Source organism: Drosophila willistoni, assembly GCF_018902025.1.
Source record: "Drosophila willistoni isolate 14030-0811.24 chromosome XL unlocalized genomic scaffold, UCI_dwil_1.1 Seg142, whole genome shotgun sequence".
NCBI lineage: Eukaryota > Metazoa > Arthropoda > Insecta > Diptera > Drosophilidae > Drosophila > Drosophila willistoni.
Window position 1 is genome coordinate 6,229,489 of NW_025814053.1, and position 72,089 is coordinate 6,301,577.

The 72,089-nt window shown below is 40.1% G+C and overlaps 3 protein-coding genes across 3 annotated transcripts; all 3 read right to left on the bottom strand.

Annotated features, from left to right (window-relative positions):
* Positions 1–13,194: 13,194 nt before the first annotated feature.
* LOC6644609 lies at positions 13,195–50,631 on the bottom strand. Its single transcript, XM_023177033.2, has 8 exons — positions 50,416–50,631; positions 17,037–17,543; positions 16,783–16,968; positions 15,847–16,707; positions 15,635–15,784; positions 15,489–15,572; positions 13,403–15,427; positions 13,195–13,302 (listed from the first exon to the last, which is right to left on the bottom strand). Exons 2-8 carry the CDS (start codon positions 17,521–17,523, stop codon positions 13,298–13,300), a joined length of 3,798 nt encoding a protein of 1,265 aa, XP_023032801.1. The 5' UTR covers positions 17,524–17,543; positions 50,416–50,631; the 3' UTR covers positions 13,195–13,297.
* Positions 33,752–34,501, bottom strand: LOC6644608. Its single transcript, XM_002067473.3, has one exon. It carries the CDS (start codon positions 34,411–34,413, stop codon positions 34,045–34,047), a length of 369 nt encoding a protein of 122 aa, XP_002067509.1. The 5' UTR covers positions 34,414–34,501; the 3' UTR covers positions 33,752–34,044.
* A 13,884-nt stretch (positions 50,632–64,515) lies between the features above and the next one.
* LOC111518884 lies at positions 64,516–65,448 on the bottom strand. The gene is made up of 2 exons (XM_023176997.2): positions 65,351–65,448; positions 64,516–65,290 (listed from the first exon to the last, which is right to left on the bottom strand). The coding sequence occupies exon 2, from the start codon at positions 65,227–65,229 to the stop codon at positions 64,654–64,656; it is 576 nt and encodes a 191-aa protein (XP_023032765.1). The 5' UTR covers positions 65,230–65,290; positions 65,351–65,448; the 3' UTR covers positions 64,516–64,653.
* Positions 65,449–72,089: the final 6,641 nt, after the last annotated feature.

The following is a 72,089-nucleotide window of genomic DNA, read 5'->3' on the forward strand; positions in this document are numbered from 1 at the left end:
ATGTTATAGTAAGTGCAAAATAATAGCCAAAAACAGACCAAACCAGGAGGGGTTGGAGATGGCGATGCGAATGCGAAGGCGGAGGCAAAGACCCGGACCAGATTGGGTAGGCAGGCACGTAACACGACCAAGAAATGTTTCAACAATTACCAGAGAAAATGATATGTTGTGTGTGTGTGTGTGTGTGTGTGTTTGTGTGTGGCTGAGTGTGTGGCAATAATGCACTCGACACTTTTATTTCTTTTTCATTAGCCAAAAATGCTAGAAGGAACCAACAAAAACTTCTCATATGCCAGAGAGCCAAGACTTTGTGACCTTCACATTTGTAATGTCGAAGAAGTTTTTGGTATAAGAAACTCAAACTCTATAGGAATATTGAAAGGAGTTCAAGAATTGAATCTAAAATGAGCAATAAAGTGGTGATTGAATGAAAGATTTCTAAATTCGTGTATTCATTCATCATCGAATTATGATTAATTTTGTAGTTATTAGTTCGAAATGAATTTCACATTTCTATTTGCATAATTTGGAAGTTGTACCAAGTGGTGTGTCTATTTATCCATGTATATCTTTGGTGGATATTTCATGTCTTTACTTAGTTTTCTTGGTCCATGTCCTATTTCTATTTCGTTTATTTTTACTTTCCCATTTTATTATTGTTTATGTGTATGGGCCAGCCCCGGAACATGTACCATGGAATCTATAAATTTCAGGATTTACAGCATTGCTTTGACCATCTCCATCTCCGCCTTCGTCTCCGTCTCCATCTTCAGTATGGAACTCCAACTTCTGTTCTACTTCATGACTGCCCTTTACTTTATTTGTTTGCAATCGTTTTAGCGCTTTGCCGCAAATTGCTTGGGCCGGTTTCTGTTTCTTCCCTTCTCCTTTTGGGCCATGTCATAATTTCTAATACCCGTTAGATAGGCGACCATAACCCTACTTTATTATATAATAATGTCCGTCGTAAGTGCATATACGAGCGTATGTGTGTGTAAGTGCGTCTCTGTGTGTGTGTGTGTGTGTGTGTGTACCAATAGTTTGCAATTAGCGGCCAAGCAATAAAAATGGCAATCAACATAAAAATAATCGAGAAAAATCGAGGCCTGAGATTTCCTTCTCGCACTTTTACATGTTCTTCTCCTTTCCTTTCCTCTTTGATGGCACACACAAACATCTTCAGGATGGTGGGAGGGGGCAGGAGGACAATGCCTGGGGGGTTGACCATACGAATGCAAAGGCAATGTTTAAGTGTAAAATTTAATTGAACCCTCCGCCCCAACCATTTTCATTTCAAAATGCCCAACTGCGCACATTTTCCACCGCAAAATAATAAAAAAAAAAAAAGAAAAAATGAAAAACAGGAAAGAAATCTATTAAAAAATACGAGCAAAAGTAGCCCAAAAAACAAAAAAAATATATATATGTAATATATTTGTATGTAGATATATATTCGTGTGCGCGTTGTAACGTACAAAATATGTAAACAAAATGTGGGGACGAGGGTTGAGGGGTGAAATTATGAACCTTAAGGCGTATGCCGAATGAATATAGGGGGGTGGCTGGGAGGAGGGTTACAACTCAGATGAAAAATGCGACCCTGGGCAATATTTACAATTAAAAAATTAACGTAAAACAGACAAAGAAGAAGCAGTACCACAAGATGCAGATAAAGAAGGCCAACCGAGGGTTGAGTTCCCAACCAAAACAACAACAACAAAACAACGACAAAAAAAAAATAAGGAAAAAATTCTCTAAAAAATTCAGGGAAAACAACTGTGAAAAAGCCCTAAAATCAATATCAAAAAAAAAAAGAACCAGAAAGAAGACCAAAACAGGAGAAAAAACCGAAAAAAAATGGAACATAACATGAGAAGTATGAATGTGGTTCGAGGGGATTTTCCAGGCCAAGCCTAATGGAAATTGTATTTATCTTGTTTGAAGTTTCTTTTTTTTCCCACCACCGCGAACCATCATCAAGCGACACTTAGCCTCACCTTGCCCCCAACCCAAGTGGATGGCCCTAAGCGATTTTTATAAATTAACAACGGCAAGTGCTAGAGAAACACCAAAATTATCAGTGAACGAAAAAAAGGAAATCAACAAAGAAAAGAGGGAAAAATATTCACAACCAAAAAAATGGAAACTAAATGAATATATTCATTCAGTTTTTTCTATATACTCGTACATACTCGTACATATGCAGATGCCTTTCCCTGATGCTGCTTCAATTGGTGGTGGTTAATAAAGGTGTCAAACATTGGGAGGAAATCAAAAAATAAGTTTCACTTCAACAACAGTTTCAACATATTCAAAAAACTAGTAACTAGTGAGTCAGAATTCTTTCATAAGCCCACATGACTGAGTGTAAAATGGAATGGAACTTGAAATGAACTCAATAAACATTTTGAAATTTGCCCAATACTCGTATTAATAAAAACTGAACGTGAGAATGGATGAAAAATTGCCTGAAAGACTTGTCATTAAATGTTTATTTGTTTAAGGCATAGCTTTAGCTCTATCTCTATCATTATCTTTTAGCTCTATCTCTGTTTTTGTTGGATGTGTGTGTGTGTGTAACTGGATTCTCATATTCACATTGAATTCAAAACTCACGTAGCAAGTGCATAGCCAACGTGCATTGTGTGGCCAATTGCCATTTAACGTTCCGATGATGGGAAAACTTTTTCGATAATACTCAAAAATAAGTGCGAAAATTGTTGCACGCACACACATTCACACATATACACAGACACAACAAGTGCAGGCCATATGCATTACATTTTATTGTTGCATACTTTTTCGGGTTAAATGTGTGTTCTGGGCCCACTTGGACCTCTCTCAAAATGCTCGCGTGTGTGTGTATGTATGTGTGTGCGTGCCATAATGGGCGTGGCTATGTGCAAAAAGTTCGTGCTGTCATAACTTGTTGCATCTATTTTGCGGTAAATTAAACGAAACCAAAATGAAGACAACTTAATACTAACTTGTTGTTAAATTATCGCGTATAAACAAAGCAATGAAACGAATTGTCAAATGGTTCATTATGCACATACCTATAGACGAGAGTGTGTACATGTATTACGTAATCATTTCTAAATTACACCATATACGAAATTGTTTACACTTGATGAATTGGTTGCCTACAGTTTTTTGCGTTCAAAATTGACTTTTATCTAATGAAGTGAAGGACAAAAAGAGGACAACAACAACGGAAAAAAAAATTCAATTTGTTGGCAAATCATTTTAAAAAAAACTGCTGAAAGAGGGTGAAGGCAGAAAGTTGAGTTACGAAAAACAAAAAACACAAAAAAAAAAATACGCCCCAAAAAGGTGCAGTCCGTGCGCTTTTTCCGTTGACTTTGGCTTTGACATTTGATGAATTACACGCAGCTACAACAACAACAACAACAACCATTGTCAACTATCTAATTAGACTGGGGACACATTTTTATTGCACACACACATACACACGTTCGCAAGTGTGTGTGAGTGTGAGTGAGAGGGGGAAATTGTACTTCTCCTTTTCAGGTGTGTCCTAACGCGCTTTTCACACCAACTGATGTTTGTTTCTAATTAATTAATTAGCTTGATGACAAAATAAACGCTGACTGCGGCCTGCAAAGAAGAATGAACTGACAACAACTGAAAATAATGTGAAAATGTGTGTGTAAAAAAAATACGAAACAAAAAAAATCAATAGATGTCCCTGTGTCGGCCAATTCAATCAACCACCCACCCACCCATCTCTCTCTATCTCTCCATCTCATTCCATTGCCACAGACAGTTTATCATTTGCGGCTCATAACTTTGTGCAATATGCAGAAACTTCTACATATAGCGTTCCCCCCCCTCCATTCCATTTCAAGCCATGTGGTGGGGGGGCCGGGGGGTGAGTCAGGCATGTGAAAATGCAAAGCTGTCAATGAGTTATGTTTGGCGCTATCATAAAATTTGACAGCGGCCTCCAATATCTAGTGGCAGGGCGCCCAAAGAGGCAAGCATCGTCTTCTTTCCATATGCAAATGTGGGTGAGTGGTTGGGAGTGTTTCAAGTTGAAGGGTGCGCAAAGCGGAAACGGAAGCGCACATTTAAGAAAGTCGAAAGGATTGTACGTATGTGTGTGTGTGTATGTGAGAGTGTCTGTGTTTATTGTCTATCAAGTGAAAGTGTTGGCGGCTGTGGCTGAAGGAGCCACAATGGGATTTTAGGGTGATGAGGAATGGCGTATGAGGGCGTATGGGGGGTATCATATAGAAAATCAATGACGTCATGTGGCGTAAGTTGGCAAAATATTTGAAAATTTACCGACAGTCAGTACATCTATTGCCTAGGGGATCGGTGGTTGGAGAAGGAATTGGGAGCTTGCTGTGTCGGATGCCCAACAAATTCAACATTGTAACACATCGACTCTAGGTACATGTAAATATTCTGCCATGATTTATACTCACGCAATGTTAAATATTCCGAAAAGGGTTGAAAGAAGACACTAAATACCACTTTTTGCTTATTTTAAAATAATAATTTAAATACAAAAAAATCAACTTTAGTTTGTGTTGTTTGTCCTTTCTAAAATTGCTTATTGTTAGAAATTTTATTTCTAAAAATTTCAACCTCTTAATCTTTTCATCTGATTCTCGCTGCTCTCTTTTTTGAGATGCCACAAAACGGCTGTAAAATCTCTTCTCACTTGAAAGGGCTTTTCCGCCATTTCCGCCCGTCTATGAATATAGATATAGATAACATATTTTCCATATATCCGGCGGCATTGTCGCCAATTCAGTTTTATTGCCCAATTTTTTTATAGACGTTTATGAAGCTTTCTTATTCCCCTTCATTTTTTTTATATATACATATATATGTATGTACACACACATAAATATCTTTTGCCTTTTTTGTTGGTTGTCAAAAATAAGTAAGTACACACAGACACACACACACACTCTCTCCAAGGAAAAGGGTAGTTCGATCTCTTTTCGGTGACTTCGGTGCGGGGGAAAGTGCTTAACGCTCTTATTTCATACGAATTTGGGGCATTTTGTCAATTTCCGGTTAGAGAGAAGAGCAGAAAAAAAACTATGCAATAACCAATTGTCATGCATGCAAATGACTTCATTTTCGAAAAATTTCGTCATGGAATGGCTGATTTGTGTTTATTCCTCTTTGGCGGCACTTTGCCTGATTGAATTCGTTCGAGTTTTCTGGCCGGGGTTTGACTCATTTGATTTCTTTATTGTTTTTTTCTATCCGCTTCTATTTTTTTCTCTCTTTGCATAGTTTCAGGCGCTCTAGAAATTTATGTATGCAGATTGCGTGGCGCACGTAAATATACTTAATTGTTGAATTGAAATTTTTCGTGCTTTACATCATCATCATCGGTATGAATGGAAATATTACATATGTATGTAAGTACATATGTATGTACATATATACGTATAAATGTATTAGTAATTCACTTGGTTTTGTGTTATTTTGGTGAGTCCTTGAAGATTCTCCTCTGAAACCCTCAGTGCCTATGAATATCTGTTCTCTGAGTTCTTCTATCTCTTCTTCAGTCGTTTTTGGATAAAATAGAGATCAGTTAAGTGAATTCATACGGTAATTATTGAGTGAATCTTACCAGCGAAACGAATTTTCCTAAATGATTTTAGGTTTCTTGTCTAGTCTAGGTAAATACTGTTCATGTGTTAACTAAGTAAGAATAGTTTAACTAGAGAGCTTCAGCAACATGGTTATCAATAACACAGGCCGACATTTTCGAGGTCATGAAAAAGTGTTCCAAGTTCAATAGGTCTTTTATAGTAATTTGGGGGTGCTGATCACGGCCCTGTACTTAGTTTTTGCCCATCACGTCAGGATTTCGAAAAAAATGCGTTGGAATTATTCAAAATGGCCTCATTTTCAATATGTTTTAGTATAATATGTATAAACAAGTTATTATACTCAAAACGTTATTATTTTAACCTATTAATATATTAGGTATGATTTAAACGCAATTTACACAAAATCAAAGAGGCGTTTCTTTGTTATCATGCATATTATCATAAACTTTGGATATGGTTCCAAAATGAGTAAAATTCAAACCAAAAAGTATGCTATAGGGATTCAAAGAATTTGCAACTTGTGAATTTTAAAGAATTATTGTAATTTTATGCATCTAACAAATTGTCTATAAGTAATGTTGGCAAGCAACAGCTATTTTTCTTAAACAAGAAATTCTTCAATTCGTTAAAAGTGTAGAAAAACAACTTTCAACTTTATATAGTATACTTTTGGGTGCCTATTTTGCAAACCTAGATCCCCTAATTTCACAAAATCTGGGCGTTATGAACAAAAACTGAGTATGCAGTCAGAATCAGCGTACCCGAATTAGTTAAAAACACTTCTCAGGTTAACGTCACCAAAAATCATGTCGGCCTGTGTAATCGATGCTGATTTACCCACGACCCTTTCTTTAATTCGTTTTGTTGTTGAATAATATTTGCATATTGGTTTATTTTGTTTCATAAATTTTGGCATGGGCTAACGAATTTTCGTGTAGCAAGTTTTAGATTGGATGGTTATGGTTTGGTTTATCTGCCCCATTTAATCGGTCTTAGGTCGTCGTCCGTCGTCATTCATCATCCAAATCGACTTCCGTTCGGTGACCAAACAAAAAAGCGATGCAAACTATCGATAAGGTTGTTGGTCGCCGTCCGACTTTAATGGCAATTTTATCGATAATGTTCGTGTAGAATTTTCGATTTTTGTTTGCTTGTCCTGTGAGTAACTAGCAATTGCATGTCGCGACGCGAATTATGAGCGATCGACACGCCATCCTACACACACACACACACACACACACACAGTAAGAAACTGTGCAAATCTAACCCAAACTCAGACCTTACCCCTACCAACAGGCTGTTTATGTGTGTGTGTGTGTGTGTGGGTGTGTGTGTAGTCACCCTTTGATTTAGTAATTTAGCATACAATGGTGTTTGTGTGTTTTTCATGGACCTTTGGCAAATTATGAGCACGCGAATATCGAACGCCGGGGCGTTGCCCGCCCTATCAATTAGAACTAGAAACAAACATCTTGATAAGCCCTTCCCTTTCCTACCCCTACCCCTTCTCCTGCCCCTTCATCACTCCTTTTAAAACCCAATTCGTTGTTCGTCGATAAAATAAATAAAAATAAAGTGCCAACAACGAAATGCGCTTCAAATGGTCATTAAAAATATATGTTGTATGTGTGTTTAGTATATGCATGTCCTATGGAATTGGGGACCGGCCTTTATTTTTGCCCAGCTAATTGCCATCATAAATAAAAATAAGCCCAATTGGCCAAAAACTTCATCAGCCGTGCAGGGAAAATGTATGGCCAGGCACGTTACCATTCATACAGATATTTACCCTATTGTTCAGAGATAAGTCTATGCCAAAAGGAGAATCGAAGGCAACTTTTCTAACGAATAAGGTCTAAACAGATTTAAACACATTTACTTTAGACCATAATGAGAGTATTGAAATCTTTACAGTAAGCCATTCAGAATTGCAGTGAAAATTGGCTAAGAAGCCGCATTGGCTTTTCAGGGTAAGGTCTAAGCTCTATTGAAACTACTTTTAAAACATCTACCAAAGTCTTTAAGTTATTGTGATCGTCTTCGGGCTGAAAGCTGCGCTTGAGTGCTCTACGAGCACGATGGCATGTGAAGGGACCGTTTGACCTATAAAGTTAACTTGGCTGTGGTTTGTTTTTCCATTTGCCTTAAATTGCACTTTGTATTTGGCAATGGCAATGCAAAGTCTCTTGTGTACTTTGTACATTTTGCCATAACTGTACCTAGTTGTGGGCCATCTCCTTTACGCACACACTTTTTGTTTGTGTGGACTTCCTTTATTGCAAGGCCCAATCAATTGGTATCCAGAGAAAGGTTCGCTTCGGTTCGGGTTGGTCCTGGGTCCGGGTCCACGTCTGCATTCATGTCTTCATCTACTATGTCTACATCGCATTAAGTTCAATTTCAGCTACTAGATCAGAATTTATGACATTGACGAAACGATAAAAATGTTAGCCAGTTGCCGGACAGGCTAACACACACACATACACCCATACATGTGCATTATATGTGTTGGAGAGGGGGAGGGGGGGAAATGGACCTCAAGCCAATATAACTGACCAGGCAACATGAAAATGAAATGCGACGCTCAAACGCACGTCAGCGAAAGCCTAAAACTATTAATTTCAACGTAAATGAACGTCAAGTCAAGGGAATGCGGGAATAACTGTATATATGTGTGTGTGTGTGTGTGTGTGTGTGTGTGTGTGTGTGTGTGTGTGTGTGTGTGTGTGTCATAGAAGCTTCCGCCCTTTTTGGCCACTGAGAGAAATCTATATTTACGATTATTGAAGTTTATGACGAAACGTTTTCGTATCATTTTGCGTCGTCACATAAATGTTAAACGATAGGCAAAGAGGGGTGATGTGGTAACGAAAGGGAGTGGGTGGAAGGTAGCAGGACAGAGGCATGGCTCCAATTTGGGGGTTGAGAATTTCATAAATGTTCTCTAGCACATTGTCTCACATCTTGGTTCACATACAGGTGGCTTCAGTTACAATTCCATCTCTCTAGTTCCAGTTCCAGTTTCGGTTTTGGTTTGGGTTTTTCGGTTATTTTATTCAGGGGTTGTTGTTCCGATGGCCACAAAAGTGCAACACGCTCGTAAAACCAATGAGCAAATAGGCAAAACGTAACGAAAGCGAAAATGTCTAAGTAAAAATGTTGTGTAATTACATTGCGTTACGCACAGATAGACGGACGGGCAGACGGACAGATAGACGGTCAGCCGGACAGGCGAACGTACATTTAGTAGAAGCCAAGAAGAAGGAGAAATATCACCCCCCAAAATAATATGCCCGCAAAAGGTTGATGCTTGACCATTGTCAGTTGGAAAAATCATAATTAGGCTTAGGTCCCCGTGTGTATGTGTGTGTGTGTGTGTGTGTGTGTGTGTATGCTTTTTATTGTTTTAATGAACACATGAGTGCAATTTCAGTCTAGATACGAGAACCATAACTGGCCATTCACCTCGGGGTGGCTACATCAATTAGTTGGCTTTGAAGGTAATCCCGATGTTTTCTTGTCGATATCAAACAATTTTTGCTTCTTGTCAATTTAAGTTTCTCATTTTGGGGGATGGCCATTGGCCATCTAAACGGAATCTATCCATATGAAACATCTGCAGAGCTTTACATTAACATTAAAGCAAGGATATTAACGGACAAACTGATATATCCTATGACATATAACGGATAGAATCAACGACCACATCGTGGTCAGAAATTTGAACCTAAACGAAACCTAATTTAAATATGACTCACATGAAATTCTTATCAAACTTAACGTCGAATGTACAAAGAAAACAATCAAATTTAATTGTTAATTGGTAAAGAGAAACATCCCAAACACAAACACACACACACACATACACACATAGCCACCCACACACAGGCAATAATAACCTGCTGCGATAACATTTAAGCGAAATCGCTTTAAAATCAATTAACCGTAAAATCACTCGTAAAATGACACGGACACAGAGCCAATGGCACTGCCTAAAGTGGGTGGTAAGGGAAGAAATGGAGACCTGCCGACCAAACGACCAACCGACCGGCATGCGATGCGACGCGACGCCCAGCCAAACAATCAAATGTGTCGGCCATAACATTAGAGTTTCCCCCATATTTGTTGCAGCAGCAGGTTGCAGAGGCAAACCCTTTCGCCTTGCCTTGCCCCACAGAGACAGAGACAGAGACAGAGGCGTGCACTTGTTGTGAATGCTGGATTGTGCCAGAGGACGTGCTGCCAGGTATTAACCTCCATTTAATGTTAAACAAAGCCGCGATACATGGAAAAGACTGCATAAAGAGATGGGGAGAATGCAAAAAAAGCCGTGATACTTAACGGTGGGAGAGCCACGCCCACGCCCACGCCAAACATTTCGATTAACATACGCAAACAGCCAGAACACAGCAGCCAAAAGGGAGTTGGAGCTGGACCTGGGCCTGGTTCCTGGTTCTGGCCCTGCTGCAAGAGACAACAAAACAGGAGTTGGGAGTCAGGATAAAAAAAAAAAAGACCGAGAAGAGGAAAACTCACACGGCCGACAAATTGAATTTGGCGCATAACGGAGCCAAGTGTGGCAATGTGTGGATGGAGGAAAAAGCATTGGCAGGAAAAAATAATCAAAAGAGAAGGGAAGGGAAAAAAGAAATCTGTGTTCCATCGTCATCATCGTCGTCATTGTCGAAAATCATTTTAAAACAAAACGGACTAATTAAGCGCACGTTGGCCATTTGAAGTCCTCGAATGTGGCGCCCTGGAGCTAGGGGACAGGTGTGAACTGGCTTATTTGTTGGGACGTGTGGGCAATGGTGAGTAGAGGACAAATGAGAGATCGGGTCCGGTCATTTAAAGGTAATTCAGTTTTTCTTCAAAGCGTGTCCAGAGCGAGGTCTCCGTCTGAAGTGGCTGAGAAAAATGAGAGAGCTTAAGATGCTTTGATGTATGTGTGTATGTGTGTGTGTGTATGGTGGCTCGTCCTCGCGAATATCCGTCTTTGAATAATGATGACGTTGATGGCTGGGATTAGAGTCCAGTGTGTGTGTGTGTGTGTGTGTGTGTGTGTGTGTTTGTGTCATTTATTTATTATGCCACAATATTCAATGACCCTTAATGGCATTTCGTAATAAAAATATTGGATTAGTTTGTTAGTGTTTGTGCTCTTTGGCAATGACAACAGACGGCAGACAACCAATAATCATCCCTCTTACCACTCACCGCCCACTCACCATATTACTATATCAAACTGGGGTCGGCACATTACTTATTCCATTAAATGCCTAATGAGCCAATTTCATCCTATGTGGCAGGGGCGTGATCGTTACACACACACACGCCATCGAACACCTGAAGCATCAAAGTGACTATAGATCAACTATATGTCCCTCTGCAAAGAAGATTATGAACATATATCTATATCTTCTATCGATTTACCCAATTTTATATGTTTTCAAGTTTCACATTTGATTTACTCCTGCTAAAGTATGAAATTCTGAATTCGTCTTGTCTCATTGTGAAATATTTTCATTTGAAAAATTTAAACCATTTATTCGTTTTATGTAGAGCTCTTGTTGATCTATATTTCATAATAAAGTTACATCAGTTTGACTGATGGCGGAGTCAAGGCGAAAATGGGACATGCATTTTGTGTATTAAGAGGCTTCATCGAATGAAAAAAAAGGTTCACAGTTCTCTGGATGGCTGGGCATAATAAATATTAATGGCAACTGTCATATAAGTTGTACACCTATGTACATACATATATATCCTACTATGTGCGCTGAAGGCCAAAAATAATATGACCCTGTGGGTGGCTTGATGTTGAGACACATTCGACATGTGACAGATAAATTATGGCAATTGGACGAACCCCCTCTCCCTGTCTGACTGCTGCTTGCCTGGGCAATCATTTTTCATTTTCCTCCACCTCTAACAATTCGTCTTATATTCGGTTTTTTTTTGTTTATATTTATTTTTCTCGGGGTGACATATATGCAAGAACCCATACTAAACCCATACTCTATTCCATAATAGTTTTCTGTTCAAAATTCAGAACTGGACTAGTGACTAGTTTCAGCATTTGTGCAATTGATTACACTTGACCACGCCCACTCTTTCGATATGTATGTTTGTATGTATATAAGTGAATGGCTGCGTGTTGACTTTCATTACGTACAAAAGTTGGCCCCTGTGGGTCATAGGGCAAATAATTTTTCATTATACACTAGATTGATGTGCGACCATCAATAAGTATGATGAGACAACAACAACAACGAAAGACCAGACCAGCTTAGACCAGCAAACCGAACCGAACCGAACCAGACCAGGCTCAGACCTTGGTCAGGTAAGGCATGGCCATAAATTGCATGGCCAAGGGGGTGGTGGGAATGGGGGGCCAGAATATGGTGTGGTTGCTGGGAGGAGTTGAGAATAAAGCTGCACAGATTTATTTACAACAAACGAGCTTAAAGCGAATTTCAAAAGAATAAAAGAAGAAACCAAAGCAAAGAGCCAAACAAACAAACAAAACAAACCAACCAACGAACGAACAGAGTGCGGGATGGTTGCGGGTGGTAACGCGGGAGCATTGGGTAGAACAAAGTAATACGCGTATATAAAAGAATCAAAAATCTAGATTTTGATTTCAGATACTACTAGACTTGAGACAAAAAAAGAGATGGAGATGGAGAGGAAGTGGAAGTGGGGGCGATGGCGGATAAATGTATGGAAAGGGAGGATGGGAAGGTCGTAGAGTAAGTCAAGTGGCGCTTAGTTCTTTCAGTTGTTTCTCTTGTTGTTGTCGTTGTTGTTGTTGGCCAGCTCAAATTTCCAGACGGCGATTTCTGGCTACTGCTTCATCTTGTTCTTTAGCTTTTCGACTTCTTCCTATGAATTCCACTTCAATGAATTGAAAAATTGCCTTGAACAAATTTGATGCGCCCCGACAGAACCACGAGCCGCCAGCCAACGCGATGCCTACGACGGCTGCTTTGCATTTTCCGAGTTGTCTTTTTAACGGAAAATTCTGTTGGAGAAACTGCTTGGTGGTTGGGTGGCTTGGTTTCAGTTTGATTTCGTTTGGCTGGGGGGAGACTTGGGATACACAACACGCCGAGGAAGTGGGGGATGACATTTTCCAAAACATGACATTTGACATTTGATAATGTCATTTGCCGCGTAATTGTTTTTTGATTTGATGCTTTTGCTTATTCTTGTTTTCCTTTCTTTTTTTTTCATTCAGTTTTTATCTCCCACTTTGGAGTTGTCTCTGTTTGGGTGTAAAGAGGGGTAGCAAGGAGGAATCTGTGTCTCTGTGGAATGAAGCTATTTACGTTTTGCTTCTAGTAACTATGCCTACCTGTGTATAGGTGCATCTAATCAAGTAAATATCGTCCAACTAAAATCATAAATCAACCAACATTTATGTTGAAATACCCTGTAATTATAGTGTCATTTGAGTTACTCAGTACTTGGGATGTGTTCTTTGTTCAAACCATAGCAGGATCGATTACATAGACTTCGAAGCAATAAGTCATTAAACAAATTAGAATAATCAATTAGTCCAATCCTAAATAGAGTATCATCAATTCGATTAACTGTATAATTTATTGATACGAATTTTATTAAGCAAATGTTTCACATAGATAGGTATAGAATTAGATACATTGATAAAAGAGGTTCTCAATCAGTGGTGCTTAATCTGCAAGAAAAAAAGAGGGAGAAAAGAAAAGTGACCAGCGAAATGCATACATATATAAACTCTACTTGTACATCTAAACCAAATGATTCTAGTAAAATACCTTCTTTTGGACTGTGCAGATCCACATAGTGCACATCAATGTAAATCAGTTCACGGAAATTATGGGTCATGGCTGACATTGAATTATGATCGATGGCTAGATATCTGCCCTCGTATTTCGTCATCATGTGAGGTACATTAAGCATCTTCGACATTTTAATCGACTTCATTGGACTGTAAGAGGGAACTGTCTTGTCGCAGCCATAGATATTCAAATCGCAAGCGAATTCGCGCTTGGAATCGCCACTCGAGCCCAGCCAAAAGACATAGAGTGTCCGTTGGGGACGAAACAATTTAGCAGACTCTGATTCTGTCTCCGATTCAGAAGGCCCCAACAGTCGATCAACGCTTATCTGAGTGTACATAAGCAGACAGGGTGTATGCTCGGCAAAGTACAAATGATGGGGTGCCAGCTCATAATTAAGGACACGTCTGGGATACGGCACACTTTTGGTTGGCTTACATGGGAGTAAAGCAGTGCAGCAAATACAATGAATCTGATCTGGTGGATAGGACTGCGGATGGAAGACATACACCATGCGATCCTTTAGCCACAATTCTTCAAGACGCCGACAATGATCGCTCAGGAAATGAGCCAGTAGAGTTTTTGAACATATATTGATGCCACAGCCTGCAATTGGGCAGGAGTAAGGCTTGACGCATTCTGTATATGACAACTGATAGCGGCGCACTTTGTTCATCAAAGGATTTATGGCCAGGGCATCTGGACGAGGGTATTGATTTTCGTTATAGAAATCGTAGAAAGCCTCCAGATTGGGTGTTCGCATAACGAATTGGGTTTTCTGTTTTGCCAGATCTGCCCGCTCCTCGGCACTCTTGAGGGCCTCTCCATAGATTTCACACACACGGTTCTCCTGGAGTAGGGCCCATTGAAGCAGTTTGTGGCAATTGACGTCGTCCACAAGGACATTTAAATTGAGATCTAGCATAAAACTCTCAATATTGCTAACAGCAAAACGTGTGCGCAACAAAAAACGCTCTTCGATCGGACGTTTGGTGTCTGTGGCATTCTCGAGAAGGACGCGACAGTAACTGTTAACCATGTAGTATGCCATTATTTCGGTCAACTTCAACGGAGGACATTTACCGTCGACATTTTTCTGCTTCAAGTAGATCAGAATTATGGCATCGATGTCTTTGTAACTGCGTTTCCCCAAGTGCACACCCAACGGATTGTGCTCTTCCAGAAGCAAATGGGTTGGAAAGAATCCCTCATTGACATACCAATGGAAATTGGTTGTATCCTTGAGACATCTTTGGCGATAAAAATGCTTTAGATAGTCAGTTACTAGCGGAGAGGGCTGAAATCCCTTCTTGTAGCTTAACTGGGTCATACGTTCTAAAATCATAATTGACATCCCATCGATCTCGAAGTAACTGCGAAAATCACCCGACGGTGGCAGCAATTTTATCTGTGTCATTACATTGAATCGAAACTGCTCTTTTCTGTGGCCTTTCTCACGTCGTCGTGGAGTCTCCATTCCGTTTACTAAAGTTGCATCACTTGTCTCGTCCGACGACGTAAAGACTCTTTTGCGATATTTTGCCACTTTCTTCCTCAGATTGCTTAAGGTTTTCCATCCGACCTTTTGTTGTTGAGAGTCTTCCTGATGTAGCAAGTAAATTACTGCCGCCGCATTCGGTTTCTCCGAAGCCTTCGTTAAATCTGGAAGTTTGGGCAATTTAGTGGGGTCCACAAATACTTTTGTTATTCTGGACATTGTGTCTTCTTCATAATCTTCATAATCCTCATCTTCCTCGTCTTCCTCTTCTTCCGCTTCTTCTTTAGAGTCAACCTTTCTCGGGGAAGGTTTTTTCTCCTCTTCCTCTTCCTCTAGAATCACGACTGGCTCTGGAATTGGTATCACTTGTTTGGGCACTGGGCATGGAACATAGGGATGTACGCGTCTCCGAGCTGATTTCATTTTTGACACTGGGCCTGAATATTTGCTCAATTCCCACCAGTTCACAAACGAAGTTTTGCTGCTATCTCGTAATTGAAAGCCTAGACAGACTGATCTGTTGAACCCCAATGAATTAGGACTAGATATCGCAATCAGACTTACCACTCTTTTGCTTATTCTGGTCATCGAATTTCACCAGAGACATTTGATGTTCTTTTGATGTTGTCAAAGATTTCAAGCTTGTTTCTAAAGTAATTACAAAGGTTTATCCACAGACTGGGCTGATTATGGGATTATTAGATGCTTACTTGCAATGGATAGTGGGAAATGTGTTTTTGTGTTATCCTCTCCCATTTCCCTTTCGGATTGGCCTGGCATCGACGGCGTAATCAGAGTGCGACCCAAGGGATCTAGGCCGATCTTGTAATAGTTTAGTACCTCGGACGATTCAAGGGGATCTTGAATAACGTAAATTAATATTCTAATCGATTCACTCATAGCGTTTTCAACGTTCACTTACTCAACTTATGCTGCTGTCGCTGCTCTAGCTTTAGCTGCAGTTTGTACTGTTTGCGACGCTTCTTATCGTCCTTGTGTAGGCGCTCAAGCTTCAGTCCTTGATTGTGAATTTCCAAAAATATTGCTTGGCGCTCTTGAATTCGACGTAACTGATATTCTCGGCGGCTGTCATGAAATTCCAGTGGCTCCAGTTCCTCCTTTGGTTTTTTAACTTTTTTTTCCTGCTTTGACGTTTCCTCATCTTGTTCCAACTTTGGCTGCTCCTTTTGGATATTTGGTTTGTCCTCTTTCTGTTTTAGTTGTTTCTCAGGCGTCAACTTTGGTCGCCCCTGCAGCATATAAAGTGGAATCGGTACATGATGTTGCTGCTGCTGCTGCTGCTGCTGCTGCTTCTGCTTTGTTGGTTGCTTTGATTTTTCCTCAGATTCTATCTCATCAGTCAATATTGGTTGACGATATTCCAGCTTGTATGATTTCACTGGCTGGTGCATGGATTGATAATGTTTCGTGGGTTTCACATTCGATTTGAGGGACAACGGTTTGGGGACCACGGGCGAGGGCGTGCATGGGCGTTCCTCTACCGTTTGGAGCCGCATTGGAGGCTTTCGGATTGGCGAATCGATATACAGTTTTGGGCTACCACTGGAATCACTTGAAATACCCTCGTCTTTGTCCGACAGTGCAGCGTGTGGCAACTTAGTTGATCTAACAGTATTGTCTCGAAATTTCTGTATGTACTCCATGCCGAACTCGCAATCCAAATCGAATTCCGCCTCTAAGATTTGCTGCTGCCGTTGCTCACGACGTTGATGTTTAGATAGATGATGTTGATGCAGGGGCAGCTGCCCCAGTTTATGTTGCTCTACACAAAAAAAAAAAAAATTGTTTTTAATTCTAAATAGAAAAGGAATTTTTGTTTTGAAAATACTAATATTACTAGAAGAACGTTTCACATCGGCCGAACTCTCGACAGATGACTGAAGGCGTCTGGGATTGGTTTTGGGCACAGCTCCGGTTGCTGATTTGACAGAATTCTCAATGTGAACTAATGACCGATTATTTTTTGTTTGTTTTATGCAATGTTCCAACTGTAGAACCAATTTGTCAACGACACTGAAAACATCTAGAGAAAAATCGAAAACATTGGAGAACCTTGTCAATATTTAAATGCCACTTTGGGGTGCTACTTACATACGGCGCGTTCTTCGCGACTTTCTGAAATTAGCTCAGGATAAGGAAAAGGCTTATCATAGCCCTGTCCGTCAAGTTTCGGGGGTTTGCATAGTCCACTGTTGGCAAAAATTTGCTGATACCCAGGACACTGCTGGGAACAAGACTTGCGACGGGGTGGCAAAAGGGGTGGAATCTCCTTCAATAACGAAATGCGACAATCAAAATTGTTCACTTTCTTTTGCTCTGTGTTCAATTTGTCCATTTGGTTCTCCTGCTGATGATGTTTCTCAAAAAAACTCTTCAATACCTCCAGATTGGGCCTCGGCTCTAGGGCTGGGGACACAGGGACAAGATCCGTTACTGGATATTTTGGCGGACGCTCTTCTGGGCGATCCCCCATTGGTGGTTCTTCCTCATCATCAAACAGCTCCTTCGGGAGATATTGAAAAATCAATTGTTCGTTGGGATCCTCGTGTGACTTTGGTCGGCGCTTAGAGTTCGGCATTGTGTCAGATATAGCTCCGCCTACAAATCAATACAAATTGGTTATTGGTTATCGAACCGCTTTGCCCCAGTGTGTGTGTGTGTGTGTGTGTGTATTGGAACAGGCGCAGTAGAGACCTATAGACGATAGGTTGTCCCTACTACCCCACCCCAACTCCCTGGTCCATCGTATATCTGTATGTACGTTTTATTCTTCTTTTTTTTTTAATCAACAGCGAACAAATAGCAAAAAGCGAACAAACAACTGCAAATTGTAGCATGAAATTGCCACTGGCCTCCTCCTCCTCCTTCTCTCAAGGAGTATGTGCTCCTGCAGAGGGTGTAACTACTGGGACTGGACTGTAAATTGCTTGCCATTTTTATATAGTTTTTTCGTTTTCATTTTCGTTTTCCGCTGGTCAGCCAGCCGGTGTCAATTTGGTTCTAGCCAAAAATAGAATAAAAAGAAAACAACACAAAAGCAAAGTGAAACAAAAAATGTATGGGAGCATGGAAAACAAATTTTTTTTAGTAACATCAAAGTTTTCTATACTCGTCGCTGTATATCGCATCACAGTTTTTCATTACCCAATAATTGTTTTAAGTGCTGGTCACTTGTAATTCTCAAGTGGTTGAAGAATCAAAGAAATGGAATAAGACAAACGAGTTGAAATGTTTGCTTTATTGGCTGCTAAGCAAATGAAAAGTTTCCTAAGATTGATGCATTATCAATTCTTTATATAGCTAAAGTCATTTGCCATCTTCAAAAGGATTTTCATTCCATCAAGTCAATTGTAAGTCAAACCTTATCAGTAAATTGTTCGGTCTTAGCCTGTCTACGGAAAACCTTTAATTGGACTAGAGCAAATGACAAAACGAATGAACATTTTTCTTGTTAAATAAAAAAAGAGAACTTAAAATGGCAAGTATAATAATTTGGTAATTGTTATTAAAACATGATCTTGAGCAATAATATTTTCTAGAAAACTATTCGCTTATCAACGCACTCAGGACTCGGCACTCAATAGAGGCTCCTCCTGCTTTTATCCTGCCCTGCCCACATCTCTTCTTCTTCTCCTCTTTCTGCCACATCGTTCCACATCAATTCCCCCTAGACACTATGCAAACCCCAATTCCGGACAAAGTTAGTTTACGGCCAAAAGTTCAACAGCGAAAACGACAGAAAAAAAACGCAAAGAGAAGATATATACATATGGATATATATATGTATGTACATACATATATAGATAACTGCTCAAAAGCTAGTCAGAGAGTGTGCAGTGGAAAATAACAACAAAAAGCCACAAAAAATATAAAAAAAGAAAAAAAAATTGTTTTGCAATGCAGTTTTTTTCACGAGTTTTTCATTTGGGCAGCCATTAGAGCAAAAATCAGCAGGGTTCCAGTCCGGGCGGGGGGGAGGAGGAGGCGGCAGGGACCTAGAGGCAAGCTGCACACATGTGGAAATTGTGCGCGTTTTGCAGTTTTTTAATTGACCAACAAATTTATTTGATTCGTTAGCGGAGCAACGCGCCATCATCATCTATTTTTTAAATATATATTTTTTGTACCTTTTCTATTTGGTTTTTTTTTTTCGCTTTTTGCTATTTTAATCTAGCCAACGAGACAGAAAGAGATGGTGCAAAATGACTTTAAAGTCAAAGAGTAAGTGTTAAAATGGCCAAAAATGAATCCCAGGATTCAGGCAGTAAGCAAATCCTCGGCCAGGCCTAACTCACGCACACACACACCCAGAGATAGAGTCACAGTCAAGGGTAATTGAAATTCAAAGCATGGCAAAAAGCAACAGCAGGGATAGAGACACGGATACGGACGGCGACTCCGATTGAAGATGAGAATGAGATGGCTAGCAGGGGGGAGCAATGGTTTGGGGCATGCCTCTTGTTGTGTCTAAGGATTACATATTGGTAAACAACGATTACAACAACGACGACAACAACAGCAACAACAACAACAACAAAGGCAATGGGTACCGACAACTTATTGTACTACAAATTGGTTTGTTTGCCCATCTCCAACCGCCCTTTTGGGGGCCCTCTGTTTGATTTGATTGTTGACTTTATTGGTCAAGCAGCCGCCTGCCCCGCCCCCCAATACCTGCTCATTCCAGCTGCCTTTTGGCCTTTTGTGTTGTTTATCTCCCCTCCTCCTCTCTTGCGCTCCTGCCCGAATCGAGCTAATGCCAGTTTACCGCCGCCGCCGCCTCTTTCAGTGAGTTCAGAGTGAGTTTTTGTGTTATTTTACGATATTTAATCTATGATTAAAATCAATTAAATGCTACACTTGACTTAATTTATTGTCCCCACAAAAGCAGAACCAGAATCGAAATCAGTATCCAAAATCACAATTCACAAAACAAACGAGGCAAATACAAGTAGCCGCCGATCTGAAAACTGAAACCGAAAAATGAATTGCTCGTAAAATCAAATTGGCCTCTCCAATAAAAATCTGCCAAGCAAAAATGTATCTACACTTTTGTCGGCCCCGAATGAAACTCGTTTGTAGTTTTATCTTTATGACTTGATCTATTCTCTGTTTCGGTGGTGGGATAAATCTGATGAGGGGGGTGGGGTGAGATGCAGCGGGGCCAGAATATTGCCAAAACAAATTTCAAGAAATATCCAAGAGCAAAGCAAAGATTAAATAAATAAAAACAATAACAATTAACTGAGGTCCAATTGTAGTTTTCATAGGTTATAATAGTCATTTGGATTTCATTTTATACCCTTCCCAAAAGTAATATAAATTTTAGAGGATTTTTGGCTATAGCCAAATAGTTAAGGCGTGTGAGAAGAACTATTGATTAGCATACAATTTTTGATTCATATTCTCTCTTCTATCGCTCAAATGTCAATTCATTCAGTTATTTCTTGTGGACAAGCCCCAAAAACCAAGCACTCAGACAACACTCAAGTTCATTTTAGCATGTAAGCCGAAAACAGGATTGCGAACAAGGACAAAAAACACAGAGAGGAAGAGTGATGGAACGTAGGAGGACGCATTTAAAATTCCGTTTAATGATGCAATTGGAATTTGATGAGTTGGAAAACTGACTGAAAATCTGACATGGCTGATGAAACGCAATCAATGCATTGCCACTTTTGGTCAAACGTCTGTAGGCTAGAGAGTTTTCTGTGTGTGTGTGTGTGTGTGTGTGTGTGTGTGTGTGTGTGTGTGTGTGTGTGCGTAAGAGGGGTGGACATGAATGTCGTCCTGCTGTTTCAGTATCTGTCAGTTGGCCCCGGCAGGTAAATTGCAACCAATAATAATGAATAATTGAAAATCCAATCAAACACCAAATGAAAACGGAGGCGCACATTGCCAGCATCAAATGCCCATATCCATGGACGAGGCCAGAGTCCTGGTGTTGATTTTGCCAGCTTTATCGAAGGACATTAGCCCATTCCGTTCCCGTTACGTTTCGTTCGTTCGTTCATTCATTCGTTGTGCTCGTCCTCGTTGGCCTGTGCGTTCGGTGCAAATGCAATCAGAAAGTGTGGGCCAACCAACACAAACACAAACAAACACACACACACACATCCAAACACACACACACACACACAAGAAGGACTAACCAAAGCAACCTGCATAGATGACACCCCAGGGACATGGCAAAAGTCAATGAATGGTAATAGGTGTCGACATGGCGTTTGTTTGGGGCGTGGCACCCAGCCTCTGCCTTCATTGGGTTGCCCATGTTGTTGTTGTTGTTTGGCTTTATTGGTGTTGTTTTTGCTGATTGCCACTTTCGGCTATGGATCGAATGTGTGCGAATGTCTGGCCATGACCCATGCCCTTTCCCCACCCTTTTGCCATGGATATGGCCAACCATCAACCAGACCTGGACAACAATCGTTAATTGTCAGTTAAATTGAGTTTGACTACTGAACAAGATGGTATTCATATAGTTTTTGTACAGCCTAAAATTATGCCATTAAATTTCTAGACGAAATTGTAAACACAAAAAAGGAAATAAAGGCGAATTGCTAGAGATTATACGTAACTATTTATTTGATTTGGATTAAGATTTGCCATTTGTCTATTTTCAATTATAGTAAGTTGCTTTTGCCTGCATTGTTAAAATAATTTGATGATTTTTGTAAAGAAAAACAAAGTTGCATATTGAAAGAGCCGCAAGCTAATCTGCTCGTACCCAACTCGTATCAATCTGGCTGTTTCTACCTTTTCCCCCCGGTGCCGCCTCATCAACGTCATTCCCATCCCAATGCCAATCCTCCTCAGTTCATCATCATCAACATTGGCAGCAGCAGCAGCATTTGTCCTGGCAAATTGTCGCCTTAGGCTAAGGCTGGGAACAAGACAAAAGTTTATTCTGCGATATGATATATCTACCTGTGTATACATATCTATATATATATATATGTATATATACATATATATCTATATATACATTTGATACATGTAATTACACGCAAATATGCCGTTCAAATTTGCGTCAAATTGAGTTGTGTGTATGTTGTGTGTGTGTGTGTGTGTGTGTGTGTGTGTGTGTGTGTGCGCCTGGCCTTCTGTCGAATGTTGTTCAATTAACGTGGCGCAGTGTTTTTGTTTTTGTTGTCTGCCGCCGCCGCTCAAAATGACACCGCGAGCGTTTTTCACCGACCAAAACCAGAAAGTGAACTGCAATTCGCGAATACGGATGTGGCTGCGGATGCGGCTGCGGAAGTGGATGCCACCGGGTTGGCATCTATGTACATGTTGCACAAATATAAACATAAATCAATTAACAATTTTCGACAGTGACGATGCAAACTGATGCCGAATTTTTGGACAGTTGCCTGTGGCAAGAATTCTCCCAAAATCGACAATTTGTGGCAACTGAGTGTGCACCATGTCTATCTCTCTCTCTCTCTCTCTCTCCCCCTGTATGTGTGTGTGAGTGTGTGTAGGTTACATGAACAGTGTTGATTAAAATGCAGACAAGTTGCCTACTTTTAGGCGCCAGCTGAAACATATGCTGCAACATTGAAACATTAACAAGAATATATAGAAAAATTTTGAAACTTATTTAGCGCTATTAATTTGATTATTAGTGAATTATTTATATAATTTATAATTTATCGATGGGAAATTCGAGCCACCATCATTTTAAACCGCAATTTAGTAAGGAATTTTAGCTAGTGGCTTTGATCCGAACCAATACACACAAGCTCATCCTTTATGAAAGACATTACCAAAGGAACACACACACACACACATGCCGACGACAATAGACTCCATTCCTCCTTGTTTTTGCCCATTCCTGTCTCTATCCTTATCCTTGCCCCTGGACCTGGCTGTGCCACATATACACACACACACACACACACACACACAGAGAGAGACTAAGTGTATGTGTCCCAGCTCGAACCGAAACCGAAAAACTTGTTTCATAAATTTTCTATTCAAAATGTAATTAAACCCTTTCGTTTGCTATGCCCCGACTCAGCTGCTCATCTAATTACAACAAAAAGGATACCAAAAAACGCCCGAGGGGGGCGAGAGGCGAGATGGCTCGATGTCGAGGGAAGCAATATACTCGATAATTGCAAGCGAAAATGGGAAATGGGAAATGTGGAAAAGTGGGCAAAGTGGCAAATGGGTAACGATGTAATGGGGAAAAAGGCGTAAGCAAAGAGCAACGATAATGCCAGGAGGAACAACTCCAGCAGAACTCACCAGACTTGTCGTCCATTTCAATAAATATCTTCAAAGTCATTAAATTTCACACATGTTGGCGGCACGCTGAATTGTTTTAATTTTAAAATTATTGTCATTAATTGATTTTTGATACAGACTGCATAAATCTTCATGTGGGTGGATGGGATTCCTTTGTGTGTGTGTGTGTGTGTGTGTGTGTGTGCGGTAACAGTTCGGAAAAAAAAGCATTCCACAGAAAGACAATGTGAAGTGACTCCGACAAAGAGCCAAAGAGCCATCCAAAACAGGATGGAGATGAAGGAGATGGGTTAAAAACGGGGTAGGCCATTAGGATGAGAATGGATTTTGGGCACTCTTTATGGCTTCGGCATGATTATTGAGACCATTATTTTTGTTTAATTACGTTACGGGTGTTAAAAAGGCCACATACCCGAAAATTTTACTACCAGAAACTTGAATATAAATTCTAAACATACGGAAATTGAGAACGAATGGTATTAACAACGCACAGATATCATCTTTCTCTTTCTGTTTCCATGTTATAGAAATTTTTAAAGAATACTCTAGCTTTTGAATTTCATAAACTACTATATGAAACTTTTCTTTCCTATGAACCAACTCTAACTAAAAACGTTTTTATTTATCCTTTTCTGATTAATCCCACAAACTTAGGTTCTTATATTTTTGTTTTGCCTCATCTCTTCTTCGACTATTTCCACCTAAAGTAAAGAGAGATCTGCCCAGGTAATGCCAATGAAATAAAGAAACTTGGACAGAGTAGACAACTCACTGAAGTCTTTTCTTTCGCATCTTGTTTCCAATACGATAAACTTTTCATTTGCACTGTTACATTTTTGGCTTAAACGTTTGTAGCCCATGAGTGACGAGTTTAAGACTGACTTGAAAATATGCTATACAGACTAAACTAAGCCAAAGCCATTTGGCCATTTGCCACTATTAGGCACAGTTTGGAGGTGTAAGCGATTCCGGCGGCTTCAACGTGGGCCGGGCTTACCTAAGGTAATGGTAATCCTGAAAAGTAGGCAACACTAATGTGTGTGAGTGTTTGCATGTGTGAGTGTGCTCGGCTTTTTGTGTTTTGTTTTTTTTGTTTTTTTTCGTTTTGGTTGTTTCCATTTTTATTCTGCATAACGGACAAATTTGTGACACGTTTTCGGCACGCTTGCCATGTCGATTTTTCTTAAGCAAAGCGTTTGTCGTTTGTCCCATTCCCCGCCCCACCTGCTCCCCCCCGCTCATCCTCCATACCCGCTAGATCCCCAACTTCTAAGCTTGCCAACTCATATATATTTTACAACTGTAGACGAGCGAATGCTTGGCGATACATATCAAGTGGATGAGGAGGTGGAATGGGTATGGGTGATGGGGCAGGGTAGGGGGTACGGATATTGGACGAGAGAGTGGGAAAGGGGCCAAGGGGGGGTAGGGCGGGTATATACCTGTACCTATGGCATAGCTACATTTGAATGTAGTGAATGTGGATGGGAATGGGGGAGGATGATGTGCATGTGGATCTGGCCGGGTGGTGGTTGAATGATAACCGTTCCTTTTGTTGACTCATACGCAAATTTTTACTCATGTGCTTGATACTAGTAGCTAGAAGGGTGGGGGTTGATGTGGGGGTGGGGCTGTTGTTAATGGTTTGATGGGTTTAAAGTCGTGTCTGGGGTTGCGGAGTTGCGGGGATGGCGGCATGGCGTCAATGTTGCGCACTCATACAAACATATACACAATACATATATGTATTAAATATATTTATATATGTATGTATATGTATGTAGTTATATAAGTATTTTGCATATGGACGTTCAGTATGGATTGCAGGCGCCCGCCCGTCCGACTGACTGACTGACTGAGTGACTGTTTCTTATGGCTTTAATATCTTTAGTGCTGGTACGTGCCCATTGATCCTTGATGAATGAATGCTCTCCCATTCCCTCTATCTCTCTCTCTCTCTCTCCCTCTTCTACGTTTCACTCGATTACACAAAAATATACAAACCAGAAAGTCGGGTATTTCAATTATGCTAAGATTCCTGAGAACAATTTCTTCAAAATAATCCAAAACTCCCAGTGAAGCGATCACAATTAAAATCAATATACAGAACCAATCTCAAAAAGTTCGATCATGATCAGATCGAAACTCATGGCCTTTGGATTTAGACTGAGCTAAATAAATCAAAGAAATTTGCCATTTTGGAAAACTATCACTAAAATTTGGGAAATCTGAATCAGTTTGTATCTATATACATATATATGCAGCTTTTGTGTCCTTAAAGAAATCATTGATGGGATTTGTTTAAGGGTTTAGTTCGATTCTAACTAATTGAAGCACTAGCCTAGCTGTAGTTTGTTTTGTTATTTGAAAAGTGTGTTTAAAATTCGATAAGTTATATTTTTTGGCTCCTTGTGACTTTCTCCTTCCACTTAAACAAAATTCAAATTGTTCTTCCTAGTTTGGCATTTTTTTTTTTTTTTGCTTCATTCTTTTGTTTTGTATTTCATTTTCATTTTGTGTTTTTTTTTTTTTTTTCATTTGCCGCTTTTTGATGGGCTTTTGGCGGCATTATGCATAAATTTCATTTTCTGCTCTTTGCTTATTGTTCATTTTTTTCATATTTTTGTTTTGTGTTGTGTGCGTGTGTGTGTGTGTGTGTGTGTGTGTAGTATCTATGTTATTTATTTACGAGTGTATGAGTGCGTCTGTTATTAATCTTCGTGGGAGTTATTGCTCTCCGGAATTTGTACTTGTAATTTTTGTTCTTCTTTCTTTGGCTCTCTCTTTCTCTTTCTCTCTCTCTCTCTCTCTCTGTCTCTTTCAGCTATGATTTGCGTTCATTTGTGTATGAAATTAAAATCACACCCAAAGGAGATGCCAATAAGAATGCGGCTGCGGATGCGGATATGGATGCGAATGCGTATATGGATGCGGCAAGGGAATGATGGCAATGGGAATATATCAAGACGAAATGGCCGACCCGTGGGCAATGGAATGTGGCGAGAGCGTTTACAATTTCTTTCTGTTCTGTTTCTTTTTTTTTGCAGGAGGGCAACTGTAAATTGAGTTGTTGCCCATTGCCCTTTTTTTTTTTTTTGGTTTTTTTGTTTCTAGATTATTTTTTTTTTTTCATTTTGTTGTACACCAAACTTTGGCCGCCGCCTAATTCATTCATGGAAACCGTTGTGAAGACTCCGCCTGCTGCTGCTGCTGCTGCTGCTGCTTAGCATACAATTGCCACATTAACTTGCCAGGGCCAAAGATAAATCGTTCATGTTGTTGCTGTTGCAGTTGCAGTTGCAGTTGTTGCAGTTATTTCGCACTAAAGCCCGCAGCACACACACACAGACACACACACAACCGAAAATCGAGACAAGTTTGGAGGAAATGTTTTTTTCACCAAGCAAAGTGCATTTGAGGCCTCAAGCAAAAATGCCTAGACCAGAAACTTTTTAATCGCAACGACTAATAAGTTACTCTAAATCTTTCCAAGGCTTAACTCTAATGGCCATATCGAAATACATATATCATAAACTTAGATTCCCTTTTAAACCTTTAAATTTGAACAAAGATTTATTCGAATTGACTTGAATATCAATAAGAAGAGATTAGAAATCGATCAGTGGATCTTTCGATTAGAAGTTAGAGATACATTTCGTATGAGAATTAAGAATTCCTATCTTTGAGATATAAAATGATAAGTACAACCATACGATCCAGTGTTTCTTAGGTAAAAAGTTAGTTTGGTTCTACACTTATATATATTAATTTTCGATTCGAATTATTTAATGTAAGATAATTCAATTATGTTTTAATTCATATCTTTCGATATGAATTAGACATCTGTAGAGTATATCGAATGAAGCATATGGCTAACACATACTTGATGTTGATGTAGATACTTTTGCAATTGCGAGGCAGCAATTTTTAATGTGTTTGCGCTTTAGCCGAAAGTTGGCGTTGGGCCCATTTTTCTTAAGCTTGTTAGAGAGAGACTCAGTCTCAGCCTGGGCTCGAGCAGATTTGAAACACTTTGCCCAAAAGGTTCATAGACAGACCAAGTGCAAGAGCAACAGACACAAGAGATGTTTCAGTTGTTGTTGTTTATGATACGTCAGTGGTATGTGTGTGTGTGTGTGTGTATGCATGTTGTTGCTGTTTGAAGAAGTTGTAAGAAATAGTGGGCTTGCCCCATACCATTTTGCCAGTTGTAGCCAGCCAAGAAAGCCCAGACAAATGAGCCATGTACAGTGGTACCAAAGTGGCCAAAATGAAATGGTCTGTCTCTTTTTTGGAGCCGTTGGGTATTTTTTAGTTGAAAATGAAGTAGTTACACACAACACCAATCGCAAAACGAATGCAAATGCAGGAAGTTAAGCTAGAGAGCCAGAGAGTTCACAGTGTTAGTAGTGATGGATTACGGCCAACGGGAAATGGACAATGGCTACGTCCAGCAAATTCATTTATTAAACTGCACTTAACATCAACACCAACTCCAGCACTCCAACAGCACCAAGAACAAGCAACAACATCATCATTAATATTAACCAGAGGGCCGGGGCTAACTTCGACCGCGTCAAAGTTTGTATACCCTTGCAACTTTTTTGGTAACTCTTTCCTTACCTATAGCCATCAAAATGGAAAAACGTTTTTTCTAAAAAGGCTAAAGCTTGCGAAAGAACGGCCTACAATCTTAGCATAGGAAAGATATTGATCAAAGTCGCTGTTTCCCACCGATCGTTCCTATGGGAGCTATATGATATAGTCACCCGATCTTAATCAAATTCGGCACAGTCATTAACAGATATATTAAACTAACAAATGTTTAATTTGAAAGCAATCGCGTCAAAAGTAACGAAGTTATTGACAAAAGTCACTGTTTTCGAAAGATCGTTCCTATGGGAGCTATATGATATAGTCACCCGATCTTGATCAAATTTGGCGTAGCAGTTAATATGTGTAATTAACTCACCAATATTAAATTTCACGACAATAGCTCAGAAAATAATGAAGTTATTGAGAAAAGTCACTGTTCGTGACTTTGCCGTTTGTATGGGAGCTATATGATATAGTGGTCCGATCCGGCTGAATCCGAGATATACAACGCCTGCAGTATATACAAGCCTACATGCAAAATTTCAGCTCTGTAGCTCTTACGGTCTAGGAGGAGTTTGCGTTGATCCAGACGGACGGACGGACGGACGGACGGACGGACGGACGGACATGGCTATTTGAACTCGTCTCGTCATGCTGATCAAGAATATATATACTTTATATGGTCGGAGATGCTTCCTTCTATGCGTTGCACACTTCTGACCAAAATTAATATACCCTTTTTGCAAGGGTATAAAAACGAAATAACACAAAAAGGTGTTAAAAAAAAAGATATATATCCTAGAGCTTACCTTTTGCATGAGAAACCGATTGAGAAAGCACATGATGAGCAATGGGGCAAAACTATTGAGAATTCAAGGTCAGAGATTGTGTGTGTGTGTGTGTGTGTGTGTGTGTGTGGAGAGCCTGTGTTCTCTGCTTGGTATCGTATCGAATGCCTGCCAAAATGTCAAGAACTCATGTTCAAATGTCAAACTGGACCGACAAACCGTTAATTAGCAAATCAAAGAAATGCCAAGCCACAGAAACGTCTCAAAGAAGAATCTTTTCTTTCTCTCTCTCTCCGTATCTCTGTCTCATTTTGCTTCTCTCGACAAGTCTCACACTCGGACAGCTCACCAAATCCGACAGTTGCGCACATTCGAAAAAGATCAATGAGAATTGTGAAAGAAACTGAAGAAATATACAGCGCAGACAGCGAGCAATTAAAAGGAAACGTTTAAAGCGCCCAAAGCACGTCAGGTTGATTGTCAGTGGTGGTGCCAGAAAGTCCAACCAGGACCGGCGATCCGACCATCCGACCATCCGACCATCCAACCATCCGACCAGCCCCATCCACGACAAGGATCAAGAAGTGCGGGACAGCGGTTAAGGCATTGGGACTTACAGCGCAGCTCAATTCACCCGTTGTCAATCATAAGCTGACTGACCAAAGCTACATACATTCTCACATATATATATATATATATATATATCTGTATAGTATCTGTATCTTTGACCGTTGCAGCGTCCAACGTCTTGCAGAGGTTCTAAGCTAACTTCTAACGCGCAGGCGCAGCTGTCGGATTTGCATTACTGCGTCGACTTGCCTTGAAATTATATGAAATTGATCAATTTCAACGTTGCAACGTTCTTTGCTTAGTCTCCCCCATCCACTCCTCTGGTCCTTCTCAGCCTCTCTCTCTTTCTCTCTCTCTGTCTCTCCATCTTTCCCAATCTCCATCGCCATCTCACGCTCTCTGTCACTCTCCATCTCTATCGTTCGCTGAACATTTAATGTAAAATGTCAATCAAAAATTGCAAAATGAAAACTAACTTGCTGCGCGGAATTTAATTAGAATTGCTGCCTGGGAAAAAAAAACTACATATGTACATATGTAAGTATAGGAAAATCTTTGCTCAATTGAAGCCCGTTGACTAGTATCTTGAATGGAAGTCAGCATTGGCGCCTTTTTTTCCTTGGGGCCCCATGAATGGAAATTGGAATGGTGAAGAAAATGATATTGCAGAAATTCTGTGTTTTTGTTGCTTTTTTCTAATTTCCATTCTATACGCTTGCTAATTGTTAAACTGGCAGATGCAATCGAGAAATAATTGAAAGGAAAGTTGTGGGAAAAAGCCAATTCGTGTACCTTCAATCAAATAATGCAACTCATTTTGGTTAGTGTCAGTGAGTCCAAAGTCAATCTTGATCTAAAAGCACTTAGAACGAAAATAGAGAAGTTAAAAACTAGGCCTAGATATCACAATAATAAGTAGAGATGCCAAGGCTAATATTAAGCTAATTTAATGGTAAGTAAATTGTTTCAATATCATAAAGTAATTCAATTTTTTGGTTAGTTTCTTCCAAGTACTTGGAGGACATTCACTAGGTGCATATCATACAAAGCTTTGCTTACTTGAGCTTAGAAGAAGTTCTATTTCAAATTTCTAGAAAAGAAACTCTTAATGGTTAAGGGCCTAAACCAGGCTGATTAGTTGTTACAAATTGGTAGTGAGATTATTGGAATAGAAACATATTTCAACCTAAAATTCTTGTCATAACATTTCCTGGTTACTTGCAGTTGAAACTTTCGTCTTTGATATACGTAACTAAAGGTTTTTAATAGGTGCTCATAGATACTTTTGTATTCCTCTAGTCTTAATCAAATTGTCTGTTAAGTGTTCAGTTTCCCAATGTTGCTATAAAGACATAACTCAAACTTGAATGACTATAAATTTTCAGTTTTTTTTTTTAGTTTTATTTGTGCCTTCAGGTGCATGAAATTTGTTTTTGTGGGTCTTCGTTGGAAATTGTAAAACAAACAACAACAAAACCAACTACTTATGTATAAATATACATACATACATACATATATGTATGTACATATAAAAGACATGAAAAATGTTTAACAGCGATGAGAAAATGCTTTAGAGCAATCAAATTATTACTGTCCAGTTCGGTTGGTTATTAAAAACTTGGACTTCTTTTTGTATATTTTTATTGTAGGTACTGTGCTGCTTGCCAATTAGAAATTCAACAAAGTCGGTCTACATCAAAGTCGATTAATTTGTCAACCATTTGAAGAAACGTCCATGTTGGGCTTTATTTCGTTTTGGCATTATCAATGGGCGGGCTAATTTACTTATGAATGTTTTGTTTCGGTTTTTGTTTCCTGAAGTACCAAGCACATTATGATTTCTGGTTGTTGGTTGGGTTAATGCTTCATTTCTTTGAATTTCATAATTACACGGCTTTGACCGCTCAAATGACAAGATGAGCCCCCTTCCACCATCCTCCTTCCTTCTAACTCTCTTCGTATGAGTGTGTGTGTGTGTGTGTGTGTGTAGTAACTGTTTTTGGTCTTTGTCAGCGTTTTTCTTGAATGAACTTTGCTTGAAGTGGCTTTGACTGGTAACTGGTTAAGTTGACTTTGACTGGTTTCTTCATTGAGCCGCCTCTTCCATTGGCCCCAACTTTATGCCTGACTTAATTAATTATTGTTGTATAATTTCAGTTAGTTGTTAGCATAATTCACCAGAAGCAGAAGCGACAAAAACCAAAAAAAAAACATATATATGAATGAAATGGCTCATAACACGTATGTACATATATATACATTATAGTAGTAGGTATAGATTTCGTATCATATCCGGTACAGTTGTGCTCTGTGTGTGCCCTGTGCATCTTGACTTTGGAGCCCGCCCCAGAGCAAAAGCAACAACAACAGTAACAACAACAACAACAGATGGAAAAAAGGGCGTTGTGGGCAATGTCAATCAATTGGTTGGCTTGAACTGACTTGGTTTGGTTTTTATTTAGCTTTGGTTGGTTACTTAGTTTTTGGTTGGTCTGGTTGGTCTGGTTGCCAGGCAGGTTACGAAAAAAATGGCAGCTGACTGACAGACAGATCGAAAATGTGCTGCCAGTTCTTTAGCTGCGGCCAGTTTAGGTCCAGCAACAACAATAACCAACTGAAATTGCGCTGAGAACTGGAACTGGACTGGGTCGTGGTCATGCCTGAATTAGAGATGGTATCCCAGATGGGATGGGGACGCAGCATCCCAAGTAAACAGAGCATCCACTTATATTGATATTTATTTTCTTCACCTCTGACTTGGCTATTGACTGGAGTAAGCCTAATCGTGTCACGCTGCCATCGCTTTTGGTAGCAAAAATTGCAAGTTGCAACTACAACAAAAGTGCAACTGCAACTGCAACTGAAACTGGAGCTTGGGCTTGGGACTTGTTGGGCTCGCTGTTGCCTTGACAGGCGGTGGCATGGCACGGCCACGATTGCGATTGCGACTGACTGCCAAATCGATTGAACTGCCTTCATTAAAAAGCAGAGCAATCTCTCTGTCTCTGCCTCTCTAACTCACTCTCTCTCTCTCTCTCTCTGTCTCTCTGTCTCTCCTAATAACTCCTTTCCTGCTGCCGCCGTGAATGATCTGACGATCTGCAGGCTGCTGCTCCATTAATTTCCATGTTGGCCACAATTTGACTTCTGTTCGCCTCTATCTCTTTTTCTCCTTCTCTATCTCTCTCTCTCTCTCTCTCTCTCTCTGTCTCTCTTTCTGCACGCAATTTGCAGAAAAAATAAAAGAGAAATAAATTAAAATTAAATAAAATCAAGACACACATCTGCAACAAATTGGAAGCCAATAATCAAATGTCAGTCAGAAGTTCTGCTGTCAGTTGCCGTCTGACAGTCAGTCAAGGCGGTCCAAAACTCCAAGAAGCTCCAGCTCCAGCTTCAGCTCCAACTCCGTCTCTGTCTTCAGTTCCATTTCCAGCTCAAACTTCAGGTCTTCGACTCCCGGCCTCATTACTCAAACTTTCAGCTTTGTCTTTACCATCGCCTCCAATCTACTCCTCCTCCATCCCCATCTCTTATTTGCCTGTTTCTTTGGCTTGATCTCTGTTATTTTTGCATTTTGTTGTTATTATTGTTGTTGGACTGTCCGATCTGCATGTCTATTTATACTTTTTCGGTTCTGCTTTTCCATTCTGATTTCGATTTTTACCTTTATGCCTTAACACTTAATTAGATTATTCCTTCTTGGTATTGATACCGTGTATCCAATTTGGCCTTTTTTTCTGCCCTTAACTTCTCCTCCAAGTCGACCACCTTCTTCGCTTCCGCCTTCTCATCATTTTCGTTCATCTACTTATAATCAACAATAAAAAATTTCAAACACATTTTGACACAATTTTAATGGACCATCAAAAATACACAAAAAACCTAATCAAATAAAAAGACTTCAATAAAAGCAACAAATTCAACTCAACAGTACAATACAATACAATTTGGTAATTTTTTTGTATATTCCCGTTGATTGTTGTTCTTGTTGACAAATCGATAAACAGCTCAATTAGCATTTCGTTTGAGAACTTTTCAGACAATCAAAAAAGTTGAAAACTCAATATACAAATACATTCAAATTGCCATGACAATTTTTGTGGAAGGGTTGCTGCTTGCCTTGTTCGAACTTCGAATGTTCCAAGCGTTCAATCGTTCATCTTGGGCTCAATAAATCAAACCATAAAAAAAAAAAACACAACCGCAGAATTGACACAACCAACACAACACACAATATTCAGATCAATAATAAATTTGTATGCGCTTCTCGTAATCCCCCACAATTATGCAAAATGAGCTGTCAAACTTGGAAAATTGACAGTTTTGTGAAGTTGTTCTCAGCCAAGTGAGTTTGTGGCAATGAGACGAGAGCCCAGATTGAGTTGTATAAACAGGGCCAAAAAAGATTAAAGGAAAGTGGTCGATAAGGAATAGAAAACAATGAATCATTTCCGATCTCCAAAATGTCTCTTTATCTATTCGTTTACCCTTCCAAACTGGAGGTCAATAGTTTGAGCCAGGAAAGCTAAGACTTAAAAGAGACTTGGAATTCTTAATTGGAAAAGAAACTGATTTCAATTCATCAGTTATATGTTTGTGTGTAGGTAGGTAGATATATTTGTTCATTGAGATCGATTTATAATTAAAAGTCTATTTGTCTGTATATACCAGATAAGGATTCACTTGAGAGTAGTAAAAGCTGATCTGATCGAAAGAAGAGATCAACTGTTTTCGAATTTAGGACATTTAATATAAGTGCGAGGTTGATTATAGTCACAGGAATCAGGATAGCGCCAAATGTTGAAATTAAAAGCCACTGACACAATGCATACGGGGATACAGAGAACAAGACACGGGGATCATTGGCTCTTTTCCATAATTGAAGTTTAGTTTTTGGCATCAGCAACGTTGTTTATACCCGTTTCCAGGAAATCATGCTTGTGCGACAGTTGTTCCGTCGTCTCGCCTTTGACCTCCATCACCATCTCTATGGGAGATGACTCCTCGTCCGGACTCATCTTGTCCATGTCGCCGGGTGGCATCTCACCATTCTGCATACAATTCTTATAGTGCTCCAGGCTCAGTGTCTTAAGGCCCTGAAGTGAGGCAAGGGCCGTATCGCTGATATTGAGACTTGATAGAAAGTCACCGATGGATGCATAGTGCACAGCATTTCGACGATTGCGACTGTTTCGTAGGTCATCCTCACTGGAGCTCAACTCTGGGCCAGACTCTTGATCTCTAAGGGAATCCATGTGGATTGTGTAGTAAATATTAGTTGTGGCTGTCAAACAAATGAATCGAAATGAAACGAAAGCACAACACAATTTGCTTGATTTCAATGTCGATGCCGAGCTGATGGCAGTTCAAAAAGTTTAGAGTTATTTCAATAATTCAATCACGTGTTATCGGAATAATTGAATAAGTCATCGTGTCGAGCGACACAAATTTAATTTCAATACGCAGAACGTTTAACGAACAGAGTCAAAGGCATTTGCCGATTGAAGACGCACAAAACTTGGAGGAGATGGAAACGAAGACGGAGACCAAGACGGAACACGGGTAAACAGACAGACAGACAGACAGACAGACAGACAGACAGACAGCCAGACAGACAGTGGGACTGTGGGACAGACAGGCCAACAGTCTCAGGCCGATCTGGCAAAGCAACGTGAGTGATTGTCGCAAAAGCTCAAAGGCGACAACGACAACTCTTCGAATTGTACTGATTTTTATTTATTTTATGTTTAAAGCGAATCGCTGATGGAATACCAAATGAAATTTGCCACTAATAAATGGGGAGGAACCCACAATGCCTCCCCCCCTCCCTTCCCCAAAGCCCCCACCACCCCCACATAATGTCACTCTTGCCAGTTGCCAATTGCCAATTGGTGTGGGAAAATGTTTTGCCCGGCGAGAGATGTCGATGTCAATGTGAAATGGTAACACGGGCGTGGCGAATTTCCATTTGCATTAGCATGTTCCCCAAATTCCACGATGATATCAATCGAATTTCAATTATACACAATTATAACTTGAAACTCTAAACCTAAAATGTTACTTATAACTCTCACTCTTGTAGAAGTTTCCCTATTTAATAATTACTTGGTCATGAAAAAGGATTCGTTTTTCATCTTTCATAGTAGTTTATGAATGATATTAACAATCGATTATCGATTGTGGTATAGAATCAAATTCGAAATAAAACTTCAAATTGAATATCCTTGTTGAAGTTCTATATCAAATCTTTAGTTTAATATCCTTGTTAACGCACAGTGAGTGACATAAGTCCACGTAAACTGGGTCAATAACTGACCTACAATATGCCCAGTCAATACCGACAAAAAGGTCCCACTCTCGGACTCACACACACACACACACACCACATCATATCCACTTGCAGTAATGCACACTATACTCTTACGCATTTCTCACTCTGTTCGATAGATTTTTGACATAGTTTTTGATCGAAAATCGGCACATTGAACTTGTCTTTGGCCATTCACACGCTCCTTTTTGGCCGTGGGATAAAAATGTGAGAGCCAGAGCCGAAATTTGCACTGATTGGGAATGACACGGGGGTATGGGATGGGGTAGGGTGGAGTGGAGTGTTGCTGCATATCTTTTTTGTTTGTTTGTGGCAATGGTGATGGTGATGCTGCTGCTGTTGCTTCTTCATCATCATCATGATCGTGTTCATCGGGTTGACTTCTTCTTTGGACTTAAACAAATCAATACGAAAACGATGCAAATGGCAAAAGGCATGTCAACAATGCTGGCGAGTAATTGGCAGTGCAGCGGCAACATCAGCGACTGATGATGCTCACTTGGCTGTTGGATGTTGCCTGTTGGCTGTTACCTCGTTGTTGATGATGTTGCTTGATGTTGATGATTGCGTTTCGAGTGTTTGTCGTTGTTTCGCCGTATATGTGATTGCAATCGCTGTTTTAGCAGTGCCGCCAAAGTGCAGCTAAACATCTGGAGCAGCAGCAGCAACAGCAGCATCAGCAGCAACAGTTGCCGCCCAGCTCTTTCACCGTGTCCCATAGCCGATGATCAGTGATCTTTGCCGACTGGCCGATGTGAGGTACTGTGAGGTTCTTTTGGGCTTTGATCTGTCACCGCTCGCACCGGTTAACCAGCCACCCAATCGAATCACAGTCGACACAAGGCAAGCAGCAGATAAAATTATTGAAATTACATTGGCAAGACGCCGTTTTGTGCTGTTTCGAGCCGTGTACTGCCGTGTCTTCGATCGACTGCATCTCGCTCTCTCTCTCTCTCTCTCTCCCTCTCTCTCCCTCTCTCTCTTTCTACACGATCTCCAACACTTTGCTGGCAATAATTATCGCTTTTAGTTTCAACTCAGCCTGTCAATGTAATTTCAAAAATGTCGTCAGTGTCGCGTTTCCACTACGCCAGTAGCTCATCAGGCTGGCTTATTTTTTTGCTTTTTGATGGAATGAAAGGGTAGTGGGAGGGGGAAGGAGGAGGAGATTGGGGGATTGGGCACCCAGAGCAGAGCAGAGCAGAGCACAGCACAGCAATCGGCAGCATACAGTTGAAGCTGTGATTTTCATTCGATTTCGTGCGGCTCGTTTTTAAAATGTAATCATCATTAAAATATTTATGGGTTTATCTCCTCCTCAAACGACGAGGTACTGAGTGGCCACTGGACGGCTTGTAATGACCATACATAGCAATTGGTTCTCACGTTCGAAGATCCACAAAAACAAAAACAAAAAGACGCCAAACACTCATGGAAAAAATGATGCCAATTTGGCGTCATCATTGAGGTTGTTATTGTCATTGCCAGCATTCGGCATCGGCATCGGCATCGGCAACCGCAACGGCATCAGCATTGGACTCAGCTTGTCCCCCCGCTTTAGCAGGTTTTGGTCTTTGTTTAGGCTTCAATTGAAAATTATTATACATTTTGAAACATTAAATTGAAGTGCTTAATCCAATCACCTTATCTGCACACTAAAAAGTAAATATAGAAAATGACTTTTGTTCATACATTTCTTGTTCTTGATCCTTATTTTATTCGATGCCTAACAACTATCCTTAGCCTAGTGAAAGAAAGAGGTGAAAATCATTTCAAAAATGGCAATTGATTTACTAGAATTTTAACGAAATTCTTATCGAATGATCTTTCTAAGCTACTTTTACTTGAAATTCGCAAGCAGTTAAAGAATATTGAATTCAGTTTACGATTGTTATAGATGGCAAATGAAATTAGGTACTTCCCCTTCAGAATAATCTCACAAGCTCTGAACAATTATCTGTTTGGTTTAAGCTCTTCCTAGAAGATGGGCAACTCATTTAACCGACCAACCGAGAGCAAATTGTGTCTGGCAAATGACAATGTTTCGATTTGTCTGACCGGCCAGGCGTTTCACTGCCATTGCCACCGACTTTACTTCATATGTGTCCCTTTTGCTTCTGCTTCTGATTCTGGTTCTGGCCAGACTGGCAGACAAAGACGAAGAAGGCGCTGGGTTGTCTGTTGACTGACTTGTCTAAAAATCATCGTTGCTGTTGTCGTTTATCAATTATGACAAATCTTTGCGCATGCGTAGCTGCAGCTATTTATAAAACTTTTGTTCAGGCAATAAGGCAACAAAAACAACTCCCTTCCACCTATCTCCATTCGTATTTCATTTTAATTTGTAATTATTTCTTAAGGTTTTTGCCTGACTTCACCATTTTTTGTTTTGCTCTTTCTTTTTGTCGAACTTCATTTGCGCTTCGGTTCGGTGACAAATAAATTAAGTAGCAGCCTCAAGCAGAGACGGTAAAAAAGTTGTCCGATGATGGCTGGCCTAGCTGCAATTAAGTAGCGGCAGCAACTAGCCCCGCCCCTTTATGGTAGAGTACTTATACCACAGGCAGAAAGAAATCATAGAAACCACACTGGGTCATCATAGAGATAGGAAACCGGAAACCGATTGATTAATATAGAAAGGAAACCTCCTTTCAGGTTCTATTCTAAATGATAGTTAATATTTATAGAAATATTTTTGTTGGTGTTTTCTCATTTCTTAAACTCGTCCATTCTCTTTGCAAATCATCAACACAAAATTGTTCAAACGACCACCTATACTCTACTGTAGATCTGGTAATATGTACATACTGCCCACACTTTGCTCAGATTCAATCCTTGGCATCCATCCACTCAATCAAAAGTCTGCTCTGAAGCCAACTTGAAGCCAAATCGGCGGCTACTGTGTAACCGGCAGCTTGACTGGTTGGACACTTCTCTCTACTAAAAGCAAACCCAACCCCACTCCGACTCCCACTGCCACCAACATCAGGATTCATCTCCCCGATCTCCACCATCTCCGTTTATTAATTTGGCATGTGACAAATTATGCGTTGGCCAGCAATTAGAACTCAAGTCGAACAGACAACTTTTCAGGCTTCTTGTCTTGCTGCCTGGTCTGGTTGGGACATTTAGCGCTGATTTAACAACATTTTCTTCTGGCCAGACACGTTGGAGGAAAGCTTCGATTTGGCCATGTGAGAAAAGGAGACAACCTAAGCCCGTTGGCCAGACGGCGGGACAGAGAGACAGAGAGAGAGAGAGAGAGAGAGGGGCAGGGGTACAAGGAGCCAGCCTCAACCGACGACAAGTGGCACTTTGGCGCATTAAGAAAATCTGTACAAGTGTCACTTTGGCACACACACACACACACACACACACTACTACAAAGGGGCACAGATACTAAGAGAAGGGGAAAAGGAGGCGAATGGGTAGAATTATAACGCCAACGTTACAGCAAATGCAATTTCACTGCACAGCAAGGATTATAAATTTTCGAGACTTCGGCCTCGACACAAGGCCCAAGGCTTGTTTAATCACTTTTCATTTAAGCAGGAGAATCAGAAAAAAAAAACAACAAGCCAAGCCAAGCCAAGCCAAGAGAGAGAGAGAGAGAGAGATAGAATAAAAATGAAAAATTTGTCCAGTCATCGGCATTATTTAATGAGTTGCCAACAGGTTGCAGGTTGTGCCGGTTGCCGGGTGAAGCGAAGCAGAAAATCAGCAGGCAGCAGTAACCTACGAGTTACTCAGCATCAGTTCCTCATGGCAAATGTCCGGGCCCAATCCCAGTCGCAGGTCCCCAGTTGTCCCAGTGGTCCGTGGGCTGATTTTTGCTGAGTCAGAGCTGCAAACAGAAGCCAACAGGCCAGTCAGTCGGCGCATCAGAGTCAAGTCAGAGGTCCGTCAGCCTACGCCCGGAGTGTATGCATTGACTTCCTTGTAAGCCAGAACCACAGCCAAACGAAGACTCAAACCCAAACTCAGACTCCAAGCCACAGCCACAACTACAGCCAAAGCCAAATCCAAGGCCTGGCCAAAGTGTCATGTAAATGCAACTTGTTGGTCTCTCTGGCAAAGGCGACGCTGCACTTGACTTAGCGACTGAGCGAGGCATCGCTGCGTGTAATGTCAATTTGACAGACAAACTGTCGACCGTTTGAAGCATATGCAGCTACTGTCTACCGTTGACCGTCCCCCATACCCATACCCATACCCATATCCATCCCATACCGTCTCATCACCATACACCGATTATGATTTCTTTCATTGTGTTGCGAATGTGCCCTACAGCCAATACATCGAGGCATATGACTACATATTAAAAGCTACCAAATTGACAAGTTTTTCAATTGAAAAATAATTGATTGTTTTCTAAGTATCTATATCTTAAATATATCTTCACAGAAATCAAAAATAATAACTCTTTGTTAATATTTTTTGGCTGTAGCTCATTCTGCAGTTTAGCTATGACGAACCAGTTGAATGAATGTTGTTTCCATTTTGCTTCTCTTGGTCCGAAAGAACTTGAGGATCAGAAAGTGCTACTCCACATGCAGATTACACTTGTACATACATATAATACTCAATACTTGACGATATCTGAGCCTGTGTGTGTGTTTGTTGGCATCTACAGCATTCAATAAAGAATTTTTGCGATTTTTATCTCCATAACCCTAAACCATTCTGTTACCCATTCCCATTCTCCACCGCTTCTCGCTACATCTTCACCCCGTTCTATACTCATAATTGATTAAGAAGAAAATTTTCATGGCATTTATGCGTACGAGCTCCACTCATATACACAATGTCGACTTGTTGACAGCCGAAGACGTCGTCGTCGTCGTCGTCGTCGTCGTCGCAGTCATCCGATGGACTCAAAGAGTCAGTAACGGAGATGGAGATGGAGATGGAGATGGAGAGAGTCGATGTCAGAGTTAAAGCTGTAGAGTCAGGAATCGGGTTTATCTGGCGTTCTTTGGAAGTAGTTGTCGAAATGTTTTTATTTGTTATCGATTAATCGCTTGAATCAACAGCCAGAGAGTCGTAGAGAGTCATACAGTGGCAGATTGTCTGAGGCTGACTGCCTGCCTCGTCTGTTCTGTTCTGGTATGGTATGGCCAGAACGGGCCTGGCCTGGCTGCCTTTTTGCCCTCAAGCAAGAAGCGTTTTGTATCTGTTTATATCTTTTGCATGTCTCCCGCCTTCCTTACTCTACCTCTTTCTCTCTAACTCTCTCTCTCTCTCTCTCTCTCTCTCTCTTGGAAATGTTGCTGTGTAATTGTTTTGAAGTTTGACTCAAAGATTGGTAGCAACAGCAGGCAGACGACTGACAGCAACAGCAGCAGCAGCAGCAGCAGCAACCCGCGAGACTTCAGTTCGAATTCGTCTTTAAGTTACCCATTCCGATTTGCCCTCAGATTTGCGCTGCTGTCAAATTGTTGATTGATCGATTGTTTGCACACGTTTTTATGAGCTTTGCTTTGCTTTTGCTTTTAGTTCGTTTTTCGAGCGCATTTATTGAGTATTTTATTAATTTCAACTGATCGATGAGGCCAGCCAGCCTGCCTGCCAGCCTGCTGCCTGCTGCTGTTCCTGCTGGTCTCCAGTTGCTGCTACAGTTAGATCTTTAATTGCATGCAACATACATATGAAATTTAATTTTCGAGAGTGTGACGAATATCTGAGTGGCAAGGTCAATAGATCTGACTAATATCTATCTATAGACAACAACAACAACAACAAATACAAACATAATTACATACATATATTCACATGTAGATACTCATATATCTGTATCTCTGGGTAATTGAAATTCTAAACAGAAACTTGAAATTGAAATCATGTTTCATGTTTACCATCGTAATTTAATGCTAAACACCGAGCCAGACTTTACATAAATGAACTATAAATGGAGAAATTAATAGTTTACCATACGAGGTTTCATCGCATTCACAATTATGGATTTTAAATAGAAAATTTCGCCACTTTTCTCTATGCTATCGTATATGATTTTCTGGTACTATATACACAATCAAGGACAAAAAAATAGGTGTGAGCCTTAGGACTTGACGAATGTCTATATAAAAAATGTATGACAAGTTGTATAATAATAAAACTGATTCCCAATAATTAGTGGTAGTACCATGAAGTAAAATAAGTCATTTCCCGTAACTATTACCAGCCTTAACAAATTTTTTGACTATAATTTGTAATGTACCCACTTTTTCAGTTGGCCTTTTTTATTTCATTTTTGGGCCGCTTTTTATTTAGTCAGAAAACCTTAGCAAGGAAGTAAAGTAAAAAAAGGACTCATTATTGAAAACTTTCTCTCCATGGGACTTCTGTCAATTGAAATTGGTGCCAAGTGGTTGACATGGCGCTTGATCTGAAGGGTTTCTCCTTCTTTGTCATTTGCCCTGTTTTCTTTTTGCTGTTAATTTTTGTGATGCAGTCATCAACAAATCATATATATATATATATATATAATTTTATTGCCAACGCGCTTATACGATATGCATCTGAAACAGAAACATGGAAATATAAAAACCAAAATCGAGGTACAACGATCATCAAGATCACAATGAAGATGATAATGATGATGATGATGATGATGACTATTTCTGCGTACAGATTTCCAATAAAAAGTTGAGTTCAGCTTCAGTATTTCATTTGTGTGTGTGCGCGAGATTTATAAGCTGATACAAGAAATACACAAAAATAACAAATAAAAAACAATAAGAAAAATAAAAAAAAAAGGGATCAACTAACAATATTTGTGACGAAATTTGTATACTCTTTGGACAGTAGGATACTGTAAACTTTTTCTAGAGAATTTTAAACGTGAAGGAAATACTGTAGAAAAATCATTTTCCTGTTGTTTATTAAAGACACATAATTTTAGTACATTTGATTGGTGATTATTGAATTTTTTTAACAGGAGGTTTGATTAATAAATTAATTAAAAATGAAAGAGAATACTTTAATGGGGATAGAGTATCTAAAAAACAAAGCAGGCAGTCAAAAACTCAAGTCAATGGGCAATGTCAGGGCAAGAAAAAGTCTTCTGAGTGACTAACGGCCAAGTCAGAAGACTTTTTCTTTTTTCTTGGTTTTTGGTTTTTTTTTTTTTTGGTGTAAAAGATTTATTTCTTTATTTGAGCAGCCTGTGCACAGCAGCCACAGCCACAGCCAAGAGTAGCAGCGATTTTGTCTTCTGTTTTGTTTTTGGTTGGTTTTTTGTTTTATTACCAGGAAATTTGTATTTAATATGTGTTCCCTTTCCGTGTTGGCTTGACTTTAATGTAACTGTAATCATAATACTCTCATCTGGCATCACTGAAGAAGCCGAATTAGAAATAAATCAGTGATCAAATTCATCTTAGTAGTCATTTTCGGCCCCGGCCCCCCAAAAAAATGTGTTGACAGATTTCAGATGAATCCTGAAAAGAATTTTTTTGTCAGAATTTATTTTCTTTCGGATTCAGTTTCGATTCTGTCTAATTGTTGAAGTAGATTCTTATCTACATGTATGTATGTGTTGTTTATGTTTTTTGATCAGCCAACTAAGGTGCAATATAACACTTAGTTTAGTCTCTGTGTTAGTCGAGTTTATCAGCTAAATTGGCTCATTTTTCATTATCGATGTACTAATATATTATATGCAGATGGGACGACCAAACAATCTGGAAGCAATCTATTTGAAATTGTCATTGCCATTGTCAGGGAAAGATACAATATTTAATTGCTATAATTTTTCAATTGTAACAAAAGACTTAACATTCAACAATGCAAATGCAACAAATCAGAGACAAAAGGCTGGCAAAATGCGAAACCAAACTCAAACCCTAAACCCAAATCCAAAATGTGAATGTGAATGTAAACACCAAGCCAAAGCCAAAGCCAAACCAAAGACCGAACCATTCAGGCAGGTGGAAGGCGGCTCGAGTGAGAGATTTCCTGAAATCAAATCTTGCAAATCAGACCAAAACCAAACTCAAAGTCGATGTTTATGTTGATGTTGATGTCGATGTTGATGTCTGTCTAAATGGGTAAATTTTAAATGCTGCTTAGATAGGGCTAAAAGGAAACGCATGCCGAGTGAGGGGAGGGCAGTATGAAGGGAGGGCTCTTGGGTGGTAGAGCGTGCCATCAATATGGCAAATGACGACAAACGCAAAAACTTAGAAACGACTGAGTGAGTTAAGCCACAGCCAACAAATTCGAGGTGTACTCGAATAATTACTCGTTTGAATATAATAATATATAAATAGTACTTATATATTCTTAAATTATTTGTTTCATTAAGGTCCAGAGGAGGAGCAGTCAATAAAGTGATTTGAGCAAGACCAAGCTAATTAGTTAAAACATGAGTAACTTTTCGAACTTTTCGTTCAACTCTCGTTTGACAGAAGCTGGGCAAAACTCACTTATGTATATTGTCAATGTGGTGTGGGGGGGGAACTGAGTCTAGCCCTGGTTCTGCCTGGTAGTTGGTTAGGTGTACAATTACCTTAACGCATCGACAATTATGCGAATGGTTGGACGTCGCTTTTGTCGTTGTTGTAGTTGTTCTTGTTGTGGTTGTTGTTGTTGTTGTTGTTGTCTCTCATCAGGTGCGATATGCGATACGCAGACAACGTGGCTTTTGAGACAATTGCGCCACTGACTTGACTGCCTGTTGCGACTGGGCGCCCAAGAAGATTGCCGTTGGCAGCGCACAAAACCAAATAATATAAAATAAAAACAACAACAAAAAGAACGCCCCAAAAAAACACCATGCCCATCAATTTCCCCACATATGTATGTATGTATGTATGTATGTATGTATGTACGAGTATTCCGAGTTGAGGTAAGTCACTCCCTCACGCACTCTTATAAGCAATTTTGGGGGCGTTGCGAAGGTTGTGTTGGCAACGTAGGAAACGCAGTCGCATCTTGGTGCCTTATTGTGGTTTTAATTGTATTCGCACAGTGGTTAAATCACTGCATCCTCCCCCTCTCCTGTGATGTCTTTAACCACTGTGCTTTTAGCAGTTGGCTTGGCAAAGTTTTTTCGAGAGGGGCTTCACTTCCTATATGCAAAGAAAGCCAAACTGATTGACTTGAGGACACGGAACTGCTGTCTGTACAGTGAACACCCGCACACACACACACACACAAACACACACATGGATTGGATTAAAATTTATATTGAAAACTTTCAGCCAAAAAGATGAGCGCGCGCCTTGGTTGGGGGACGAGCGGATGGATGTATGGAAAGGGTTTTAAATAGAGGACAGTGTGTGTGTGTGTGTGTGTGAGGGGCGGGGGGAAAGACAAAAGGATGCAGGCTCTATTTACTTTTTAATTGGCAAAATTAATGCAATGCAATGAAATGAAGCCGGGCAATGTTGAATGGGAAATAAACCCAAGTGAGCTTGGGACCTTCGGCATGCCAACGGCACTTTCTGCCTCTTGTTGTTCTTGTTGTTGTTGTCGCTTGTGTTGTGTAATTCTTAGAAATTCAATTTTCAACATAAAACCAACTCCAACCCATAGCCCGAGCTGCTCATCTCTTGTCTCTCGCTCTACAAGTGATTAAGTGAAAAGAAAAAAGGAGGAACAACCCCAGCCACATGCAAAAAGAAAACAAAAACACGAACGCAGAACAAAATTCAATACATCGGATTACCAGTCTCCGATTTAGAGATACTCTATGAAATTTCTGACATATATAATCTAAGAAATCAAAACGCACACTTTTAGACACACAAAAGGATAACTTAACATGGTTCTATAGTTTTATCAAGACAGAGAAATGATTGTAAATTGGTTGCGGTTCTAAATCTGAATATACCCCTTTCTTAGAGGGTAAAAAAAAAAAACAACACAATATATATCTGAAGCGAACTTCAATGTTGGCGGCGTCGCGGTTTTGATCCATTCGCATAATGATAATGATGATCATGACGATGACGACGATGGAGGCGATGGAGACGAGTCGGAGTTGAAGTTTGAGTTTGGCATTGGCATTGCCCCGGCCAAATCGTCGTCGTCGTCGTCTCAGTCACACATATTGAAATAATTATTATCTGCATTTTGAGATCAACACGCCACAGGGCAACTTTACTTCAATTTGAAGGCCATAAAAAATCAACGCATATTGCACACTGTCAATCTCAATACAAGAGATAAAGAAAGAAAGGGTAACAACTCTTGGCTCCTCTCTCTCTCTCTATCTCTCTGACTCTTTCTCTGCCTCCATCTGTTTCCCCAAAATGGCAAAAAAAAAAAAGAGTGCTAATCCTTTGACAAAGGCTGTGAAGGAACTTGAGAGATTTCGCGCATTTTTTTTTACCCCGTTCTGGCCACATCCTGCCTGCTCCTTGAACCTGGCAATCGTGTTGTAATGCGATGTTTTTTGTCTCAATTCGAGTGTATGAAAATGGTTTATTTTGCTCGATTAAATTCTCTTGTGAAATGCGAGAAATGATGGAAATTTAAAATATTTTTCTTTTTTTTGAGAGAGAGAGAGATTGTCAACGGAATTTGTAGTCAGTCGTCGTCATTGTCGTTTGCCCTTTTGCCTCTAGAAGGTTCTCGCATCCTTTTAGCCCTTCCATTTCGCCCGCTCTCAGAGTTTAAACGATAAGATCATAAGACCCTCTAACACAATGAATCGAACAAGTCATAAAACTTTCACCAAGTCGCGATAACCATCAATGAATGGAATGAAACCAAAAATCGAAGGTAGTTCAAAGTAAAAATCAGTAGCCCATCCATTTTACGATACGGTCATAAACTTACTCAAAGGGCGAAACCTACAATACTTTTTTTTTTTTTTTTTTGCTGCTTATGCAAGTGCACGGGAACGGTAGCTCTCTGGACGCCCATAAAAACGTATCAAAATCGAAAATTTTACGAGTGCTGAATCGGAATCGAGTCAACTATTTTATGGCTTTATTACATAGATCTACAAATGTTTCAAAAATATGTTCATGAAATGTCCTGATGATCATAATGATAAGGCTTCAAGGGAAAATAAAGAGATTAAGACACTCAACAAATGGGAAAAATTATAAAATATAATTACTATCTATGAGTTTAGTATTTTAATGAAATTAAAAATTTATTTCAACTTTTTTCTGGGAACGCCTTGCTGACTTACGACTTGCATGACTTATAATTAGTCATGATCTTGAAAAGTTCGTATCTTTATCCAATTTTGCTAAACTAAAAAGACTGACATTTTTGCAAAGTCATCTTTTTGAATCAGAATTGAGACGAATTGTTTGGGGTATCAAAATTTATATCGAATGGAATAGAAGATTGTCTCTCCTTCATAATTCCTGACTTGGAAGACGTACCTTTTGAACTATGATTCATTCTGATTAGAAATATTAGCGATTTGGAAATAGTCTGATTAGATATACATAATTAAAGAAGTCAGGAATACCCATATAACATTTAAATATTATTTAATCGCCTTCAAGTTAGTTTTTAATTTAAGTAAGGTTTATTACATAAATCGATTATGAATCGAGACAGAAGTGAGGGACGCCCACAGACTCAAAGATCTTATAGCCAGGGGATGACAACTTTGCTTTGGGTCTCTCATCATCTGTTTGGTGCATTCTGTATTCAGTTTTATTTTTTTTTTTTCTTTTATTTTTTTCACATTTTAAAGGAACAAGAAGGCGACAATATTTATAACTTTTGTGGCGCGTCTCAATTCATTTGTCGCTCTTTTGCAGTCAGAGTGTCTGCCACCTACGTAAGCGTATAATTCGTTTAGCATCAGGCATCAGGCAACAGGCACCAGGCAACGGCAACGACCAGCAACAAGGAGGCAAAGTTAATCAGTCACTTATATACAGTAAAGAGAGAGAGAAAGGAAAATGTAGTGAAGGGGAGAGTGAGGAGTAGAGCGAGAAAATGCTGATGCGTGAGCGTGATGTTGCAGCCTGTCATGGTCGATGCCTTTTTGCGTTGACACCGAATTTGCATTAAAAATGCATACACAAAAAGCGGACCGCATCGTTTTTCGCAATGCGTCTTCAGATGATGGCGAAGTGGAGTTGCTGCTGCTGCTGCTGGTGGTGGTGGAGATGGTGATGGTGGTGCTAGTTTGGTGGCGTCTATTGAGTAGGACATTAGTCAGCCTCTAGACGCCGCGAAATATCAATTAAAAGGTGGAGCAAAGAAGCCAACAACTAAGCACTTTGATCTCCCATAGACTTAACGATAGTCAGTGATTGTAGGGAGTGGTAGAGGGCTGCGGGGTGGGCTTGCAGGAGCAATTGGTTGGACCAATGTAACCAATTAAAAATAGCCTTTTTTTGGTTTTGACACGTCGCCGCCACACCACAGACTACATTACAGAGCATTAGACTCTAGCCAACCGCATTCTCTCCTTGTGGAGCAATAAATTAATTACAAAATTGCCAACAAAATTGTTCAGAGAAGGGGTAGGGGAGAGGTGTGAGTGTGTGTGTGCGTGCAGATTTTAGCAAAAGAATCAAATACTTGTAATGGGTGGGCGGTGAGAAGTGGCAGCTTCTATTTCTCTTATGCATTTTCCTCCTCATTTCTTGGTTGTTGTCTTTTCCATTTTCCATTTGGCATTTGTGGATGAAAGAATGGTGTAAAGAGTGTAGGAGCGGGGAGGTATAGGAAGTGGGTGGGGTGTAGGGGGTATGGATGTTGTGTGGGCGTCTCGTTGACAACAACAACCAAATTGAATTCCAGCCAAGAGCCCTCCTAAAAGGGTGATAGTTGCCTCTCTCCGCCACTCTCTCTCTCTCTCTCTGTTTTTCTCTCCTATTCCTGATGCTGCTCTTGATCTTCATCTTTATGTTGGGAGGCCTCTTCAGCGGGTCTCTAGTGTTTGCTTGCTTGTTGTTTGTAGACAACTTTGCCACTAGGCTTGAAACCTGTGGCAGTCGCTTGACTCGCCACAAAGCTGCATGCAGCATGCTGCAAGCTCCACGCTCGAAGGCTCCATGCTCCATGCTCGCCCCCAAAGTAAACTCACTTGGCAAACCTGCTGCCGCTTTCAATTATTCACACATTTTTGTTGCTTCTTCTTTATATGGGCTTAAGCCATATTTTGCGGAACGTGTCCACATCCACACACAAACACACACACACACACACACACACACACACACACACAGACAAGCTCATATTCACATATTGTTTCGTTCATGTCAAATTATTGACCCGCGCCAGGCATTTTGAAATGTTTATGCGTTTTCATGACTGAGATGCGCAATTGATAAATCCAACCCGAAAACAGATGAGAATTATGAATATGCAATGAAATGCCATCCAAAGGGAGAGACACACAGAGTGGGGGCAGACCGAAGATGAACTCAAAGTTGGAGGCACTCGTCGAACCGCCCGCTGCGTTGAAACACAGAAAGACCCCCCCCGGCCCCCTCTCCCAGACCATGGCCAGTAGCCAATAACTAGAGATATGGTCTACGTTTACACGATGCTGGATTTGCTGCTTACATTTTTTACATAAGAAACGACGAAAATGAGGAGAATTTCCATAGGGTATTCGCAGACTTGTTGCTTGGCATAAACCCTAAACCCAAAATGATCATCATTGGCGTCATCATCATCATTATCATTTGCATCATCATATAAAAGCAAACATGGCAAACTGTAAACAAATTTTATATCCAACTGTGTTTATCAGTAACAAGCGATCAATACAGCAGCAATCAATATGGTCAATAAAGTTCAAACTGAGCACCAAACAAAAAAAAAAAAAAACAAAACGACAACAACCACTAGCCAACAAAGACTTGGCCAACTCAGAATAGTGGTGGGAGAGGAGGAGGAGGAGGAGGCAGGGGATCGGGGGGTGTGGAAGAAGACGACGCCGTCATACAAGGCGACGTGATGTACAGCGTTGAAACCCAAGAAGACCAAGTGTAGTGTGAGTGTATACCAATCGAGATGGTGATGGAGACCGGAGCCTGACGGGGGCCAGCCAGAAGGTGGTGGAGGGAGGGGACGATTTGGACAGGGATTAAGATCGGGTATGCAAGGATGAGCAGCATGAGGATGGAGCAGCGGGCATCCCGTCACTGGCTCTTGTTGTCACTGTTGTTGTCGCTTGATCGCAAATTTGCCAAGGCAAAAGGCTTGACAACTTGGCAACGCCAACAGACGCCACAAGACAGAGAAAGAGGCATTGAAACAGAGAGAAAGAGAGCGAGAGAGAGAGGGAGACCAGAAGCGACGAGGAGCCACCACCTTAAAATAATGTTACAAACTTTTTGGCATGTTGCCTAAGTATGGCCAAAGACTTGGGTCTCCAACTCCAGAGTCCAGCCCCAAACCCAACTCCATCTCCGACAACAACAGCAACAACAACAACAACAGCGGCAACAACAAATTGGAGATCACGGTTTTCATGTACTACATACAAATTCATTGCTACTGTTGTTGCTTGCTGGCGCAAACATTGTGCTTGTGCTTAAGTCTCTCTCTCTCTCTCTCTTTCTCTCTCTGTCCTCCGCCAGGTAGCAACATCTCGAGGTTTCAGCCTTCCTGGCCCTGTATCCATAACCATAAAGCCAAGTACCAGCTCCAGCTCCAGCTTCAGCATCAGCAGCCGGAAGAGGCTCAAGTTAACTAAGTAAACTAAGTATACGAAACAAGCAACTTCAATTCGTTGAAGTCATTCACAAAAAAGAAAAAACAAAAACAAAAAAGAAGAGTCTAAAAACAAAAATGATGCTACTGCGCTACTCTCTAAACTGCAAAGCTCTTACGTTCAGTTGCTAAAGAACTTGACTGTCAAATACCAAGAACTATTAAATGCAACCATTTAGAGATGGTTCCTCTCTTGACCCTCCTTAGAGATTGTTGGTTAACTAACTAGTCGAGTCGACTAGCAATACTCTCTCCACGTTAATGTGTAATTGCAACTTACCCAATTAATGATTTATTCCACAATGGAGCTTGTAATTTTATCTTGATTTTGCTGTTTACTTTTCCACACAAGTAAATCGATTGCGATGTCGCCCTTTCTCAAGTTTTCAGTTGCATTTAGACCGAGTTCTCTATGGCAGCTAATAGACCCAGACAGTCAGGTACTCGTTGTAAATATGCTAAATAGGCAGACCGTTTAATCGACAACTTCGAGGGAATTTCGTCAAGAATGGGCAAATCAGTGACAATTTGTAGTAAACTTTCAATAGATCGAATTTCAGCAACGACACGTTTACTCCGAACAACAATTGATTTTATAGAATGAGTTTGCATTTATTGACAGAGCAAACTATTTATGAGAACTGACATTAAAGCTGCCGTTCGGATAACTAAGAAGACTTTTCTTTATGCTTATCGATTCATCGATATCAACCCTGCGATTGATTATTATTTACTTACAGAGTGTTGGCTAACGCTTTCAGCATATTCAAAAAGTATTTGCAAAGTAATTGTGATAGCTCCCTTTAAAATTCGTGATTCTTTATTTTCAGTTGATTGGTATTTATATATTGTTCCCCTCTCATATACAGTTGGTCCACGATTAACTACGATTAACACCGCTTTTATCCGGGATGAAGTTAGTTTGTTCCATTGTCACTGTTAACCGTGATTACCTCTATTATCCGTGATTTCAAACGAAATTTTTTTTCTAATTGGGAGCTTCCCCGTTTTAGTTAGCAATTTTATTTAATTTTTTTGGTCAGTGTGCGTTTTGAAGGTTGATCACCTAGTATCAAATTTCACGACTTCATATATAGTACGAAATACGTGGAAACTGTGCTCTCGATTTACCGTGTTTTTCGATTCCCCGTGATGGCTTGGTCCCGACCGTCCCGGATAATCGGGGTCCAATTGTAGTTAATAAACCTTTTGATCCAAAATTATGGGGATCAGGATATTCGGACTTAAATTTTCATTTTCGTTGATTGATCCAATGTTCCTTTTTAGCTTCTCCATTGGATCTTGGGTATCTTGTATATCTGATGTTGAGAAGCTCTAAAATGGTTTAAGGGAAAAAACTTGCTACATTGTCCATAAAACATTTTTGCATGTCAAAAATCCATTTCAATTTGTGCTCCGGAAACAAGCGGAAACAGAAACTGAAGAACATTTCCTGTGACCTGGGAATCAGGTAGAGGTTGAGGTTGATCTCGAGGCGCGCTCTCAAGAGATTGGCCCCTAAAAATATATGTACATATATAAATTTGTTTTTGTTTTTATTTTTTGTTAGAAAATCAAACAATTAACCTCGAACCTGCTGCTGTTTGCTGTTGTTGTTACTCTGCGCTTACAACATGTTTGAGACATAAAAATTTCCAATTAATTTTTGTTGTCGTCGTCGTTGTTGTTGTTGTTGTGGTGGTCAGAGCTAAAGTTCCATGGAATGACAACGAAAAATTTGTCACAGTGCCGCCGTTTACAAATAATTTTTGTTGGTTTGCTTAGTTTTTTTCGGGCCGTTTTTTTTTTTTTTTGGGGTTTTCAATGGAAATGAAACACATAAAACATGGCCCAAAACAAGAGACCGCCAGAGCATCGGGCCCAAAAGAAATCCCATAAAAATCGTTTCAAACAAAAACACGAGCACACACACACACACATGCACATCTAAACGGACATTAAAGGGGAGCAATTAAAATTTGCCACAACAAAAATCTATAGAATCAAAGAAATTTCAACTCTAATCTAAAATCACTTACAGCTCTTAAATGTTCATTCGTTTGGAAACGGATCTACCAAGGATTACCGATTGCTTTTATTGCCAATGGATTTCCAATTACCATCAATGCGGGGCCAAGGATTTTCATTGATAAGGACTTATTGATTGAAACAACTTGATTAAAATAAGAATGTCTTACATTAGTCTGACTAGCAGTTTGAATGTTTCAAAACTATTGATCAAAAGTGCAAAGGTGCAATGACTAGGCAAGTCAATTCAATGTAAGATTGAATGTATCTTCAATTAAGATTCTTAATAATAAGATTACTTAAAGAAATAAAGAAAACTAAGGGAGATATATTTTGAATGTCTAACTTAACATAATCTAAATTATAGAACACCTAGTGACACTCTGTACTCGACGTAGAACTATCCACTGACAAGGACAGAGTTGACTGCTAATAAGAGTGGTCAATTGGCCAAGGAAATACAAGAAGTGGTTTCTACTATATCTTTTACCATCTGAGATCAATATCACTGTAATAGATTAAAAAAAAAGAAACAAAAAAAAGAAGAGAGAGAGAGGGATATCTGATGTTGGATGGATTTATTATTCATATTATATTTCGGGTCCTGCGAATCGAACTGCATCATTAGTTTTTGAAGTTAACACGATGGTTTCATACAAAATTTTATGCGGAAGTTTTTCATCAAAGTTGCCATATTATTATGTCTTATTATGATCTTGATTTGAATGGAAAATGTTCAATATTAGCAAAATGCGAGAAACAAAACATAAAAACAAATTGGGTCAAGATTCGATTTTTTTGACATTTTGTCTTAAATATCGGGAACGGATTTAGAGGCTAGATGTCTTTCCAACATTTGTAGCCCTTTCAATTCTAAGAAACTTTGCTGAAGAGAAAGTTTGTGAAAAAATTAATATTTTAGAAGTAAGAAGCAAATTAAAAAGAGACCCTTTTCGAAAAAATTGTAACTTTGATGAAAAATTTCCGCAAAAAATTTTGGATGAAACCATCGTGGTAACTTAAAAAACTAATGATGTTCGATTCGCAGGAAATAGGGTGAAACCATCGAATATTGCCATGTCTTTTTTTTCGATTATCAGAGTGTATTAAGACAGAAATTTGTGAATTTTGTTCTCAGCTATTTAAACGAATTACTAAATTTGGAAGCCCTTGATTTTTATAATATATTAAATTTTTATTTTAACTTTTCTTCTTGTTAGTCCTTTCTCTTCGATTCGCTCGCTTTTCTCTGGCATATTCACTCATATGCGAATGTGTGTGTGTGTGTGTGTGTGTGTGAGTACATACTTACAACATGCCATATATCGTCCATGGACGACATGTGTCCAAGTTTTGTATGCCCGTTCCTCCGCACACACCCCCGCCTATGACCCGATTCCCGATACCCCTCCAGCTCAGCCAGAGCTCTTTGAATGATAAAAGTTCATTAGCGACGCATCAGTGACTTAAGTTCTGTTTCTCTGGTTGGTTTTTTTTCTCTCCTTTCTTATGTCTGAGGGTTGGTGCGGTCGGTCGCCTGCTTGATTTTATTGCTAATAAATATGGGAATCATAAATTCATAATTAACATTCTCTGTGGGCAACTGTACTTTTCACACACACACACACACACATGCTCAGACAGACAGCCAGACAGACAGACATACATACATACATATATGAGCATGAGTGCTAGATATGAGTTTATACATGTGTAAGAAGTCATGTAATTTAACCAAATATTTTAATTGCAAGTTAAAATTTTATTATCATTTCTATCTGTTGGCCCTGTCTGTATAGCCACCTGATTGCTGGTGGATGTGTGGGAGTTAAGTATGGGGCTGGAAATCGGCACAGATTTTATGGTTTGGAAATTTTTCAATTTTGTTGCAGGGAAATGCAGCAGGACACAAGGACAAGACATATAATCACCCCAAACCCAAAAAAACACACCAATCCCACACCAATTCTTGCCATGGAGATGATGCCTCTTATTAAGGCTAACAACCCGCAACAAGACAAACAAGTTGATGCCTCCGCCTTGGCCCTTCCCCCCATCCAGCCATCACTTGTTCTGCATCTTGAAGGGCCTTTCTTCTCTCTCACTCGCTTTTGGGTTGTAAAAAGGACATGTTCCACTTGAAAATAACAATTTCATTCAATTTTTGATCATTTGCTACCAGAAATGGCAAATCAAAAAGTCATAAAAACCAACGACAACGACAAGGACGAGCGACCAAATGTCCTGTCCTGCCGTGTGGCCATACTTCTTAAGCGGTTTCCTTTTTTTCCTTTTCATTTTTCTTTTTTTTTTTGGGAGGGCGGTTTTTGGTTTTTGTATTCTTTTTTTTTTCATTTTGGTTTGTCGGTTTTGTGTGTGTAAGGGGGTCGTTCAACCGTTTGGTGGGTCGGTCGGTCGTGGGCTTTAAAATTGAAAGACAAAATTACACACACACACAGAGAAAGGCCCTCATTCTCATTCTCGTCCTCGGCCACATCCACTTGCATGTGATTGAGGCCAAAAAAGGCCAAATCCTGCACGCAAAATTTATGTTGCATAAAATTTTTCAATGAATTTTATACCAAGAATTTGACTTGGTTTTTACATTCGTTCATTTGTCGTCTTCAATTTTCAAACGATGTCGACGACGAGGACGACGACGACGAAGAAGAAGACGTGCACGTGGCATATGGAGCGTAAAGCATTTGGATTGAGTCCTGCCTGGTATGGGACACATACAGTTGCCTCAGTTGGAGCATGAAAAGCAACCACCGACATCATTTTGTGTTTAGCCGTATCGAAATGTCTTGCGGGACGCTTTTAAATTGCTATATCCCATCGTTAACTTTCAATGCATAATCGTGGTCCCCACCCCCTTCCCCTGTTCCCCTGAATAGAGGTCAACTTGTGCCCTATCAATTGAAAGCAATAATCTCTCTCTCTTCTGCTTGTTTTCCTATCAGGAGTTCAATAGGCGGTTTAAACAGGGCCAGAACAGAACTCAGGGAAATAAATGAAATAGTTAAATGTAGTTGGGTCTTAACCATTCCGATCTATCAGTTAAGTGCAATATGTGTGTAGGTACATGTGATGCTAGTCAATAACTTTTACAATTATTGCATTTCGCTGTTTAAGACAATGGACATGAAGATGCTGTCATTTGGCTCTAGTCCTGCTTGCTCTTTAGTAGCTTTGACTTGTAACGAATTTGTCGCTGTCCCAATGTCTTAACCAGTTAAGGTGTGAACAACAGACGCTAAATTTAGAATCATAGCAACACAGAAAAGGTGACTTGAAAAGATAAATCAAAAATTCTAAAAGGGACATCGGGTGAGGGGTGAGACCACCAACAAGAGATAAACAACAACAGCATCAGCAACAAAAACAAAACTGAAAACAAAAACACGATCGCAACCACAACAGAGAGGTGAGAGTTAACAGAAGGAGAAGGGGAAGGAGAAAGAGGGGCAACCTGCTGGGCATATAGAGGTAATTTGATGAGGCCACCAAAAGAAAGAAATGTTATATGAGCTCGTTACTCATTCAATAGGCTACTTACAAGATCTTCTGGTTAAATGTTAAACTCTGCTCGTCGATATCAAATCGATTCGAATGAGATTTCCCACTAATTTATATTTGCTTTGTTGCGGTTAACACAGGTAAAGGATCTCCATATCATTAGAAAGGTGAAAGTGAAAGTACCGCCACGAATGGACTATAGAGTGAGGGAGAGAGAGAGAGAGAGAGAGAGCGAGCGAGAAAAGGTTCTTAGGAGCCAGGTAGATATCGACCACGAAGTGACTCCAAGGAATAGTGACTTATTATCATCGATTTGTCAACATTGGACATGGCCACCGTTGTCCGCCCGCTAGTCGACTATCTGCTCAATCCATCTTGTGCATCCACACACACACACACACACACACCATTTCATATGAAAATATTCTCTTTAATATTCGAATTTTTAGTTTAACTACGTGACTACCTAGAGCTACCTGGGTTATTCTTTCATCCAATGGTAGCATCAAATTGAAATTAATCACAATGGTCCGTCCAAATGCCATCGTGTGATCAATGAGTGAGAACTAGTGCAAGAACCCGTAGGTTTATCCCTCTGGTATTTCATGTAATATCAATTACCATAATTTCTTCTTCTTATTGCCTTCCGTGGGATTCGTACTTCGGATTGTCCATCATGTATTGTTGGATATAAAAGTTGCTTCCATGCTGTAGCTTTTCGTTTTGTTGCTTGCAATTCCCAACTTGTTTAAGCATTGCAATTGAGAGCGAACTTATTGTCGGATCATTATAATGATTGGTGATTATTACCTTTATTCTTGATCGTAGCAAGTTTTGTTTTAGGTCTCTTCTCTATCTGTCTTTCGCTGCTGCCTTTTTTCCGTTTAATTTTGGTATTTTAGTTTTGTTTTGTTTTTTAATTTTTTATTGCCTTGGCCAAATAAACAAATTACTTTGTTTGATTTCTTTTGAACGAGTCCCGAATATTTACCGCAGCCTCAATAAATTCTGCAGCGCTGCAAGCGACTGACGGACAAAACGACAGACCGACTGATTGTTGTTGTTTTTGTTGTGTATTTTTTTTTTATTGAAACGTTGCGCCTGCTCGCTCTTTCTTTCATTTGGCGTTCCGTTTCGTCGTCTTGTTTAGACAACAATTTTCCATTGTTGACTTTACTTGTTATGTTAATGAGAGCCGCCCGCCGACATTTGTCTGTCTTTGGCGGAGGAATAAATGGATATGATGGGTAGTGGATGATAGTGTGGGATGGATGGATGGATGGGCTATGGCTATGGCTATGGGTATGGGTGTGGAGGGGAGGACGACTCGAGTTGAGTTGACTTGACGCGTGGCCATGCGCCTGTTGACATTCTGTTTGACATTATTGACACACGAGTCAAAAACCCGCTTAATAGAGACTTTACATTTGATAAGACTTTCGGAGACCAAGGCACAAAAACTTGTACCCCAAATCGGTTATCCAAATGGGAGAGTACGGCCAGCCAGATTACACGAAGAGGGCAAGTGGGGCATAAGCCAATTAGCTGATGCAGTTGGTTGCATGAAGATATTCAATAAGTTTATGGCCCACTCGAAGATTTCTGAGGGGCTTGAGAGAATGCAAGTCTCCTCGGTTTGCCATGGGCTTATCTGCAATTTGGCGATCGTAACAGTTTTGACAAATCACACACTCACACATAAGGCGGCCATTGTGAAAAGGTGACTCTTGGTCGACGGCTGCCTGCTGCCTGCTGCCGAAGGGAGCCTCAGCCCCTCAGATCCCGAGGTGAGGCCAAAGAGGTGGTCGAATGGCGAGGTAAGCTTGTCGGCCGCTTTGAGCTTTATTTTGATTTCAATCTAAAACACACAAATCGTTCATTCTTCTGTTGTTGTTGTTGTTGCTGCTGCGTCTGCTTATACGCTGTTTTTGTTTTTTCTTTTTAATTTTGCACAGTGGAAAAATATTGTCACTTTATTTCATGCCTACCCTACACTGCAAAGATAATTGACTAAAATTTACTTTAATCTAGCCATTTGCTCATCTTTAAGAGAAAGACCATGAGAATGGTTTCCATATAAAGTAAACGAGTCCTTTAGCAGTTCATTGAACAAGAGCAGTTGCATTCATTCATTCATGAAGGGCATCTAAAAGTCGGTGCCCGAGCCTATTCTGTTCTTTTCTGTTCATTTTGTTTTTTGTCCTTTGTAAATGACATTTTTATGATGCTGAAGCGCGCGCGATGCCCCAAACACGAGCCCGAAGCGACTGCAGCAACGATTGAGCGTGATTTGCATATATAAATTTTATTTATATATACTATATATGTATATACATAAATGTATATATGGACAGTCAGTGAACTGACTGTTTTAGAATTGGTCTTAATTGATCCAAGTGTCTTGGCAACAATTCATAAGGTGAGCAAATTAGATTTTGATCGAGGGTGGATCAACAAAGTGACACGTGATTGAATGCCTAACACACTAAAAGACACTACGGCGACACTCTGTGAAAATGTTGCAAAGACTGACCACAACGAATTTTATTTGGAAATGACTTGTTTGTCGTGGCTTTGGCCGCTGCCATCACCATCATCATCTTCAGCGAATCTTGTAGACACATTTTTTTGGGGGCATGAGGCCCACAATAAACAATTTGTAGCGCCTGAATGCACAAATCTTGCGTCGTTAAAAATTAACTGCAGCGCGACTTTCAGATGACTGTAGATGACGGCTGAGCTAGAGACCAGCAAACACCACTGACTGACTGACTAACTGACTTGCTGGCTGGCTGAATGACTATCTGTCTTTTGGATGGCGTTGCATAATTTGCATTTCGATTCGATTGGAGCGTTCCGTTTGCCTTTTAGAGGCGCGTGTCCGCCGACACTTTTTCGTGATTTACCTGGTCGAATGCCGTCGACTTTGACTTCGACATCGTCGCCAGGTCGTTCGGTTCTAGGAAATCACAATAAAAATTAACAAAATTCGTTCTAGTAAACGTTCGTCATCGTCATCCATAGTAACATCGCCGCCAAAGCCCGTCCAACCCAATTCCACGTACGTGACACGATCAGTTCTCAACTTTGGAGCTCATCTTAATATTTTGTTTTGTCTTTTTTTTTTGTTTCCCTCTCTCTCCCTCTCCATCTCTCTCTATGTGTTTCTGTTTGCTTTGGTTTTGGCCAGCACAACGATTTGATTTGCCTTAACGCGCTGGGCAGCACCGTTGCAATGGCAAGACAAAAACACAAAAATCAACAAAAAAACCAAAACTAAAATACAAGCATTATTGTTGTGGCCTTTGATTGATTTGACTATGCAATGGATTCATGTTCTGCATTGGCGGCCGCATCAAAAAATTGTGACAAATCAATTTGTGAGCGCTTGCATTTTGTCCGAACGTGTGAGAGAGCAGTACATACATCAACAATCATCATTATCATCATCATCATCATCTTTAACCGAATTCATCATTATCTGCAATGGAGCGTGCTAAAAATTGGAAGCTCAAAAGGAACGTGATCGATCGATTGATTTGCACCGAAGGTCAACTGAACATCGTGATGAATGCCATTTGAATTAATATTGGCACGAGTACTTAAGAAATTCTGTCGAGAAATTGGATCAATCAATGAAAAATATAAATAGCGAAACCTCAATGAAACTTTTGTTAGACTTTTTCACTAGTTTTAACTATAAAGAGTGTTCCAAAAATTGGTATCTGGATACTTCCATCAATGACCATCAACAGTATAAAACTTAAGGGAACTTCAGGACATCCTTTGTAAATATTTGTATTTAATTTTCATTTCATTTCAAAGGCTCCTCTAATTTTATGTGATTTTTGATAATTTTGAATTCATGGTTCGTTGGATTTTGCCTGTTGTTCATTTTAGTTTTCAATCGATCAGTCATTTAATCAAAATTTGATCAAAACGGAAGCGGAAACCAAAAAAAAGTAAACAAGAATGGTAAACTTTAATCCTTTAGGTGTTTTCTCCTTGTTTCCTTCTGGTATTGGCCTTGATCCACCAACAATTTGTCGAAAACAAATTGAGTTATCGCTACAGCGACATCATTAATAATGCTCAACAGAATTTTCTCTCACCCAAAATGAAAAGGAAGAAAGAGAAAGAAAGAAATCACAGCTAGCAAGACAACTGGGGGAGTCCCAGTCGGGCATGCCGATCGGGAACAGATCAATTACCATCAGGGGCTGATGGCTGGCTACTTGCCCAGCATCTGAGATGCCAATGCGCTGGGGCATATAATTTGGTTTCGTTTTTGGATAAATCACGCAAAGGCGCAACGCAAAGAGTCCAGAGAGGCCGGGGCAGAGGCAGAGGATGAGACTTGCAACAAGCACACCAGCAATAATCTATCACCTGTCAGCACCTGTCATTCAAGCGTTGCCGTTGCGATTGGCAGCCCATGGCTCGCACCATGCAGCACCTACTGAGACCAAGAACTGTGGAGATTGCCTCTCGCTCTCCATCTATGTATGTATGTATGTATCTCTCTTTCTCTGGCTCTGTGTGTGTGTGTGTGTGTGTGTGTGTGTGTGTGTGTGTGTGCCTTCTTTCACTTCTCGTTTAGCCTCAAGTGTCAGTTTGACATCATTAATCATGCGATTAGTTAAGTGGGTGTTCGTCGTTTCTGAACGATGCTCGCTTGCTATGTAAAATCAGTTCCGAGCTGTTTAATTTGACGTTTGAACGCATGATTGCATTTTCAATTTGACAACCGAGCAACACTATACAGAATGTATATATATATATACAACTATTTGGGTGTACATGTATGCCAGACAACTCGCAGGCACGCACAGTCAATCTCCAGTCGAAGATGATGTAGATGACGTTGAAGAAGTTGCCCATGTTGCCCATGTTGCCGATGTTGCCTGTCAAAATAATCACACGTACAATTAGCATGACGACAAGCTCATCAATTTGTTCCCTTAAATGATGGCTAGAACATGTCTTGACCCCATCTATTTGATGCTAACCATTTTAAACTAACCTTTTAACCCACACAGTCTACGGTGGCTAAACGCTCATCAATTCATTTAGCTTCATCATTATCAGCATCATCGTCGTCATCATCATCATCATCATCATCAGCATCAACATCCGCGGTGTTGTCTAACGTGTGGACCACCAGCCAAGCCCCCGCAACACCTACAACGACACCTCATAGACCAACTGTAGAGTTGGTCGTTCCAGCCCTCTCCTTCACCTTTTGGAAACCCCTCAACCAGTTAGACCCCCAAGACCAAAAGCAAACCTTAGCCGCTAGGTATCAAGTGTGTAATTAATGTTTTATTAATACAAGCGACAAGCGATCCGTTCTCTGACGGCACAGCGGGCCTTGGCCTTCTTTTGCCTCCCTCTGCCTCAGCCTCTCTCCCCCTCTCTCTCCCTCTCTTTTTCTCTTCATCCTTTTGGCTAAAACAGATGAACAGCAGTCGAAGTGCAATCGATGCAGCAACAGCAGCAGCATCCAAAGGGAGGGGGAAAAAAATGTATATACAGGCAACAAGCAGAAAACAAGATTCATATGCACAATGCCATAAAATATGTGCTCGACCAGAGATCTCTCTGGTACCCCAAAAAGGACTGAGGACTGAGAACTGAGGAGTGAGGATGGCAGTGAGGCGGAGAGGCAACTGAGAGGCAACTGGAGGCTCAGTTTCCTGAGCTTAAATGAATTACCAGATTAATGGACAGCATAAATCACATTATCGCTTCGCTTCGGACTCGGGAGACACTCGGGAGGACAACTGGGAGGAGAATGAAATACTTGAATGCGGTCGCATTTAGAAGCTGCTGCTTATGAGGCGGCCTTTGTGGGCGGCCTCTATCCACACACAGCGAGAAATTTATTGAACCATTGCCTAAAAGTCCATTGAAAGCAGCTGGGGGCAAGCTGGGGTAGCAGGAATCGGACTGCTGCCTTCTGCCTTCTTTTTGCCTGCTGGACTCTGCTCTCTCTCCGCTGATTCACTCAATAAAAAATAAATGCCAAGATCGGTACAAAGACAAATCACACCTTCTTGCATTTGTTGAACAAAATAAATCTCGTAATGAGTTACGATAAGACGACGATTTCGACAGCTAAACAAATCACCTGCAATTGATCTTCTGCTATGCAAATCTTTGCCCAGCAAGCGGGCCTTCTTCATGGCTTCCTTCAAGTGTTTCAAGAGGAATGCCAGTGATTTTGAATACTGGAGCACGCCAATTCTGACAGAGAGAGAGAGAGGGACCGGGGACTCAGCCTCTGCCTGGGTCTGGGCCATGGCTTGGTGTGGACAATCAACAACCAAAACATGACATTTATTGACTGCTTTGGTCGAAAGTATAAATTACCAACAGGTGGAGGCGGCGGTGAAGCAGAAGAATAAGAAGAAGCTAAGCATGAGGAGAAAACGATGCCGATGATGAGAGAAGGAGAAGTAAGAGACGACGCTAAAGGTGCATGCACATAATTCACTCATTACAACGATAAATGCGACTCCGCAAGTAGCCCAAACACCTCCGAGTTCTTGAGCGAGGGACCAACCACAGCGGTTAGGCACTTGGATTACAATTGTGCGTGCCGTTTCCTTGGATAAAACCCAAACAAAAACCAACTAGCGAGTAGCAGAATTGTAGGGAGTGAATACTATATATTGCGATAATGATCATGACAGTCTATATAGTTCACTCGAACGCTGCCAAATGACATTTGTCTCTTACTCTGCCTCGCTCTCTCTCTCTCTCTCTCTCTCTCTCTCTATCGCCCTTTTTGAGTTTCTCTGACTTTCATGGACCTCTTGCTGTGTCTTTATACTCGAGTCTGTTTAAAAATCAAAACCAGTGGCTAAATTGCAATAATAAGCCACCTTTATAAATCGGTAAGCCAAAGAGAATGGAACGAAGACGAGGCAAAAGACTATTTGTCTATTGAGCCCGGCAGGGTGGAGAGTGATGGGAGTTGGGAAGGGGCGGAATAGATATCGAAGGCCAAGGATGCAAGTTCGGATTCGGTTGTGTGAGAGAAACGCCCTCAGTAGGTGGGCGACCGACTACTGATCCCCACACTTTGATCGGATACAAATGTTAGAGGATGGAATTCCATTAAGACGGAGGTCTGCTGGGGCGTCTAAAACAAATCAGTTCTCATGGACTCATCTCATCCAATCAAATGAAATATTTTCCGTTTACATTTCAATGAAAATAGATTGGAAAAGCTTTTATTGATTTTAAGTTTTAACATTCAAAACGAAAACAGATTTGAATTCTAAAATTTCTCTTAAATTAATTCAGATTTCTTCATCTAGAATAGTGTTCCAATGGGGCCCAATTTAATTTGAACCGGTCCTGATTTGCCGGCCAAGCTCGAGCTATAAATTTTTGACAGTTTGGAAAAATTGCCATTCATTGTGACCCCTATTGTGTTGCCTACCGTCTGTGGCAACGTTGCCGTTGCCATTGCTGATCGCTGATCATAGAGTTTCTGTCACTGCCACCGGCAGTAGGTGCCACCAGAATGGAATGGGCAGATGGGAGTCGATGGCATTGCTGGTGTAACACGAGCCATAACAAATATAATGGGCACTTTTGGTGGTCAGGTCCCCATCTTGGTGTACGTTGTGTTGGGGTTCAATAGAATTGTTTGCCAGGAATTATGCTTTATTGATGATGATGATAATGACGTCCTTGCGTGTGGCTAAAGCATGAAAAATTCCCGGAATGCTGCAGCAGCCAAGAGACAGAAAGCCCATAAGAAAATAAAAGGCTTAGGGCGTTGTCTGTACATAATAAAAATGCCATAAGTCAATATCAGTAACCGAACAGGGTGGATGGGGGGTGGATGGGGGGAAATATGGGTATAGAGAAAATCGGCTCGCGACACTTTGCTTAATGAGCACTGTCATTGTCTTTGGGGGCCAGTCGAGGGTCAACATTGAAGGCAACAGCAGCTGCACTTGAAGATGCACAGGGAGCGATTCAGACAGACAGAGAGACAGAAGATCATAAATGATAATGTGCCAATGCGGACATTTCATTTCATTTCATTTTGATCATCATCAATTAATGCAAAAGATCTTTCCTGTAAATCGCCCCCTCTTTCTCTTCCTCTGTATCTGTTCTGTATGTGCTTCATGTTTGAGGCATGAATTATGTTTGCTCAGCAGTTAGTTTTAATTGAAAGTGACATTTCAATAAATTGATAAGCCAACTTACTCCTCCTAATGCCCCGCTGCTACTGCTGCGATGCTACTGCTGTCTGAAGCTGATGATGATGCTCTCTCTTCTCTGCCTCTCTTCTGATCATTAACGCCAATGATCATGCATCGCCATCCGCTTTGGTGTTAATATGATCAACGGCAGCTCATCAGCATCTCAACTCCCGGCCATAACGGCAGCAACATCGAGACTCGGCGGCTTCAGCTCCCTTTCAATTTTGTCGATCGGATCGTGTGGCAAAAGGGCGTGTGAAGAGTCAACACACACTCACACACACTCTTCTCACACTCGGCCAGCCCAGAGAAGGCATTTAATTTAATTGAAAATGTGTTGCGTTTTTATTCATTTAATATTGATGATATACAGAGTTGAAGTTGCCGTTAATTTGTTTAAACATGCTGTAAACCAAATAAATATTCAATGGTAACCATCACGAGCAATTAAAATTATATTTACTTTATTTTCCAGCATCTTGGAACGCTTTTACGAAAACCGTTTCGATTTTTTACCAACCAATCTGATTAAAAGAAATTTTTTTAATTGATGCTGAGCTTCCTTGAGCTAATTGATATATTTAATTATTAATTTTTTCCCTATGTACTTTGAATTCTAAATTTTTTTTTTGTTTGTAGTCTTTACGAATTTGGAACAATTATAAATTTACGATTATCCGATAAATATCTGTTAGCAAATTTCATAAAATTTGCTTAAATGCCAAATTTAAATTTTACTTGGTTCATTTTCCTCTTTGGACTCGTTGTTTTAAAGCCAACTCTGAAAGTAAATCTTTACAGCCCGCCGTTAGCTTCTTGTTCGTAGCCTTTTCCCAGGACAATTGGAGGTCCAAGTTGATTACCTCTTCTGCCAACTGTTGGGGTTTATCCATGACCTTCAGCAACTCCTCGGCATTGGCAAAGCGGCGGCTTGAGACATTGCCATTGACGGCCGGCATCGGGCGGAAGGGCAGACGTTGCACCTTGGGAAGTTCATGATTGAAAAGATTCTTCACAGCCTCCTTACTCTGGGCCTTGCAAATCCTGCACTGGTCCTGTTCAGTGCGTTTCGGGGGCAAACACAGTGTGCTCTTCTTAGGCATCTCCATCGGCACAGGCATTTCCCACTCATCCATGTCCTCTAGGGCGGCGGCTGAGGCCCGCGAAGCATGGACGACAATGTAAGTGGCCGACTGCTGTTTGAAAATCTTCACAATCTTCGGCTTCGACATGTGTTGGCGAATTGGTTGACGTGTATTGATTATATTGCTCATCGATCCCAAAATTATACGAGTGTTCGACAACCTAGACATGGACATAATCCTTGATTTCTTCCGTAGAGTATTTGGCAACAATCTCAACGTAAAAATGTACGTTAATCTGAAAGAGAAATGGACCATCTTTGAATCCAGTATATTTACCTTTTTAAGTGTGACTTACCCAATATTGAAGAATCCTTTATAAGAGTTTACAAAAATGCTAAATTTTTTACTAAAGAACTAAAAATTTATAAAAGTTTACTTTATTTTTTTTTATGTGTTACTACTCGAAATGCTTAAAAGTAAACTGAATATCGTACTGTCGTCATTTGGGTATATGAACTTTTGGACAAGAGATTCGAAGTCATGGCCTACTTTTCCAAAATAACCAGCCTACTTTGATCATGCATGTGGACGGATTTTCTATGAATGTTGGTAAATAAGGTAATGTTGAGTCCAGTGTTGTATAATCATCATCAAATCAGGCGCCTTGCCTTAAAAATGAAATATATACAGGTATTATGAAATTTACTTTTCCCACCCCAAAATAAAATTAAACCATGAGGGAGGGGAGAGAGAAAAAGAGGCAAAAAAAAAAACACCAAATAGTTGGGACTAGATTAGATGATGGCCACCAAGGTGGTCCACCGGGTGCATCGTGGTCGTGTCGGCTGCAATTTTTTATGATTGTTTTTCATTTTTATATGTTTATTTGTTGTTGTTGTTGTTGCTAAAGGGGTCGCTGCATGTGTGTATATTTCTATGTGTGTGTGTGTGAGCCCATCATTAACCCATTAAACTTCCGATTTGCCGACAGCGATAAACGCCGTCTGCCTGGGGTCGGTTCGTCTTTTTTCTCTATTTTAATGACATCTCGTAAAGATTTGAAAAGATCTTTGTATTTTCTTTTGTTCAAATGTGTGGCGCTTCCTGCGTGAAAATCTCTCTTTAAGCAAAAAACAAAATGAAAAGAAAATTCAAGCACTTTTAACTCTTCCAATTCAATTTAGTTTCTTCCTGTGTGTGTGTTTTGGTTTAGTTTCGATTTTACAGGGGGGGCCACCCAAAACGTTAAGCAATTTGAGCAAATTTTCGCTATAAATTATGGGTAAAAACCTCAAAATATTGGAACGTGTTCGAATAAAAGGAGGGGGGTTAGGGCCAAAGAAGGCCACAGCAATTGCAAACCGCAAAATAAAGTAATCAATTTTTTAACATTTACATACCCTGCAAAACGAGCAAGTGGTCAAATGGGTTAACCTTAGCTTAAAGACAACAAAAAGGAATCATATACATATATTTGCTTGATCAGCCTTAGCAACTGATAGCAAAAATTGCCGTTTATATGGTCAAAGTTTGTTTTATATCAGATATTTAACAGAGGGTATATTAAAGTCGCCACGAAGTTTTCCTTTATGCCACCGTGATGTTTGTTTTGTCTTCTTTTGGCCACGACTTGATTGAAAATTGCAAATAAATTGTATAAGCGGCAAACGAAATGCAAATACATATTTCTCTTAACTTTGGGGTGGTCCTTGAGACTTGAATTGAGCAATTTCTCTCTGTGAGTGAGCAACAACAACAACAGCAACAACAACAACAACAGGAACTGATTGTGACTGACTGCATAATTGTGGCACGTTCGCATTTAATGGGTTAAGGTGGAGCCAGGAGCTCGGAGCCTAAAACCGAACTGTAACTGGGAAATCATCATCCCATTCCCATTCCCATTCCCATTCCATCTCATCCATGGGTTATGGATCCATCTCTCATCATTTCAGAAGCCGCAGACCATCGTGCCACTGGCCGATGCCTCTTGCATCGGTATGAACAGATGTCGAGGCATTCCATCAGGTTGTTTCATCCATTTAAATTGTATTTATCATTATGGCATCCCCCGTGCACCTTTCCCAACCTCCTTTTTGACTTTTTCATTTCCTTGTCCTTCTGTCGGGGTTTTAGTTAATGATTAAGCTACTGGTCTTAAGATCAATTTAAAGTTACATTTAGTTGATTTATTTATTAATAATATGTACAATAATTTTTAATCAAGGCCACAATGCTTATTCAATCAACATTTTCCTATATAACTTTTCCCCCCACTCTATCTCTTTTCATTGTCTTTCTTTCTCTCTCCCTCTGTTTGCCTCATATCAGTTAACAATCTGCTGACCCGATGAAAAGGCGCCATTGAGGGCAAGTTTTATGTGATTTTTTACACAAAAACCGAGAAAAAATAACAACTGAAACCTCCAACCACCGTCGATCAGACAAATGGAAATTAAATTAAAATGCTTTTTTTCGGAAAATGGTGGAAAATGTTAATGGGAATGGAAATGAAAATGGAGGAGGAAACAAACCGCATGTGCAAAAAACAAAAAAAAAGACAACAACAGACGACAATGCTAACGACGACGACGACGACGATCATCAGCGGGAAACCAAACCAAACTCTTTATAAGATATATATATAGATATATAGGATAGAGTGATGAAGAAAGGGCGGGTGGGGTGGGGTGGGGTGGTGTAAGGGGCGTCAGGGGAGTCAAGTGTGTGTGGCAAAGTCTTTTTGCAGAGCTTCAGTAGTTCCCTCACCTGTGTGATGTGTGTTTATGTGTGTGTTAGCTCTCGCAGTCGCTGGTACCTACCTGCCCTGCCTGTCTGTCACCTTTCCCCGCGCCATTCCCTCCCCTCACACCATAGTCGCTCCCATCACTTACTCCTCCTCCTCCTCCCGCCATTGGATGATAGCTCGTATGTAACAGGAGACATGCTCTACTGAACATGAGGTTCGATTAAATGTTAATGTTGGTTAACTTTGGGGTTTTTTTTTTCTTTGGCTTGTTGTTTTTTTTATTGTCCGTCCGACTGTCTGTCGCTCGCACTGAATGACTAACAGCCTAACTGACTGACTGACTGACTGACTATACAATACATTGACTCGGGGACGGAACGGGGCTCTTTGTGCATCTATTTAACTACCGAACTTGTCTACGTTCACACATAAAAATCGCATACATATCGGTCTCTTCAGTGTTTGTATTTAATTTTTTTTCTGTTTTTGTTTTTTGGGGTTTGCTGCTTGGTTGGTTTGGGTGCTCAAACGTAATGGACGCTTCTCTCCGACGCACACACGAAGATCGCCACGAAGAAGACTTCGAACCTCGAAGGCAAATGCGTAGTCAATGTGGTCAACAAAAAAACCAAAAAAACTGAGACGAAAAACACATGTGAAACACCTTGATAATGCACTGAGCGAAATAATGTGGAATAATAATGCAAATCTATTGATGGTTAGAAGGATTGCTGGACGATCAGTAAGAAGCACTTAGCCCTTATAGGATAAAAAGGCTTTAGGACAACTGGAAACCAATAAGAACTCTAGTTTAATATTTTTGATACTTATCTGAACTAATCTCTTCATGTTGCTTTACAGGGTATTTTACATTCAACATATCCTGTAGAAGTGGATTTTTTGTCGATACATCGAGGAGAAATCGGTTTCTAGGAGCAAATCAAATTAATCAATTTTCTTGAGGACTTCAATAGTCGAATTCGGATACCCCTGTTAAATAGCCATATATTAGATAGATAAGAATTCAGACCAATAGAAGACAAGACAGAGTTCGTCCTGTTGGTCGAACCCAAACTTCTGATGTTATATAGTGGAAATTCGGCCGGATCGGCCCATTAGCAAATTGGATATTTAATAAATTTCAAGAAAATTTTATGATTTAATCATATTCACTCTTTCATTAGAAGAGAAAAGGGAACACAGACAGACTTTCAAGGGTATACAAACTTCGGCATGGCAGAAGTTGGACATCTTCTAAATTACAGCAGGATAATTATCAAAAGAATTTCTTATTAGATTTTGTTAACCAAAAGTCACTATCAGTCTTTTTGATTTAATACCGGGGCAAAAAAGACATTTGAAAAGCAAAGTAATGCAAATCAAATGAATAATTGTATAATGCTAATATGAAAATATTTGATTCTAAAAGTCGGAAAAAGTAATGATACTTTCTCATTTCTTTTTCTTTGCCAAAGTGGTTTTTTGTCAGTGTAATCAGCTGCCCTATTCTCTATCTCTCTTTCTCTCTCTCCCACTCTCTCACTCTCTAACTTTTTCTCTGTCTCTGTCTCTCTCATGCAGTGAGTCTATCTCAGTTACTTCTGCCATACGCCCACACACACGTTTCTTGAATGCTTCTTCGACTGCGCTTTGGGGGCAGGTGCTTTTGGTGTTTTTTTTTGTCCAGGTTGTTGTTGTTTTTGGTCGAGCCCAAGTCTCGTTTTGAACTCAAGTCATTGTTGTAGCTATTGTTGTTGTTGTTGGTGTTGTTTGTCTTTTGCACTTCACTTCACTACACTTAAAGTTTTTGCAGCGCTTGGATGCTTCAGCTCGACTTGGAGTCGGACTCCGCTCAGTTGAGTTCAGTTTGGTTTGGTTTGGTTCAGCTTAGACAGAGGCTCAGTTCAACCGGCTCGTAAATTTCTTTAGGCCTCAGTTGTTGTTGCTGTTGTTGTTGCTGCTGCTGTTGCCTATTAAAGTGCGATTTGTTTAATGATTTTCTACAACTCGTTGTATAAATTTCCCATTTGAAATTACTCACTCACACACACACACACACATAAACAGGTGAAGATTTTAAGGTTTTGGTTTTGGGTTTTGTTTTTGGTTTTTTTTTTTTTTTTTGGCTATGCTCATGAAAATTTAGTGTTTTATTATGCAAAAATCAGTCGGCCAATGCGCTGATTACGCTTATACCCTGAACTCCATTTTTTTCCCCCCGCTTACTCCCCTCGCAAGTGTCTTGAACTGGCTCTTGCCTCCCTGGCCACCTTGTCTTAACTGAGTCACGGCTTTAGTTTTGGTTTGAACTTTGGTTTCAGTTGGTAATATTTAGTGGTTTTAATTAATGAACAGAGTCTTTGCTTAGTTAGTTAGTTGCTCTTCATTTCCGTCTCTGTCTTTCTCTTGGCATTTGGCAATTTCGGTTTTTAGCCTGAGAAATGTATACTTTATGTTGGGCAATTAATTCCCAACAAAACAAAAAACAAAACCAAAACCTCCAAGGAAATATAAATATATATATATATATATATATTTATTAATCTATCAAAAATGGCTGAAATAGAAGTGAACAACATTTTTTTTTATACTTTTCTCAACAATTAATAAATCATAATTATTATTTTTATTTGATTTGATCAATTTTTCTTACAGCATGAAAAATATATTCTGATTCCTCTGTATTTCGATTCCTTTTTTTACCTTCATAAACACTAGTTATAGCTTATCTCTAAAATTTAGTTAGTTTTTTTGACAAATGATACATTCAAGCCTTCAGAAGGTATGTAAGAGACATGTTTATATATTCTCGATCAGCATCAACAGCCAAGTCAATTCAGAAATATTCATCTGCTGCACATCTGATCTATCTAAATATCTGAAGCCATTGACATTTGGTTTATGGACTCTTCCTTTCTCCTTCGTGATTAGTTTGAATGCTTCAAATACTTTCAAAAAGATAAGCATCTATAAGGTCCTTCAAATTTGGTCAGGATTTTGTCAAGAAATAAACAAGCCAAATTAAGATCTGATTCACCACAGAAAAAATTAATTACTCCAAGAATATCGTCAATGGTAAACCAATTCTTTCTATGTAAAAGGGATATCCCTGTGGTTTTCACAAGACAAGACATCCAAAAGGAGGACATTTCAGAAAGGATACACTTAAAAATGAATTTCTATATTAATTTTGGCTAAAACTATTGACTTTAAGCGTCTAGACTCTAGAGTTTATATATATGATTTAACATGATCGGAGCGAATTTCGACTTAATGATATGCCATGACATTCAATTGTTGGCACAATGATCATTAGAGCAGAGGATATCCTTAGATAGATAGGGGCAGCTGACAAACTCTAATAGGACAGCTGAACTCCCATCTTTTAGGTCCTGCCCCAATATAAACACACACACACACACATGAAAAGCCAGACACCTTAGACTACCCTAGGTAGTAGCCACGTGCTAAGGAGTCCTGGGGACTTTTCTTATCAATAGAGCAGACAACAACAACAACAGCAACAGCAACAGGAATGAATAAAAATAATAATAATAAGGGAATGAGAAAAGGACAGAGAAAACATTATAAATGATTTCATTAAACTGTGCGATGAGGGTTAGGTCAGGGGCCCTCGACCTGCTGCTGGTGCACCTGCAACTAGCCAGCGACTGCAAGTGCCGTCCACTCAGTCGGCAGGTGAAGACGATGACGAGGCTCTTTTCGTTAGGGGTGGGAAAAATGATTTACACAAACACACACACACACACACACTCGGACACATTTCTGTGATGATAACTGGCCTCAAGTAAAAGTCAAATGGGAATGCGGTATATAGAATGTAGAACGTCGAATGTATGTAAAATGTGTGAAGCGGGTGGGAGCAAGGGAGCAAGGGAGCAAACGGGAACCCCTTTTTCCGTATTTTTGCAAAGTTCGATTCACTGAGACGGCCCTATGCTTCTGCCCCCGAGCCTTCCATGGGCATGGGCATAGGCATAGGCATGGGCATGGGCATGGGCCCGGGCTTGGGCCTCGTTTGGGCCACTTAACCGTAATTAGGGCTTTTCAATATTATTAATGATGATGGTCGCTCGCTGGCCTGGAAATGTGGGAAATGCATTGCGAATTGATGATGACGACGCGACGTCGACAACGGCGATGACGATGGCGATGACGATGTGGATGATGATGATGATGATGATGACGATCGTTGGCTGGCAGACAATGAATGCAAAATGCAAAATGTAAACACGCAAACCGAAAGCGCAACAATTTTCGAACTGCAATTTCTGCCGCTGCCACTAAAGCTGACTCTGCTTCGCTCTATTTGACTTTTTGTTGT

What these genes read in the sequence shown, in the direction of transcription:
- LOC6644609 (XM_023177033.2), bottom strand. Translation starts at nt 17,523, where the DNA reads ATGCCGAACTCTAAGCGCCGACCAAAGTCACACGAGGATCCCAACGAA. An exon ending in TCGCGAAGAACGCGCCGTAT is followed by an intron (nt 16,969 to 17,036) that starts GTAAGTAGCACC and finishes ATTTTTCTCTAG; the next exon opens with ATGTTTTCAGTGTCGTTGAC. An exon ending in CCAGAATAAGCAAAAGAGTG is followed by an intron (nt 15,428 to 15,488) that starts GTAAGTCTGATT and finishes CAGTCTGTCTAG; the next exon opens with GCTTTCAATTACGAGATAGC.
- LOC6644608 (XM_002067473.3), bottom strand. Translation starts at nt 34,413, where the DNA reads ATGGATTCCCTTAGAGATCAAGAGTCTGGCCCAGAGTTGAGCTCCAGT.
- LOC111518884 (XM_023176997.2), bottom strand. Translation starts at nt 65,229, where the DNA reads ATGTCCATGTCTAGGTTGTCGAACACTCGTATAATTTTGGGATCGATG.